General features: G+C 43.3%; 1 protein-coding gene across 1 annotated transcript; it reads left to right on the top strand.

Moving 5' to 3' along the window:
• Window positions 1-21,553: 21,553 nt before the first annotated feature.
• Window positions 21,554-46,125, top strand: SNX18 (sorting nexin 18; the record flags this gene model as incomplete). The annotated part of the gene is made up of 2 exons (XM_079701860.1): window positions 21,554-23,177; window positions 45,872-46,125. The coding sequence occupies 2 exons, from the start codon at window positions 21,554-21,556 to the stop codon at window positions 46,123-46,125; spliced, it is 1,878 nt and encodes a 625-aa protein (XP_079557986.1).
• Window positions 46,126-72,089: the final 25,964 nt, after the last annotated feature.

Here is a 72,089-nt window from a genome sequence, read left to right as displayed (position 1 = left end):
ACATCACGAAGAGACAATGAGGGTGGGAGGAGGGTCCCTGCTCAAGCACAAAAGGGCCCAGGCCAGTGGGCTCCCTGACCTTGTATTTCCTGCCAGACCATCTCTTGGCTGCTAAGGGGGCTTCCAGGAGCTGCAGAGGGCAAACTGAGTGCCATGACTCAAAATTGCCAGGGGCGGGGATGGTCAGGGTCTGGGATTTGATTTGATCCTATTTTAATAATCAATTAGCTTAAAGGAGGTAATTTGGATAAAGAAGATGTGGTACATATACACAATGTAATATTATTACTCAGCCATAAAAAAGAATGAAATAATGCCATCTGCAGCAACATGGACGGACCTAGAGATTATCATAATAAGTGAAGTAAGTCAGAAAGAGAAAGACAAATATCATATGATATCACTTATATGTGGAATCTAAAAAAAACCATACAGGGACTTCCCTGGTGGTCCAGTGGTTAAGACTCCGCGCCTACACTACAGGGTGTGTGGGTTCGATTCCTGGTCGGGGAAGTTCCACAGGCTACGCTGTGTGCCCTGCCCGCCCCAAAAAGACTCCACGCTCCCCATGCAGGGGGCACAGGTCTGATCCCTGGTCAGGGAGCTAAGACCCAAAAAAAAGATGCAAATGAACTTATTTACAAAACAGAAACAGATTCACAGACCTAGGAAACAAACTTCTGGTTCCCAAATGGGACAGTGGGGGGAGGGATAAATTAGGAGTTTGGGATTAACGTACACACACTACTATATATGAAAGAGGTGAGCAAAAGGGTCTACTGTACAGCACAGAGAACTCTACTCAATACTCCGTAGTGACCGAAACGGGAAAAGAATCTGAAAAAGAACAAGTATAAATATATGTAGAACTGAATCACTTTGTGTACACCTGAAATCAACACAACATTGTAAATCAACTATAGTACAGTATAAAATAAAAATTGGCAGGGGTGGGGATGTTCAGGATCTGGGATTTGATTTTGTCCTATTTTTAAGCTAATAAATTAGCCCGTTACTATTTCACGAATGCTGGCAGAAGACATCGACTTGTGCTTCAGAGGGAAGGGACTTTAACACTCATGGCACAGCGTGACCACACTCATGGCACAGCATGACCACTACCACATTGGCATGGACTCCTCTTGCCACCAGCAAGTCCCCTGGGGGTAACACAGGGGGCCTGGGATGGCCACATGCGCATGCGGTGAGTTGCATTACAGGAGAGGACACTGAGCTTGGGGAGTCCAGTGTTTTCGAGCCAGCAGTAAACAGCCTCCCCTTTGTCCCAGGGGGACACATTATCTCATTCCTCAAGGTTGCCCTTTGCAGACACAACCCTGAGAAAAGACCCAGGAGAAGCATGGCCCTGCCTTCTTGCCACAGCCAGCAAGAATGCACAGGGCCTTTCAGGGCTCATGGTAGAATAACTTTCCCCACAGAGGTGGTGTTGGGGGATAACTTAAAATGTGTACAATCTTAAAAAGATTATTATTTTCCATTTGTAGTCTCCAACAATGGGGGTCAAAGCCCCACTTGTTAGGGCTCTGCTATTTTGGGGGACCCAGTCTGGCTAGCTAGCACGGCTTCTACCACTGTTGTCTGCTGAAGTTTGCTGCCTCCTTTCAATCAGCTGTGCTTGTTTTCAATTATGTTCTTTTGCATGCTCTGCTGATTTTGAAAGCAGCGTGCACAGTGGCATGGTTGCTGATCTTGGCATTAAGAAAGCTGGGTTTAGGTCCAAGCTCTACCATTTACCAAACAAGAGACCAACAAGCCCATCAGGCAATTCAAAGTTGGGCTACCATAGTACCTTCCCTTTGTTTAGTGAAGTACACTTCAAGATCATCATTTTGCAAGTCACACTTCTCCTCCTCCCAACACGTGTGCCTCTGCCTCCTGCATTCTTTATCTCACGTAGGGACACCACCTACCTGTCCAGATTCTTGTCCTCCATGCCTCTGCCTCAGGCTTGCCAGCTTTCCCTTCTAAGTAGTATGGTTCTTATCATCCTCTACTCACTCTCCTCCCTGACATTGTTCATCTTTATCATGTTCCACCTGGAATCACTCAGTAGTTCCCTCAGGAGCTTCTAGCATCAGGCTCACCACCCTCCAGTGGAACCGTCTTACTGCCTGGTCTTTTCATTTCCCTCATTTCAAATACCTCTCATCCTTGTCCAGTCCAGGCTCCTTACAGCATGTTTTTTCCTTAAGTCCTTCTACACCTCACCTTGTATTATTATTACTTACTTCTTGTGTTTCTCAGCTCCCACCGTGGGGTTTTACATCTTTGGGTCTTTGATGTTCTTCCTACCTGGAATGTCAATCCTGTCTATGGCTAAACCCTACTCCTTTAAAAACTCAGGTCTGGTAATAGCCAATGATGCAATACAAGAAAAGGAAATTAGGAGTGTAAAATTGGAAATGATATTATACTCCAGGAAAGCCCAAAACAATCAATAGAAAAATTACTATAAGCAATAAGAGAATTCAGTAAGGTAGTCTGATCAAAATAGTACCCAGAAACATCCATCAAATGGGGAACGGAATGTTTCAATACATTATGGTACATCCATATAGTGTGATGTTATGGTATAGTAAAAGAGAATGAGGACACTCTCCATATCCTGACATGGAAATATGTCTAAGATATGTTGTTTAAAAAAGTTCCTTTACAATGTATATAATATGCCACCTTTGTGTAAAGGAGGAGGAGGGATAAATATATTTGTGTAAGGAAACTCTTGAATGATGACAAGAAATTATAAAAGTTTTTGCTTTTGGACAGGGATAGTGGAGAGGGTTGGAGGTAGAGAGGACAGTATATGGGCAAGACTTTCCACTGTATATTTTATGTTGTTGAGTTTTGAATTAGATGAGTTATTCAAAAGACTTAAAACAAAAACAGAATAAAACCCAAAACCTCAAGCAGCACCCCTGTTCCTTTATGTCTCCTTCATATGACAGGAAGTCCAGTGTGGTGGCTGGGAGCAGAGGCATGGCATCCTGCAAACCTGGATTTAATCCCATGGCTCCACTTACCAGCTTTTTGACCTTAGGAAAGTCATGTATTCCCTGAGTCTCAATTTCCTCCTTTATAATTTGGGAATAACAACCCTTGACACAACCCTTTTAGATGAATAGTAAGTGTGATAATGTTTGTAATGTAATTAACACAATGCTTTATATAAAATCAGCACTTGACATTTTATATGTACATATTTACATATACCTACATATGTGTGTTTGTGTATATACATGTATACACACACACACACACACAGTTGACCCTTGAATAACATGGGGGTTAGGGCTGCTGAAACCCCATGCAGTCATAAATCCAAGTACTGCTATCTCTGCTTCAAAAACAAAGGAATTGATAAATGTCTCACCCAGGGGCAGAAAGTTGAAACAGTTTGGATAGAATCAGGACTCAAACCCTAGTTCTGTTGATTCCAGATGCTGTGATCTCTAACTGAAAACAAACTTGTCCCCATACTTCATTTAGAGATCTGTAAAATGGCCATAAAAAACAAACTTAATGGTGACCAAAGGGGGAAGCGGGTGGTGGAGGGGTAAATTAGGAGTTTGGGATTAGTGGATACAAACTACTATGTCTAAAATAGATAAACAACAAGGCCCCATTGTATAATACATTGTATAATATATTATATAGTATAATCCCATTGAACTATATTCAATGTCCTATAATAAACTGTAATGGAAAATAATATGAAAAAAATATATATATATAACTAAAACTCTTTGCTGTACATTAGAAACTAACACAACATTGTAAATTAACTATACTTCAATATAAAATTAAAAAATAAAGATCTTTAAAATGAAAATACAGGTATTATATTTATTGGAAAAAAATCCATGTATAAATGGATGCTTGCAGTTAAAACCTGTGCTGTTTAAGAGTCAACTGTATATACACACACATACACACACACACACACACGGATACAGATATAAATACATACCTATATGTTCCAGGAGAAGTATAGTTCATGCTACAGCTTTACTTCACAGGGCTCAGATGTTCTTTCTCCCTCCAGGATTCAGACAGGTAAGAAGTAACTTGGACTTTCAAAACAGGTGCTGCAAACTGGAAGCCAATAGAGCAATTGTTGCCCGTGAAAACATGTTATTAGACTCACATAATGTTTTCAGAATCAGGACATTTTACATACAAATCAGGGTTTCTGGCTTCTTAGAAAAATTAAGGCATATGGCAATACAGGGCCTATATTCCGGCTTGTCCCCAGGGGACAGTGCTGAGTGTCAATGTCCCCTTTAGACGGGGCGAACTCTCCTCATTTCACCACAGGCCCCCAACTTCCTACCACTCACCACCCCCCATCCCCACCAGTCCCATTTATGTTACTTCTCTTTCCCACATGGGCATTTGAATTGATGACTTCTTACTTAAAATGTTATTTTTCTCTCATATTTAAGCATCTATCTTTCACGTTTAAATAATAGGTCTGCTCTGAACCCACCTCACGTAAGTCAGACTACTGGATTAGCACATAGTTTTACCCTTAGATTGTGTTATAAATGGCAATGCTCTCCTAGAATGCTATATTAAGTTCTCATGGTGATGAATGTTCTGTCTGTTGCATGCATATTCATTTCCCTTCCAACTCATTTCCTCGTCTTAGAGACATTTGTTAGTGTGTTTTGATAGGTGTCTTGGGGGAGTTATTAAGATATTGTGAAAACTGATCCTGAATAAATTTTCACTTAGGTTTTGTTTGGCAGTTTCTTCTTTTAGATTTGTTTGTTGCTTTACTTCTCTGAATTTTAGATTCTCCTGCAATTTCTGACCTCCAGGCAAAGGTGGATGAATGCAGTTCTGAAATGGTAATGAGATAAATGCTTCATCAGAATTAACAGGTGAGAGAGAAGGACACAGCTGCTCTAGGGAGAGCCACCCTCGTCTGAGGAAATCAAGGGCTTCTCTCAACAGGATGCTTTTTTTCTTTTTTCTGTTCCTCTTCCCTTCTTGATCTCATATAGTCTAACTTTAGAAATGACTTTTTTCTTTTCTGAGCTAAAGGATGAAAATGGAAGACTCTTCCTACTTCCATATCCAAGAACTGAAACTCACCGTAGTTATCCCAAACATCTCCTTTGATTCTTCTCCCAACGTTGGCTAATGTCCACTTTGTAACATGCTTATATTTCCTATAGCTGCTACATATTTGTTGGCTTCCAACATGAACTACTTCAGTACCTCCTGTATTCCTGCCATTAGGATAGCCACAGAGAATATATGTGTGAACCAAGGATAATGTCAATCTGTAAGAACCATCACCTCAAACTCTTGGAATTTTCACTCTGAACTCCATGTAAAGGGGGCAGATTGGTAACAAATCCACAACACAATGGGACAGATGCCATGAAATAGATATGAACAGAATGCTGTGAGAACACAAGGGAAGGAATAAATAATTCTGCCAGGTCTGCCAAGAGAAGCTTCTTGGGGGAAGGTTAACAGGATTTCAAAGTATGACCAACAGTTTTGCCAAACAGATAAAGAGAGGTGGGTACTCCAGGCAGAGGAAAGAGCCCATGTAAAAGTCCCAAGTCTTGACAGGCACATAGCCTATTGAGGAAACAGTGGGAAAGCTAGTATGGCTAAAGTGGAAAGTAGATAATACCAGGGCATTTGCAACAGTCCATTATGGTAAGAAATGAGCCTAAACTCAGGTGGTGGTGGAATGCATGGGGGAGAGGTGCTAACCTCAGGATACAGGTGAGAGAGGAGGAGGCAACAGGAGTTAAGGGTAACTGACGTTTCCATCTTGGGAGTATCTCTGTACTCTAACACCATCACCAGAGGAGGAAAACCCAGGAGGGGGCAGGTCCAGGGTCAGCCAGCAGGGTTTGGATACCGTGACCCCATTGAATGACCTCTGTGGCTAAATCCAAACGGATGTTCTTCATTTTCATTTGCCAATGTGACTTTTTCTGTCTCTTCTGTGAATTTTTTTCTATTTCTTAAGACATCACTCTCCTGAATTTCCTCTTACCCATCTGATCCCTCCTTCTCAGGCATGCAGAAGAAAAGGGGTGTTTGAAGGAGGTTATCTGTGGTTGGCTACAGTTCCTATCTCTTGTCCACACTCTCTCACTATGGTAATTTCCCATTTCACAGCTCCTCAATTACTACCTATGATCTGGTGACTTCTAACTCCAAGTCTGCATCCTTCATCTCTCTCTGGGTTCCAGAACTTTTTGTGCAACTGCCTACTGAACATTTCCACCTGGGTGTCCTGTAGGCACCTCAAACTCAGTGTCTGAAACTACACTCTAATCTTTCCAAGCCAAACCTGCTCTCATGTATGTCTCATCTCAGCAAATGACCCCTCTATCCACTTGGTTACCCAGGCTCCTCTCAATTCTAAGTTCCACTGGACCATGTCCGTCTTGGTTACCACTAACATAGTGAGTGGCCCACACATAGCAGACATGTATTGGTATAACAAATGAAGGAGGCAGATTGGCTCCTTAGGTTTCTGAGTTCTGTTAATCCTCCTGGAATAAAAGTCATTCTCTACCCTCCTCCCAACCCACTTTGGTCTGAATTAATCAAAGCAAGCACCATTTGCTTCAGAAAGACTTCCCTAACTACCACTCCACATCCCTCCAAGATCTGCTAAGTTCCATAATTTCCTGCATACATCCTAACCATAGCTCATAGCATATGGCTTCCATGCCAAGTTCATCCACCAGCTCCCAGAAGTATGAAGCAGGTATCTTCTTTATATCCTAGAGCCTACTTGCTTGATGGAATGAAGCAAAGAAGGAAAGACAGACTGACAGGAATTCTGTGAGAGACATCCAAAACGTATTTTAAAATGAGTGTGGGGCTTGGAAGAAGTCTGGGACAGACAGGGATGTGAATTATCTATGGTGATGCCACTGGGGTGATTGCTTTTGCCTTGGAAGATGTGTGAGGGACGAACTCTCCTATGTTTATGGGAGCTGAGATGGAAGTTGGTCTCTGGTATAAGGTACCAAAGAGTAACAAGGACTCACAAGAACATCCTTATCTAAAGGGGAAAAGCCAATAATTGCTATGTGGAAGTGCTGGCCCAGTGTAGTCAAATCTTCTGATTTTTTTCCAAAAGAAGTCAGAAATCTATATTTTTGGATGAATGAAAAATCTCCTACATTTTAAATGTTGGTCAAACTAAACATCAGGCCAGATTCAGGCCTTGGCTTGACAAACTGTGACCTCTGGTACAAAGCATTGAGGAATGTTGACTTCTAAACTACCAAATTGTGTATATATTGACAATGAAACAGAGGCCACAATTTGAAAGAGGACAGTAAAAAAACAAATGAGGAAATGTATCTTTAAGAACACCCTCATCAATTAATAGCTGAGTTAACTTAGGAAACACATGTTTGAAGAAAGTGGAAATTTTATAAAGGGAGCCATCAGGTAAAGAATATTGAATCAGGTTCTTGATTTGATTTTGGAGTAGGAATCAGCTGTGTGTGAAAGGGGTCCAGTACTAAAAAAACAATGGATTTGTCCAATACTGGCAGACAGTTTTTTAGGTCCTTGTGGTATATTCTCAGCTATAAATACCACTGCAGAAGAAGCAAACATCATAGAGGTCAAATATGAAAATGTGTCTAAGTCAATGATCTCTCTGCTCACTTCAGGGATGAAATGCACAATTTGGGAAATTGATGTTAATTAAGAATTGGAATGGATTTTGTTCAAGATGGCGGAGTAGAAGGAGGTGTTCTCACTCCCTCTTGCGAGAACACCAGAATCACAGCTAACTGCTGAACAATCATCGACAGGAAGACACTGGAACTCACCAAAAAAGATACCCCACATCCAAAGACAAAGGAGAAGTCACAATGAGACAGTAGGAGGGGCGCAATCACAATAAAATCAAATCCCATAACTGCTGGGTGGGTGACTCACAAACTGGAGAACACTTATACCACAGAAGTCCACCCACTGGAGTGAAGGTTCTGAGCCCCATGTCAGGCTTCCAAACCTGGGGGTCTGGCAACGGGAGGAGGAATTCCTAGAGAATCAGACTTTGAAGGCTAGCGGGATTTGACTGCAGGACTTCAACAGGACTGGGGGAAACAGAGGCTCCACTCTTGGAGGGCACACACAAAGTAGTGTGTGCATCAGGACCCAGGGGAAGGAGCAGTCACCCCATAGAGACTGAACCAGACCTACCTGCTAGTGTTGGAGGGTCTCCTGCAGAGGCAGGGGGTGGCTCTATCTCACTGTGAGGACAAGGACACTGGCAGCAGAAGTTCTGGGAAGTATTCCTTGGCATGAACCCTCCCAGAGTCTGCCATTAGCCTGACCAAAGAGCACGGGTAGGCTCCAGTGTTGGGTCACCTCAGGCCAAACAACCAACAGGGAGGGGACCCAGTCCCATCCATCAGCAGACAAGCAGATTAAAGTTTTACTGAACTCTGCCCACCAGAGCAACAGCCAGCTCTACCCCCCACCAGTCCCTCCCATCAGGAAACTTCCACAAGCCTCTTAGATAGCCTCATCCACCAGAGGGCAGACAGCAGAAGCAAAGAGAACTATATCCTGCAGCCTGTGGAAGAAAAACCACATTCACAGAAAAATAGACAAGATGCAAATGTAGAGAGCTATGTACCCGATGAAGGAACAAGATAAAACCCCAGAAAAGCAACTAAATGAAGTGGAGATAGGCAACCTTGCAGAAAAAAGAATTCAGAATAATGATAGTGAAGATGATCCAGGACCTCGGAGAAAGAATGGAGGCAAAGATTGAGAAGATGCAAGAAATGTTCAACAAAGATCTAGAAGAATTAAAGAACAAACAAACAGAGATGAACAATACAATAACTGAAATGAAAAATACATTAGAAGGAATCAATAGCAGAATAACTGAGGCAGAAGAACGGATAAGTGACCTGGAAGACAGAAGGGTGGACTTCATTGCTGCAGAATAGAATAAAGAAAAAAGAATGAAAAGAAATGAAGACAGCCTAAGAGACCTCTGGGACAACATTAAATGCAACAACTTTCGCATTATAGGGGTCTCAGAGGGAGAAGAGAGAGAGAAAGGACCTGAGAAAATATTTGAAGAGATTATAGTCGAAAACTTCCCTAACATGGGAAAGGAAATAGCCACCCAAGTCCAGGAAGCACAGAGAGTCCCATACAGTATAAACCCAAGGAGAAACATGCCGAGACACATAGTAATCAAATTGGCAAAAACTAAAGACAAATAAAAATTACTGAAAGCAGCAAGGGAAAAATGACAAATAACATACAAGGGAACTCCCATAAGGTTAACAGCTGATTTCTCAGCAGAAACTCTACAAGCAAGAAGGGAGTGGCATGATATACTTAAAGTGATGAAAGGGAAGAACCTACAACCAAGATTACTCTACCCTGCAAGGATCTCATTCAGATTCGATGGAGAAATCAAAAGCTTTACAGACAAGCAGAAGCTAAGAGAATTCAGCACCACCAAACCAGCTCTACAACAAATGCTAAAGGAACTTCTCTAGGTGGGAAACACAAGAGAAGAAAAGGACCTACAAAAACAAACCTAAAACAATTAAGAAAATGATAATAGGAACATACATATCAATAATTACCTTAAACATGAATGGATTAAATGCTCCAACCAAAAGACACAGGCTTGCTGAATGGATACAAAAACAGGACCCATATGTATGCTGTCTACAAGAGACCCACTTCAGACCTAGGGACACATACAGACTGAAAGTGAGGGGATGGAAGAATATATTCCATGCAAATGGAAATCAAAAGAAAGCTGGAGTAACAATACTCATATCAGATGAAATAGACTTTAAAATAAAGAATGTTACAAGAGACAAGGAAGGACACTACATAATGATCAAGGGATCAATCCAAGAAGAAGATATAACAATTATAAATATATATGCACCCAACATAGGAGCACCTCAATACATAAGGCAAATGCTAACAGCTATAAAAGAGGAAATCGACAGTAACACAATAATAGTGGGGGATTTTAACACGTTAATTACACCAATAGACAGATCATCCTAACAGAAAATTAAAAAGGAAACACAAACTTTATATGATACAATAGACCAGATAGATTTAATTGATATTTATAGGATATTCCATCCATAAACAGCAGATTACACTTTCTTCTCAAGTGGGCATGGAACATTCTCCAGGATAGATCACATCTTGAGTCACAAATCAAGCCTCAGTAAATTTAAGAAAATTGAAATCATACCAAGCATCTTTTCTGACAACAACGCTATGAGATTAGAAATCAACTACAGGGAAAAAAACGTAAAAAGCACAAACACATGGAGGCTAAACAATACGTTACTAAATAACCAAGAGATCACTGAAGAAATCAAAGAGGAAATCAAAAAATACCTAGAGACACATGACAATGAAAATACAACAATCCAAAACCTATGGGATGTGGCAAAAGCAGTTCTAAGAGGGAGGCTTATAGCTATACAAGCCTACCTCAAGAAACAAGAAAGGGCTTCCCTGGTGGCGCAGTGGTTGAGAGTCCGCCTGCCGATGCAGGGGACGCGGGTTCGTGCCCCGATCCGGGAGGATCCCACATGCTGCGGAGCGTCTGGGTCCGTGAGCCATGGCCGCTGAGCCTGCGCGTCCGGAGCCCGTGCTCCGCAACGGGAGAGGCCACAACAGTGAGGGGCCCGCGTAAAAGCAAAAAAAAAAAAAAAAGAAACAAGAAAAATCTCAAATAAACAATCTAACCTTACACCTAAAGGAACTAGAGAAAGAAGAACAAACAAAACCCAAAGTTAGCAGAAGGAAAGAAATCATAAAAATCAGAGCAGAAATAAATGAAATAGAAACAAAGAAAACAATAGCAAAGATCAATAAAATTGAAAGATTATTCTTTGAGAAGATAAACAAGATTGATAAACCATTAGCCAGACTCATCAAGAAAAAAAGGGAGAGGACTCAAATCAATAAAATTAGAAATGAAAAAGGAGAAGTTACAACAGACACTGCAGAAATACAAGCATCCTAAGAGACTACTACAAGCAACTCTATGCTAATAAAATGGACAACCTGGAAAAAATGGACAAATTCTTAGAAAGGTATAACCTTCCAAGACTGAACCAGGAAGAAATAGAAAATATGAACAGACCAATCACAAGTAATGAAATTGAAACTGTGATTAAAAATCTTCCAACAAACAAAAGTCCAGGACCAGATGGCTTCACAGGTGAATTCTAGCAAATATTTAGAGAAGAGCTAACATCCATCCTTCTCAAACTCTTCCAAAAAACTTCAGAGCAAGGAACACTCCCAAACTCATTCTATGAGGCCACCATCACACTGATACCAAAACCAGAAAAAGATACTACAAAAAACGAAAATTACAGACCAGTATCACTGATGAATATAGACGCAAAAACCCTCAACAAAATACTAGCAAACAGAATCCAACAACACATTAAAAGGATCATACACCATGATCAGGTGGGATTTATCCCAGGGATGCAAGGATTCTTCAATATACAAAAATCAATCAATGTGATATACCATATTAACAAATTGAAGAATAAAAACCATATGATCATATCAGTAGATGCAGGAAAAGCTTTTGACAAAATTCAACATCCATTTATGATAAAAACTCTCAAGAAAGTGGGCATAGAGGGAACCTACCTCAACATAATAAAGGCCATATATGACAAACCCACAGCAAACATCATTCTCAACAGTGAAAAACTGAAAGCATTTCCCCTAAGATCAGGAACAAGGCAAGGACATCCACTCTCACCACTATTATTCAACATAGCTTTGGAAGTCCTAGCCACAGCAATCAGAGAAGAAAAGGAAAAAAAAGGAATATAAATTGGAAAAGAGGAAGTAAAACTGTCACTGTTTGCAGATGACATGATACTATACATAGAGAATCCTAAAGATGCCACCAGAAAACTACTAGAGCTAATCAATGAATTTGGTAAAGTTGCAGGATACAAAATTAATGCACAGAAATTTCTTGCATTCCTATACACTAAAGATGAAAAATCTGAAAGAGAAATTAAGAAAACACTCCCATTTACCACTCCAACAAAAAGAATAAAATACCTAGGAATAAACCTACTGAGGGAGACAAAAGACGTGTAGGCAGAAAACTATAAGACACTGATGAAAGAAATTAAAGATGATACCAACAGATGGAGAGATATACCATGTTCTTGGATTGGAAGAGTCAATATTGTGAAAATGACTCTACTACCCAAAGCAACCGACAGATTCAATGCAATCCCTATTGAAATTACCAATGGCATTTTTTACAGAACTAGAACAAAAAAATCTTAAAATTTGTATGGAGACACAAAAGACCCCATGTAGCCAAAGCAGTCTTGAGGGGAAAAAAACAGAGCTGGAGGAATCAGACTCCCTGACTTCAGACAATACTACAAAGCTACAGTCATCAAGACAATATGATACTGGTACAAAAACAGAAACATAGATCAATGGAACAAGATAGAAAGACCAGAGATAAACCCACACACCTATGGTCAACTAATCTATGACAAAGGAGGCAAAGATATACAATGGAGAAAAGATAGCTTCTTCAACAAGTGGTGCTGGGAAAACTGGATAGCTACATGTAAAAGAATGAAATTAGAACACTCCCTAACACCATACACAAAAATAAACTCTAAATGGATTAGAGACCTAAATTTAAGACTGGACACTATAAAACTCTCAGAGGAAAACTTAGGAAGGAAACTCTTTGACATAAATCACAGCAAGATCTTTTTTGATCCACCTCCTAGAGTAATGGAAATAAAAACAAAAATAAACAAATGGGACCTAATGAAATTTCAAAGCTTTTGCACAGCAAAGAAAACCATAAACAAGACGAAAAGACAACCCTCAGAATGGGAGAAAATATTTGCAAATGAATCAATGGAACAAGGATTAATCTCCAAAATATATAAATAGCTCATGCAGCTCAATATTAAAAAAACAAACAACCCAATCCAAAAATGGGCAGAAGATCTAAATAGACATTTCTCCAAAGAAAACATACAGATGGCCAAGAAGCACATAAAAAGCTGCTCAACATCACTAATTATTAGAGAAATGCAAATCAAAACCATAATGAGGTATCACCTCACACCAGTTAGAATGGGCATCATCAGAAAATCTACAGACAACAAATGCTGGCGAGGGTGTGGAGAAAAGGGAACCCTCTTGCACTGTTGGTGGGAATGTAAATTGAAACAGTCACTATGGAGAACAGTATGGAGGTTCCTTAAAAAACTAAAAATAGAATTCCCATATGACCCAGCAATTCCACTACTGGGCATATACCCAGAGAAAACCATAATTCAAAAAGACATATGCACCCCAATGTTCATTTCAGCACTATTAACAATAGCCAGGTCATGGAAGCAACATAAATGCCCATTGACAGATGAATGGATAAAGAAGTTGTGGTACATATATACAATGGAATATTACTCAGCCATAAAAAGGAATGAAATTGGGTCATTTGTAGAGACGTGGATGGATCTAAAGACTGTCATACAGAGTGAAGTAAGTCAGAAAGAGAAAAACAAATATCGTATATTAACGCATATATGTGGTGTTTAGAAAAGTGGTACAGATGAACCAGGTTGCAGGGCAGAAATAGAGACACAGATGTAGAGAACAAACGTACGGACACCAAGGGGGGAAAGCGGGGGTGGTGGTGGTGGTGGTGGTGGTGTGATGAATTGGGAGATTGGTTTTGACATGTATACACTGATGTGTATAAAATGGATGACTAATAAGAATCTGCTGTATAAAAAAAATAAATAAAATAAAATTTAAAAAAAATTTTAAATTGGACTATGTTTTAAATTATATTAAAATTACTTTTATACTTTGAGCATAATAAAATACTACACAAACTCAGTACTTCATTAAATACTATTGTAAACCCATGAGGTAAGTTATTTTTATTCCCATTTTGCAGACTAAGAAACTAGTGTTCAGAAAGCTTCATTCATTCATTGATTCATTCATTCATTTGACAAATATTTATTTGATTTAATATGCTGGGCATACAGTGGTGAACAAAGCAGACAAAAACCCCCGCCCTCATGGAGCTACTAGTCCTGGTGAAACCAGGTAGACACAGAGACATAGTAAATAGCCTTCCTTTCAGACACAAAGCTGCCCTTGCACCCAGGCCTCCTATTAAATCTCAGCTACAAAACTTCTAGCAAGTGGTCACTATTCTTTCATAACAGCAGTTTTGAGGAGTCAGCGGGGGGCAGACCTGCACCCCAGACAGTGGAAGTTCTCAGGACAACTGAGTAGCCGCTGGCCCTCTCCCCAGCCTCGTGACCTCAGCAGAGAACCCTCTCCGCTGTCTGTGACACTGCTCTGTCCATGGAAGAGCTGCTGTGAAAATACAGCAGCAAATAAGATTTTAAAAGATGGAAGTGCTTGTAAAATCCTATGTATATATTTGTGTAATTCTTGATACAGTAAACAAAGAGCTTTCAAGTAAATTGTAAATATAGTGTTATTTATAATAGTATACAAATAGCCAAATATAAATTAGCCAACTGGGAAATTTCCAGCAATCTCAGAAAATATGGAGTGGTGTTCTGGGTGGTTGAGTTAGCTTTAGGTTGTTGCTTTAAAGAGAAGTGTCATTTAGCTGTCCTTAGAAATATTTAGTTATATGGCAGCCCAGGGGCTGAGGCAAACAGAGCCAGACACAGCACAAGCTACTGAGAAGATCTGACCTCCAGGGAGATAATAAGTGGGCATTCCCTCATTCATGCACGGAACAAATATTTGTGGGTTTCCTACCATGTCTGTTTTGTTCATTGCTGTATTCTCACTCCCCCAGACTTGCTGCCCTGAAAGAGGTTTACATTCTAATAGGGAGAGATGGTGAATATATTGATGTGTTTATATTAGGTAGTAAGTGCTATGAAGGAAAGTGGCACTGGATGATGGAAGGAGGTGGGGAAAAGGGAGATGGTATTTATCAGAGTAATTAAAGCCCGATGCCTCAGTAAACAAACCATGTAATCTCACTGGCTTACCCAACAAAGGCTTTTTCTCTCACAAAATCCAACTGGGGTTGGTGACTCAGGGGCCCAGGCTCCCTCCATCTTACTTCCGGGTTCTCCAAGGCAGGAGAAGACAGGAGGGATGGAGGAGCCACAGTGACTCTGAATGAAGTGAAGGTGCAGCGTGGTGGATCTCTGGGGGAAGAGGAATCCAGAAAGAGAAAACAGCAAAGACAGCAAAGCTGGGCAACATGGAAAATCAACAACTCTTCTTAGATCCATAAAAGAAGTGAGGTCACAGGACAAACCCTCCAAAACTGGAGAGACCCACAGGAGAATATAGAGAATCACAACTTACAAGAGGAGAAACCTCCACAGGAACCAGTGTCAGGGTAGGAAAACCTGAACTGTAATTCAGGAATTGCTGGAGGCTTAGTGTGGACAACTCCGAGAGTTACAAACTCCAGGGAGACTCAGTCATCAGGGGGTCCCACACTTGTGTGCGTTTTACCTCTTGGATCTCTACCAGGTTCTCACAGTGAATACTGGAGAAATATTCTGGCAGGGAAAAAGGAACCATTTTGAAATATGCCAGAGTATTCTGTTCTTCTTAACAAGGCCTGCCCTCAGGAGAAACTATTTAACCAGAGCCTAACCTGCTTGGGCTTTAACAGAGCCCAGCTGACCTAGGGGAAGGGAACTGGCTCAACTCCAGCCCCCTCTAGCCATCCAGTCCCACCTAAGAGAAGAACATGTGAAGTTCACACTCCAGAGGTCCAAGCTCATTAAACCTAATCATAGACCTAATCATAGCCTATATTAAAGCTTCCTAGCCTCCTACACCTTACCATCTATTGCTAAAGGCCTAATTACAGCAGTTGCTTTTACCCAGTACATCATGCCTGGCTATCAAGAAAATATTACAAGGCATACTGAAAGGCAAAAAACATAGTTGGAAGAGAGAAAGAGCAAGCAACAGAACCAGATTCATATATGGCCAGGATGCTGGAATGATCAGATCAGGAATTTAAAACAACTATGATTAATATGCTAAGGGCTGTAATGGATAAAGGAGACAACATGAAAGTACTGATGGGCAGTGTAAGCAGAGAGGAGGAAATTCTAAGAAAGAACCAAACGAAATGCTAGAGATCAAAAACACTGTAAGAGAAATGAAGAATGCCTTTGATGAATTTATAGTAGATTGCACATGACTGAGGAAAGGGTGTGTGGGCACCAGCTTATAGGAGATGTAGTTCTTCATGCCCTTGAACTTGGTCTGCTTGGTGGGGTCATCTATGGTACACTGGAAAAAGGGGTTCTCCTTCCACTTGTGGCTGTAGAGCTCCAGTACCACACAGCTTGTCCCTGTCCTTCCCCCTCTTGTGACTGCTTTTCAGCATCATACTGGAAGTCCTAGCTAAGGCAATGAAGAATAGGGTATAAAAGTTATACAGATTGGGAAGGAAGAAATAAAACTGTCTTTGTTTGCAGATGATATAATTGTTTATGCAGAAAATCCAGAAGAGTCAACAACAACTCCCTCCCGAAATTCATAATACATTATAGCAGGATTGCAGGATGCAAGGTTAATATACAAAAGCCAACTGTTTTCCAGCAGCAATGAACAAGTGGAATTGAAATTAAAAACCCAACACCACTTACATTAGCACCCCCCAAAATGAAATACTTAGGCATAAATCTAACAAAATATGTATAAGATCTACATGAGGAAACAAAAAAACTGAGGAAAGAAATTAAAGAACAACTACACAAATAGAGAGATATTCCATGTTCATGAATAGGAATACTCAATATTGCTAAGATGTCAATTCTTCCCAACTTGATCTATAGATTCAATGCACTTCCAATCAAAATCCCAGCAAGTTTTTTTTATAGATATCGACAAGCTGATTCTCAAGTTTATACAGATAAAAAACAAGAATAGTCAACACAATATTGACGAAGAAGAACAAAGTTAGAGGACTGACAGTACTCAACTTCAATCCTTACTCTAAAGCTGCAGTAATCAAGACAGTGTGGTATTGGTGAAAGAAGAGACAGATAAATCAATGGAACAGAATAGAGAGCCCAGTAACAGAGTCATAAATAGAGTCACCTGATCTTTGACAAAAGAGCAAAGATAGGTTTTTCAACAAATGGTGCTGGAACAACTAGACATCCACATGCAAAAAACTGAATCTAGACACAGACCCTACACACTTCACAAAAATTAACTCAAAATGGATCAGAGACCTAAATGTAAAAATGCAAAACTATAAAACTCCTAGAAGATAACATAGGAGAAAACCTAGATGACCTTGGGTATGCAATGACTTTTTAGATATAACTTCAAAGGCACTATCCATGAAAGAAATAATTGGTAAGCTGAACTTCATTAAAATCAAAAACTTCTGCTCTAGGCTTCCCTGGTGGAGCAGTGGTTGAGAGTCTTTCTGCCGATGCAGGGGACACGGGTTCGTGCCCCGGTCCGGGAAGATCCCACATGCCGCGGAGCGGCTAGGCCTGTGAGCCATGGCCGCTGAGCCTGTGTGTCCGGAGCCTGTGCTCCGCAACGGGAGAGGCCACAACAGTGAGAGGCCTGCGTACCGCAAAAAAAAAAAAAAAAAAAACTTCTGCTCTGTGAAAGATGATGTCAAGAGAATGAGAAGACAAGCCACAGACTGGGAGCAATATTTGCAAAAGACACATTTGATAAAGGACTCTTACCCAAAATATACAAAAAAATTCTTAAAAATCAAAAATAAGAAAACAAACAACCCAATTTAAAAATGGGCCAAAGACCTTAATAGACACCTCACTGAAGAAGATATACAGATGGCAAATAAGCACATGAAAAGATGCTCTACATCATATGTCATCAGGGAAATGCAAATTAAAACAACAGTGACATACCACTACACACTTATTAGAATGGCCAAAATCCAGAACACTGACAACAGCAAATGATGGTGAGGATGTGGAACAAGAGGGACTCACATTCATTGCTGGTGGGAGTGCAAAGTTGTGCAGTCACCGCAGAAGACCACTGGCATTTTCTTACAAAACTAAACATACTCTTACTATACAATCCAGTAATCGTGCTACTTGATATTCACCCAAAGGAGTGGCTAACTTATAGCCACACAAAAACCCACACAGGGATGTTTACAGCAGCTTTATTCATAATCGGCAAAACTTGGAAGCAACCAAGATGTCCTTCAGTAGGTAAGTGGATAAACTGTGGCATACCCAGGCAATGAAATATTATTCACCGCTAGAAAGAAGTGAGCTATCAGGCCATGAAAAGACATGGAGGAATCTTAAATGCATATTACTGAATGAAAGAAGCCAATATGAAAAGGCTACATAGTATGACGTTCTGGAAAAGGCAAAACTTTGGAGATAGAAAAGATATCAGTGTTTGCCAGGGGTTAGGAGGGAGGGAGGGAAGGATTAATAGACAGAGGAGTTTTAGGGCAGTGAAACTATTCTGTATGATAATATAATGGTAGATACATGTCATTATACATTTGCCCAAACCCATAGAATGTACAACACTGAGGGAATCCTAACATAAGCTATGGACTTCGGGTGATAATGATGTGTCCATGGGGAGGCTGTGTGTGTGGTGGGGAGGGAGCATATGGAAAATCTCTGTACTTTCTCCTCAGTTTGCTATGAACCTAATACTGCTCTAAAAAAAAAAGTCAACTAAAAAAAAAAGAAAAAAAAATGAAAGGCACGCTTGGCTTGTTCCAGAAATAGCAAAGAAACCACTGTGGTTTCTCTCTAGTGGAAGAGAGGGATGGAAAGAGAGGCAGGGGCCTGGCCACCTCTCAGGCCAAGGGAAGAAGTGTGAAAATGCAGTTGTTTGGAGCCATTTAGTGTCCCCTAATGACTTGTCTTTATAAAAGCATAATGAAATAGAAATAGTTGATGGCTATAATGATGATTCTGTAAATTGAATTATGAATAATATGCTCCATTTTCTAGAGAAATCTTTTTAAAATGTTATTACTGTTCTACTTCCCTGAGTGAACAGTTTTAAGTTTCTAATACTGGAGTATATTTTCTAGATATCCAAGACCCTTACGTGGTAGGGTATTTCCTGCCATTAGGGTGCCACAGGGCCAGGTACCATGTCCCTGTTCTTCATGAACCCCAAGCATTTGCTCGTGCACTGGTGCTGCAAACAACCTCCGAATCCCAAAGGTTCCTCAACCACTGCTCTACAGAGCAGCCCAACCTGTCTGTAAATGCCATACTCTCAAACTCCTGGAAGTTTCACACCCAAAATAGATTTTCAGTCTCCCTCTCTATTTGGAAGCCTGAAGCATTGCAAGTTTCCTGCTACTTTAATTCTTTAACCTAAGGAATAACTACCAGATGAATAGTAAGGATGAAACTAAATTTATTTATCTTAAATATTCTAGATTAGCTTCTCAGAAGTTACTAAGTAAAATAAATTGTATTCTAGATGTTTCATAAATGTTGACTTCATGTTTCTGACCACATAAATTGTTGATGCCGAAATTCAGTGACCTCTGTTACTTACTGTGAGAATTGTCCTAACCCAGAATTTTCAGCTGCAAATGGTGTAATTCAGAATTTGCTTACTGCACTGAATTAAGGTTTTGCATTAGGGATAAACACTATGGGAGTGATTCTGGTATACTGGGTTGGTGGTTTTGTGCAGAATGCTTAGAATACCGCAGCTCTTACAATAATTGTATACTTTTCTGGCTTGTTTCCCAGATTTACTTGAAAAGGGTCAGAGGACAGGATGAAATTAATGACATATGAATGCTAACACCCAATCAGAGGTGTCTTCAAAAGAATAATTAGGCTAGACAACAAGAGGGGATTCTGAGAAGGAAAAGCTTTAGGCAAATTATACACTGAAGGAAAAGAAGACGTGAAACAAGGCAACTCTAGGAGACTGGAGTTGATTAATATTTCAGGAAGTGAATTTTTATCTACTAATCTTTTTTTTTTTTTTTTTTTTTTTTTTGCCGTACGCGGGCCTCTCACTGTTATGGCCTCTCCCGTTGCGGAGCACGGGCTCCGAACACTCAGGCTCAGCGGCCATGGCTCACGGGCCCAGCCGCTCCGCGGCATGTGGGATCTTCCCGGACCGGGGCACGAACCCGTGTCCCCTACATCGGCAGGCGGACTCTCAACCACTGCGCCACCAGGGAAGCCCTATCTATTTATCTTAAAAATAATATAAATATAGTGAGACAGAAATGAATGGAGAGGGATGGTCACTGATCTCAGACTAGGAGCAGGGGTGTGAACACTGGTACCCTTCCTGGGGCATATACCCCAAGATTGTAATTTAGGCCGCCCATTATCTTTATGAAGGAGGAGAGAGGTTTTGCTTTCCAAAATAACAATAACAGCAGCAACAGCAGCAGCAAACACTTAAACTGTGCTTACCACGAATAATGCTAGTCATATATTAAGCTCTGTTTCATTTTCCTCATCTATAAATAGGGATTACATGATTATCAAATCCCCACAGCAAACCTAGGAGTCCAGTAAGTAACTTGCTCAAGGTCTTACAGATAGGTATTATCAGGAGGCCGACTGAACCCAGTAGCCTGGAGCGGAAGCTTAAGGTCTCATTCTTGTGTCTTAGGGAGGGGAAGGGACACATGCAAAACGCTAGCTCTCTCTGCACACTTCTTTTTAGTGTAAACTCTCCAGTGCCTCCTTCCCCACACCACCCTTAGCCTCTTAATTGGTCAAACACAGCGCCTTTCCTTACTTTGCTCTTGTCATTCTCCCTTTTTTGACCAAAAGCCTCCAGTGGGGCGAAGATGAAAGGGAGCTTCTCCGTCCGTCTACGGCCCCGACACAGGCATCCTGTCTCTCTTCTTAGCGCAACGCTAATATTCATTGAAAATCCTTTAACAGACGCATGGGTTAAGTCATTGTAGGAGTATTCAATGAGCGCTCAGAGTGCGAACGCTTATCAGCAATGCAAACATTTACTTACTTTCTAGGATACGTTTTTTAACTTAAAAGCCTTAAAAAATTCTCAGACAGTTCACTTCTGAATATAAACCTTCACCCGCAGCTCTCACTCCTGAGCCTCACTGCGCGTCACTGGCCACAAGGCGGCAGTGGCAGCTACGGAGTCGGACCCGGGGGCGGGCGCGGCGGATCGGCCATCGCTTGCTCTCGCCTGGCGCGCGGCTCTCGGCCGTGGATTAGCGTAGCTGGGGACGTGGGAGGCCGCGGGCCCCGCCCCCAACCGGCCGCGGCGGCCGCCCAGCGCGGCAGTCGGCGCTACAAGCGGAGCGGCGTGGAGGGCGCGGCGGGCGCGGCGGGCGCGACCGGCGGGCTGGGGCACAGGAGTGTGCGCCGCCTTCGGGGCTCCTCTCCGCGCGCCAGGGCGCGGGCACCACCGCGGCCCCCTCGGGCCGGCACCAGGCTCGGGGCGCCAGGAGTCGGGGGCAGCCCTCCGGGGCGCCGGGACCATGGCGCTGCGCGCCCGGGCGCTGTACGACTTCAGGTCGGAGAACCCGGGCGAGATCTCGCTGCGGGAGCACGAGGTGCTGAGCCTGTGCAGCGAGCAGGACATAGAGGGCTGGCTCGAGGGGATCAACAGCCGCGGGGACCGCGGCCTCTTCCCGGCCTCGTACGTGCAGGTGATCCGAGCCCCCGAGCCCGGCCCGGCGGGCGACGGCGGCCCGGGCGCCCCGGCCCGCTACGCCAACGTGCCACCCGGCGGTTTCGAGCCCCTGCCCGCCGTGCCGCCCGCCTCCTTCAAGCCGACGCCCGACGCCTTCCAGCCGCTGCTGCAACCGCAGCAGGCGCCGCCGCCGAGCACCTTCCAGCCGCCGGGCGCTGGCTTCTCGTATGGCGGGGGTGCCCTGCAGCCGTCGCCGCAGCAGCTCTACGGCGGCGGCTACCAAGCCAGCCAGGGAAGCGACGATGACTGGGACGACGAGTGGGACGACAGCTCCACGGTGGCTGACGAGCCTGGCGTGCTGGGCAGCGGCGCGTACCCGGACCTCGACGGCTCGTCGTCGGGGGGCGTCGGCGCTGCGGGCCGCTACCGCCTGTCTACGCGCACCGATTTGTCGCTGGGCTCCCGCGGCGGCTCGGCGCCCCCGCAGCACCACCCGTCGGGGGCCAAGAGCTCGGCCACCGTGAGCCGCAACCTCAACCGCTTCTCCACCTTCGTCAAGTCGGGCGGGGAGGCCTTCGTGCTGGGCGAGGCGTCGGGATTCGTGAAGGACGGGGACAAGCTGTGCGTGGTGCTGGGGCCCTACGGCCCCGAGTGGCAGGAGAACCCCTACCCCTTCCAGTGCACCATCGACGACCCCACCAAGCAGACCAAGTTTAAGGGCATGAAGAGCTACATCTCCTACAAGCTGGTGCCCACGCACACGCAGGTGCCAGTGCACCGGCGCTACAAGCACTTTGACTGGCTGTATGCGCGCCTGGCCGAGAAGTTTCCCGTCATCTCGGTGCCCCACCTGCCCGAGAAGCAGGCCACCGGCCGCTTCGAGGAGGACTTCATCTCCAAGCGCAGGAAGGGCCTGATCTGGTGGATGAACCACATGGCCAGCCACCCGGTGCTGGCGCAGTGCGACGTCTTCCAGCACTTCCTGACCTGCCCCAGCAGCACCGACGAGAAGGCCTGGAAACAGGGCAAGAGGAAGGCCGAGAAGGATGAGATGGTGGGCGCCAACTTCTTCCTGACCCTGAGCACACCCCCCGCCGCCGCCCTCGACCTGCAGGAGGTGGAGAGCAAGATCGACGGCTTCAAGTGCTTCACCAAGAAGATGGACGACAGCGCGCTGCAGCTCAACCACACGGCCAATGAATTCGCACGCAAGCAGGTGACGGGCTTCAAGAAGGAGTATCAGAAGGTGGGCCAGTCCTTCCGCGGCCTCAGCCAGGCCTTTGAGCTGGACCAGCAGGCCTTCTCAGCCGGCCTGAACCAGGCCATCGCCTTCACCGGAGATGCCTACGACGCCATCGGCGAGCTCTTCGCCGAGCAGCCCAGGCAGGATCTGGACCCCGTCATGGACCTGTTAGCGCTGTATCAGGGGCACCTGGCCAACTTCCCCGACATCATCCACGTTCAGAAAGGTAAAGCCTGGCCTTTAGAGCAGGTGGTGTGGAATGTGTTGTTCAGGCTGAAAGGGTGACTTTGACAGAACTACCATCGTCTGTTTCAGGTTAATATCCCACAGGTCGGGAATACAGCAGGGATGTGGACAGCCAAGCGGTGCCCTGAGCATAGGGCGGATTGTGGGCCGGTAGCTTCCTCCTTAAAATATTTGCGGACAGGGCGCCGGTACTCTTCAGAGGAGTTTCTGAGAGTACTTTTGATGACAGTGCTGTCATTTTAGAGTTTGAATAGTTGGGTAGTGAGCTTCTGGGATCTGTAATCTTGTGTCTAGGGTAGAATTAGAAGGGGACCCAAACCATGTTAGGCATCCATTTGGACACTGGCAGTGTCACTTAGTCGTGGGTTCCCGGAAGTGTGGAAATAAGGGGGGGAGAATGGATATCTGCAAATAAAGGTAAGTTCTGCTTTCACCCTGCACACCACTCAGTCACTGCGTTGGTAGACGTTAGGGTCAGTTCTCTGAGGTACTAGCTGGGGCAGCTTAGGAATTTCCTGCTCAGGCTTCTTGCTTGCAACCTTTGTAAAATGAGGTAAAAGACTCACTCTAATTTCAGGAAGTTTTAAGAAAATTAATCTCTTTAGGTTCGGTCATTTTGAGTTTGGAGTCTATTAACAGACTGAAATTAAGTATATTATTTAGGAGAATGATGCAGGGAAGCTATGTAGAATGTATAGAATCTCTGAGGATTGTGTCTGAGAGCAGTGTTTCTGGTATCCCAGTGAGTTAGCTGCCTAGCTGCCTGTCAGAGCTTGTTTTGTTAGTAGTTGTTAGAGTCCCTAACTATTGTTAAAGCACTGAGGTTTGCAGATTGTTTTTTTTACAGTCTGCAATAAATAAATTAGTAATTCCTGACTTAACGTTAGTCACTAACTTCTGATAGCATACCTTGAGGGAGAATGGGGAGGGGGTGGAGTTAGGGAGGCAGCCTTGCCTGTGAATGTCTTCTGTTCAGTGTGGAGAGGGAAGAGGGAGTCACCTAACTACCTTCCTGAGGTGGTGGAAACCTTGGGCCACCAGGCCTGGCCTTCAGTAATGAGATGCTCTCTGCCCTGCCATGTGGGCCAGTCCCTTTATGAACAGCCCTGATCTTTGACCTATTCTTCCTGGTATTCAACTAAAACTCGCCTCTCTTGATTCTCTTTCTGTTCCCTGGAACCACACAACATAAGTCTATTTCTCACCAACATGTCAGCCCTTCAGACCTCTGGGGACAGCAGCTTCCTTCCCCTCTGCTGCAGTCCTTCCCCTTCCAAGTATGTGACAGTCTTCTAACTTACCAAAGGGGGGTCCTTCAGACACGTTGATCTTGGCGTTGCCCCTGATCAAATGCACCCCAAACATCTGCAGTACTAGTTTTAGTAGAGACCAGTAACTTTCTTGGCAATTTACATTTTGTAAGTGCAGTGTAAGGTTGAATTAGCTATTTGAGCAGCCATATCACTTTTGACCTTCACTGAACCTGCATCTACATTCCTTATGCTTTTTTTTTGCATAAATTGCTGTGAGTCCTTGACGTTTTGGATGGTGCTGGTGCAACTGGCTCTTTGAGCCTTTAATGCAGGACCTTACGTTTAAATTCCATTGTGTTACATCAGTGCTGGACGCCTTTTTAACTGTTTCTGTAAGTTTATGCAAATTGTTGGTAAATAGTTGCAAGGGTGGAGCCAGGACAGACTCCTGCAGTCACACACGGGAGACCGGCTACTACAGGGTTTCATCCATCCATTCACTGGCTTTACTGTCATCAGACCACACACTGAGTCTTGTCAGGTGCTCTGCCGTTGAAATTATTTATTAGAAAAGGTGTGATGTTTGCTCTAAGGTCTATTTTGAGTTTATATGTAGCCTGTCAAACCGTGTACATAGTTTATTTTTTTAACCCTAGAACTAAAATTGTTTCCTGCTGGGATTTGAGAAACTTCCTTCATTAAAACCAGTACCATTTTTACGTTGTTTAAACAATTCAAGGGCACTAAACATAATCTTTAGAAACTTCAGAAAGAACACCAGTTGATGTTCAACGTAGTTTGTTGCTGGTGTAGCCTTGGCGTGTGACGTACAGGGAACCTGTGTCCCTAGATGACGTGTCTTTAGAATGTACTGCCATTTAAAGCTATAGTGTGCAGTACATAGGCTAAAAGCATTTGTTTACAGCCAGCGTTTATTAAGGATGCTAGTGCTGGCCATTTTTAGGAATGCAGATGAGCTTTAGCCAGGCTAAAGCTTTTTGAACATGTTCTGGATGTTCACGTGGTGGTAAAGAGCAGCTCAGACACCTCCCCCCACACGCCCTGTACACAGTTGCTGTTGGAATGAATCGCTCTTAGTCTGAGCACTTGGGGATTTTGTTTGCAAGTTGTTTTTTCCTCCAAGACCTCAAAATGTAATCATATCAGAGGCCTTACTGTGACTTTTGAGAGGAGAGCCAAAAAAAAAAAAAAAAAGTGAACATCTTTAAGCAGCGTATACAATCTTTTGTTGTAAGTATTTGGTCCAAAGTTTATATTTCAACTTGGGAGAAATTTAAAAATTCAAAATAGTTATTTCAAGTCTTAAGTCTTCATTGTTTACAGTAAGAGAAAAACAGTTTCACCACTTTTACATTTTACATGTTCTAATCATATATTAAGAGACCCACATTCAGTTGAGTCAGAAAATGATTAGAAAGTGCTTTTCAATTACTAAAGCAGTTAAGAAGGGGAGTTAGTTAGTTTTCTCCCCCCTTAATTCTGGGGGAAAGGACAGGAACAGTAGGCTCCTCTGAGCCTTTTTCCTATCCAGGAGACTGCTGCCATCAGCCAACTTTCCTAGCGTTCTGAACCTGTGCTGTTCCATGCTGGGTCTGCAAGCCACGTGGGACTATTTAAGTTAGTTAAAATAAAGTTCAGTTCCTTAGTCACACTAGCTATATTTCAAGTGTTTTATATAGCTAGCGGCTACCATATTGGACAACAGAGGTGAGGAATGTTTCCATCCCCGCTGCAGGTTCTAATTGGAGAGCGTCGAGCTGTACCCATTGGGCATAGTTTAACTGTCAGTCCTGTCATAAGTTTCCCCGGCAAATTGATGATCTTTTCACATACTTTCCAGATAGTTTGCTTTTTTCTTGGTCATTGCCTTTCGATATAGGCTTAGGCGATAAAAAGTGGGAGGGGAAACAGGTCCTGCTAGATCCCTCTACAGAACTTCCCAGGCACTCAACCAGTGAGTAATATTTCTGCAGTGTGAGGACGTCCACCTGCTTCGCAGCCTGCCTTCATGTCCCATTAAGAAAATGCAACTGGTCTCAGGATGGACATCTGAGGCTGGTGAGGAACCCGCTCCAGAAAGAGGGTGGAAAACTCAAATACTCTCAAATGTGGTGGACTGGGATTTTCTGACTCTAGTTAGTACCGAAACCATCGCTTAAACTTAATAATGGTTTTAGTATAAGTACTTTCTGCAACAGTGAAGAGAGCCTTGTGTTTCCTTCAGCAAAAAGGGAATGGTTAGAATCCTGATTTTTTTCATCAACTGATGAAGTCTTAGATAAACAGACCTATTTCGGTGAATGGAGTTGAGTGTGGAAGAAGGCAGTTTGCTGTAGTTTGAAGTACAGTAGGTGGAATTCAGAACCTGTTTGAATTTTCTTCATGTTTTGCTTTGTCTTCACAGGAGTCCCTTAAGTTCTTTTGTTCATGGGCAGTTCATTGATCGTGGACTAACCAGTCTACGCAGGTCTTATCAGTGAGCTTTGTAACCCAGTGGTCTTGATTGTCTTTCCTTGAAATGGCAGCCTTTTATCCTTTCCCTCTTTATCGCCCCTGCCTGCAGTGTGCCTTTATACTGCCGACCTTGCTGAGTTTGGGGTGGTACATAGAATATATTTCACCATCAGTTTCCTAGCATATTCAGTTCTGTTTCCAAAGATACGATTAACCTCTAATATTTAATGAAGCTTAATCTGAATGGCAGCGAGTTGTGGTGGTTTAAAAGCTTTAGGCTTATCTCTTGGGGAATATTGCAAAAGGGAAAGGCTGTAACATTAGATGATGAGAAATATTGGTTTCATCTTTGTTTATGAATCTGGACTAGATAGCCAGAGGGAGTCCTTTCAAGGGAAATTGTATTCCAGAGAAAAGGTGTAAAATCCTGTAAGAGTGATTGGTTGGTAAAATGTAGTCTCAGTGTGTGAAGCGAGGATGCAGAACTAGATAAATACAGAAGGCAGCCCCGTTTCCTGTACTTGTAAATTCAACATGCAGGCAGGGTCTACTTCACGGCCCTCTGTAAACGTTCCACATGGAGCCTTCTTTTGAACAGAAAACAGCCCCGGGACCTCAGGAATGGTACACCAGTAGTGGGCCTATCAGTCTTGTGGGGTAGAATTTCACCATTGTGCTTCCTTTCAGCACAGGGAGGGTCGGTCTTATGTCCCTCAGACATTAATTAAAGATAGCCGGCGTCCCGGCAGGGCACACGAGGTGAGGCTGGGCCACCGTGAGCCCTTCCCTCTCTGCTCCCCTTTCTCCTGTAGCTAAAAATAGCCCTGAGAGGGTGGTGCCAGGAATACAGAGAAAAGGTCTAAAACGCGGGCTGTTTACAAGCTCATCCTTATTTTGAAACCTCGGCTAGAAACCGAGGTCATTCATCTTTTTTGCTTTAGCCCCGTCTTAACTGCACCCGTTTCTCCTCTCCCCTCTTTCCATCCCCAGCTATTTTTTAAGGAAACTTCAGTTCCAGGCCTTAATCTTTGGCCCAACTGTATTTTCTTAGTGAAGATGAGGTTACCTTTAGGACTTTTGTTATAGATGACTGAATTCCTTGGTTAAAATGTCAGCATGGGGCTTCCGTGGTGGCGCAGTGGTTGAGAGTCCGCCTTCCAATGAAGGGGACGCGGGTTTGTGCCCCGGTCCGGGAGGATCCCACATGCCGCAGAGCGGCTGGGCCCGTGAGCCATGGCTGCTGAGCCTGCGTGTCCGGAGCCTGTGCTCCGCAGCGGGAGAGGCCACAACAGTGAGGGGCCCACGTACCGCAAAAAAAAAAAAAAATGTCAGCATGACTGGCCACCAACAGTCTTGGTCATGGTCTAGGTGGGGATACTGCTCACGTCACCCTGTCATTGGTTTCTCTGACTTCTTTTTTGAGCCACGAAGCCCTCGTGAGAATCACACCAGGAAGCCCAGTCTGTTAGGCTGGTCACCACAGAGCCCAAAGGAGGCGGGGACCCACACTCCCACCCACAGTCTTCTGAGGACTCTTGGACTCAGCTGGACTTTCCTCTTTATTCAGAAGTATCCTCCTCACAGGCTCCTGTCTGGTCATCTTTGGATTTCCAAAGACTGTGTGGAACCCAAACAACCAATACAAACATGACACTTTTCTTAAACTACATTCCCTCTTTTCAGGCTGAATAAACATCTGTTGTATTGTCTCTCAAAGTGTTTTAAAACCAAAGTGTAATATCAAGTTAGATTTGATTTGCCATCAATTTATGATGATCTCACACACACACACACACACACACACACACACAGCTCAGCACAATAATGCTTAGCTCTGTTTAGAGAGACTGTGCCCGGAAGACCTGTACTGTCTGTCATCCTGCGTTTACAGAGCACAGACTCGATTCGTGTCTGCAGGAGGGACAGACAGGACTCTGATCCTCATGAAGTTTGTTTGTTTGTTTTAAATTTTATTTCTTGGCCGCGCCAAGCAGCATGCTGGAGCTTAGTTCCCTGACCAGGGATCGAACCTGTGTCCCCTGCAGTGGAAGCACGGAGTCTTAACCACTGGACCACCAGGAAGTCCCCTCATGGAGTTTTTTGACTAGTGGCAGAGAAGCTGTGTGCCAGGTTGCTGAGAGCCCCCAGGGCTACACAGAGGAGACGGGGCTGGCCCAGGTCTGACAGGGAGCTGAGTCGGCTCTAGAGCCCCACAGGCAGAGTCTCACCACTGTGGGCCAGCCTGGCATCTGGGCGACCAGTGTGTGATGTGAGGGGAGCTTTGGGAAAGCTGTTCTAACCTCTGTAAGCCTTGTTTTCGCATTGACAAAGTGGGAACACTTCCTCATAAGGTTATCATGAGGATCAAATGTTATGGTTCTTAGTAGCTGCTCACTTAAATGCTTTATTTTTGCAAAGTAAAATGGTACCTTTAAAATGGCAATTCCAGGGATCTTATCTTCCCTCCTGGTGGCCTTTTACCACCAGAATTGCAGGCAAAAGGATGAAATGCCACGGGGGCATTGGTATAGCAGTTGAGCGTTGTATTTTAACTCAGCTGTCCTGTATTGCACACCAGAAGAAATGGTAACAGAGGAATAAATGACAGTGTTAGTGGGGTCACCAGTTTGCTGTCGCCAGTCCCTCTCCTCCTCCAAATTACTGTGGCCTTGCACAAAGCACTGGCATTTCTGAGCTTCAGTTCCCTCATCTGTAAATGTGAGGTTCATGATTTTCTAGGTATCGTTTTGTTGGTTGACTTTAATAGCATCGTTCCTGCATTGAAAATAAAATACTCCTAAGTATATGATGAACATTTCGACGTTGTTTCAGGCTAGTTTCAGTAGCATTCTATTTGCTTACGTGACTGTGTAATCTAGGAGTGTGAAAATCCTTTATCAGTTGACGTGAAGAAGAGTAATGCACGTTTAGTTTGGATCAGCAAACATGCATGCAGGGCTTGCCCTGCCAGGTGCTGCGGATGTGAAAGTGATGACTACCTGGCCTCTTGCCTGCGGGCGAGAGCTCCCAGGTGTTCCGAAGCTGAGGCGAGCTGGGTGCTGGAGCAGCTTCCCTCCGACCCCAATGAGGTTGTAATTAATAGGGCCACCAAAGAGAGAAGGTGTGACGGGCTTTTTCCCTCCTACAAACTGTACGTCACTTTGAGTTCTAAGTACTGTCTCCTCTCCGGAAGTAGAACCAGTCTTGCATTGTTGGTCTTGGATTTGTAGCTTGGTTAAACTTCAGTGTGGACGAGTTTTAGTCCACGTCATTTCTGCTCCTTTTCTTAGAACTTTACACCTCTTACTGTGATGTGACTTTTCTCTTCTGATAAAGAAATTTTATGTGTTATTGAGCGGGTAGGGAGACAGTGGTTACGGAGGGGAGCTTAACATCATTTGATGTATTCATGGGATCCTCTGAAAGATAAACCTGATTTTATTTAACAAATATTTAAGTGCCCATCGTAGGTCAGGCACTGTAAAGATGCTAGGGTTTCATCAGTAGTCAAAACAAAGGTCACTGCCCTTGTGGCGCTTACATTCTAGCAGGGTGGAGCCACAAGGGAAAACACACAGTCAGTAATTATAATGTACGTCAAAGGATGATATGTGTTAGGGGAAAAAATTAAAGTGGAACGGTTCAAGTGGGGATGGGGAGGCAGGAGGCAGAATGACAGGGGTGATGGTTGAGGCCTCCCCCAGAAGGTGAGATTTCAGCCGAGGCCTGGAGGACGTGAGGGAGTTAACCAAGCAGGTATGGGGCAGAGCTTCTCAGGCAGAACATACAGCTAGAGCCAAGGCGTTGGCATGGGTGTGTGCTGGCCAGGCAGGAGGAGGCCAGGTACTTGGAGCTAAGAGGGTCTGAGTAGGAGATGAGGTCCCGGAAGGTTCGGCTTATAGCGCTTTAGAGGTCATTGTCAGGATTTGGAGTGAAAGCTCAAGTGAGAAGGGAGCCATTGCAGGTTTTGAGCGAAGGAATGATGTACCAGTAGACCTTGGAAGAGACCTAGTCCAGTTGGTGTGTTGAGAGTAGAATGGGGAGCGGGGAGGGGGTCAAAGGTAGGAGCAGGGAGCCAATCATCTCACAATCCAGGTGAGAGATGATGAGACAGTGAGGAGGGGTCCCACTGGAGGTATGTTTTGGAGATAGAATCTGCAGGTTTTCCTAAGGGATCAGATGTGGCACCTGAGAGGAAGAGGAGTCATCAAGGGTGACTCTGGTTTTTGGCTTCACCAACACTAAGAATGGAGTTTCCGTCAGCTGAGATGAGGAAGGCCGTGAGTGGCACAGAGGTGGGGATGGGCCGTCAGGACCTGAGTGTAATGCTTTGAGACTGACAGGCTGCTGTGTTCTGTTCCACATCTCCCCCACCCAACACATGCACAGTCAAGCCTCAGGTCGAGTCCTCTTCCTTGGAGTATCCCAGCCCTTTTCCAAGTCACCATCGCTGATGGAACGCTGACTGGTGTGCCAGAGACTATACATTGCTTGGTTAGCGTGTGGGGATCAGAGTTTTTACGTTCCTCTAGTATGAAGTTCCACCGTTTTGTGCATGCATAGTAAGTACTTAATGAATGCTTGTTGAATTAATGAAGTAGTCACTCCCGTAAGTATTTTTTTGGTTGATTTTGAAATAGATTTCTTCTGTGACTGATAGAATGTTTTGTTTTTCAGTTCATATGATGATGGATAACAGGGTTTAAAAGTGTACAGGAAATAAAGATAGGATCTGGATATGGTTTATGGGTGAAGTCATTAACATGTGAGCAATTTAAAAGTCTTAGACTTAAGTATCTACAAAACGACTTTCCAAAATTCATTGAGACGGCAGGGAGGAAGTTTGAAAATGCTTTATGTGCCAGAAAAATTAATATTACGTACCTCAGGTTTCACTTTATATTGATTCCTGGTGTTTAAAGTTGTATATCATACACTTCTTTCCTCTTCGGTAAGCCTTCATGATAATACTTTTACTGGGGTCCCTTTTGCTTCATTCGAAGCATATGATCCAGAGTGAGTGCAGTCACCTTGTTGAGTGACTTGGATGCACAAAGCACTGAGCGTGGGTGTTGAGCAGGAGGTACTTGCCCTCAGGGAAGATGCAGTTCCATGAGGGAGGGAGGATGTGTGTGCAGGAAATTGAAGTAGGAGGTAGATCTGACTTAGTGCCTGTATAATAAGAGTGCATGGGGCTCCAGAGGATGGAGAGTTGCTGTCATTTGTGTTAGAGGTTTGGGTGGTAGCACTGGTTTTCCCTTTGAAAGATAATTGTATTTTGACTTTTGGAGGAACATTGATGGGAGGTGCATGGATGATCTTGGGAATGCTTTCGGATAGCTTTGCCAAGCATATGAAAGCTGATACGCTGCAAGCCCAGGGCTCAGGTCAGTGAGGGAGGCTGATAGGGTGAGCTAGCTGTCACTGTACAGCGTGACTCATGCAGTCGTGGGCACGTGCCATGGTGTGACGTAGGACAGAGGAGGCAGGCATGGTTAGCTATGCAGAGTGAACGGGAGAGTTCGGGGTGGCTTCTCCCAGTCTCAGTCTAAGAAGAGTTTTGAAAAGCAGTTGGAAGTTGGCCTGGTAGGCAGAGCAGGGAAGGGCATTCTGGGCAGAGGGAACCATATGTACAAAAATTAGGGATTAAATTCTGGGTGCCTCGCACAGTCAGCCTTGGAGTGGTTGCAGCTAGCTGTACATGGGCCCCACCCTGGATCTGTTGAATCTGAATGTCAGGAATGTGTGGCCCAGACATTGATGTTCTTAAGAAAGGTCCTCACGTGATTTTGATGTGCTGCTGGAGGTGGTGGGGGGAGCATCATGGAAGACCAGACGAGGGTATTGATGTGGTCGGGCCTGCACTTTAGATGCACAGGTCCTGGAGACAGGTGTGAAGGGTGGCTCAGGGTGGGGCAAGATGGGGGGTTCTTGCAGTGAGTCAGGCAAGACATGGTGCAGTCCTAAACTGAGGCAGTGTCTGTGGGAGTGGGGAGGAGGAGACAGAAGGGGCTGTTTGCCAACAGGACTCAGGCAAGGGACAGGAAGGAGTGTAAAATGACCTGCACACTAGGGCCTGTGGAGCCATCAGTGGAGATGCTTGGAGATGGAGCAGGGGTCTGCAGACTACAGCCTGCGGGTCCAACCCACCCAGGTGCCTGTTTGTGTATAGCACTTGAGCGAAGGATGCTTTTTACATTTTTTAAAGGTTCCATTTTTAATGGTTATATAGGCCTCGGTTTTGCCTCATCTTGCAAAACATCAAATATTTACTATCTGACCCTTAAAGAAAACGTTTGCTGACCCTTGACTTGGAGGCCCAGCAGGTTAGGGAGCTGGTGAATGTGTAGCTGTGGCCGCCAGTTTTGGCTGTTTGCTATGTGAGCAGCAGCATTGCAGGCAGTCACATCCATTGTGTCTCATTCTGTTCAGGAGTGGGTATAGCAGCAGGGTGGTAGTGCGCCTGGACACACAACTGCATGGGGCTGAGTTCCCACCAGCACCTCCTCTCAGCCTCCGTTTCTTTGGGTGGACCATGGAATAACCACTTGCTATGGCAAATGTCTTTAAGCATTAACTATTAGCTGTTGTATTCGTTTGCCAGGACTGCTGAAACAAGTTACCACAAACCGGGTGGCTTAAAAAAGGTAGAAATTTATTCTCTCACACACAGTTCTGGAGTCTAGAAGTCCAAAATGAAGGTGTCGGCAGGGCCACACTGCCTCCAAAGGCTCTAGGGGAGGCTCCTTCCAGCTTCTGGTGGTTGCCGGCACTCCTTGCTGTTCTTGGCTCCAGTCTGCCTCCGTCTTCACCTGGCGGTTTCCCTGTGTGTCCCTTTGTCTCCTTTCCTTTTAAGGATGCTACCTAATCACGTTGGATTTAGGGCCCATCCTAACGCAGTACAGCCTTACCTAAGCTAATTACATGTGCAAAGACCCTGTTTCCAAATAAGATCACAGTCACAGTGTCCAGGTGGATGTGAATGTTGTTGGGGTGGGGTGGGGCGTAGATACTATTGAACCCAGCACAGCTGTTAACTCCCCCGCTGGGTACCTGTGGGAGCTCAGGATCGGGGACGTAAAGTGATTTCCAGGATCACACAGCTAATAAGGAGACAGCATTTGAGTTCACTTTTTGCCTTGACCTGGGTCAGTACTCTTTATGCTACAGTAAGTAGTACGTCTGCTAGAAAATTGAGTTTTATCCTGTAGGCAGTCAACAGCCACTAAAGGTTTGAGACTGAAGAGCGACATCGGAATTGTGATAAAAGTAGGGAACATACTTTGGGGGCTTTCTGTGTGCCAGGCATGATGTTTCACATTTTATATGCATTATATCCATTTAAACCTCATGGGAGATTTTGAGGTATATTCTCTCTTTATCCCCACTTGGCAGACAGGAAGTGAGCCACAGAAACCTAACTGTGAGCTCTTGGAGGCATCCCTCACTGAGTGCAGCCTGGTCCCCAAGAAGCTGCTCCTGTGGGCTGAGTACAGGCCGGCAGAGGCTTATTAGTAGACCAGGCTCGAGGCGGGCTTTGAAGTTTTCCGTTTGGGTGACAGAAAGTAGTGATGCCAGGAATAGAAATAGGCAGGTTAGGAAAAGGAGAAGGATTAGAGGGAAAGAGAAGGAATGGGGCTGAAGGGAGTCTTAGAAATCCTATTTTCTGGGTTTTTTAAAAATTATACTTAGTTATATTGACATCTGTGATTTTCACAAAAGCCCACCTATTGCCTGCAGCAAGACATCTTTAAAAACTAGTAAATGTCAACATGGGTAATCTATAAGTTTTCATGCTTTTTGAGTTGTATTTCATGTCTGTCTGAAAATGATATATTTCTAGCTGCTTTGTTTTGGCTTCAGCTGGTTATTTACAACTAGTTCGGGAAGTCCAGATGTGGCCAGAGTAAAGACTCGGAGCCAGTGGAAACCTGGTCCCTGCCAGTGTCAGGAAGCAGGAAAACCCCAGGGTCAAGAGTGTTCCTAAGTTTACAACAGCTGATTTAGAAATTGTCTCCAAATCTTAGTGATTATAAAGCCATGTGAAGTTCCAGTCATAAGGGCCACAGCAGACAGCACTAAGGAAAGCGATTAATGCTGGGCTGGCTGCTCACCACTAGTCCCACCATGACTTAAATGGCAGTTGGTTAACACCAGGGTTTACAATTACAATTCTAAAGTTAAAAACTAGACATTATTTGAGAAGAATACTAGAAAGAAAGATTCTTTGAAAATATTACTCTAACTGTAGTACGAACTGCAGCCCTCTCAGAAGCAGTCGTGGCAATCAAGGATCCTGGCTTTGGGCGGGTAGCTCACATCTCCCTGGTTTCCATTCTAAAGGGCCGGTGCCACCTCACTCTCTTCCTGCCCCATATAGAGGGGCCTATCTGTTTAGCAGCTTCTATTAGATTTATTTTAGCTTGGGCCTCCCTTTATCTTCCTGGAAAAAAAAGAAACTAAGGTTTACCTTTGGTTAAAGGTAGTTTCCAAAGTTCACTTTTCTCTTAGGTACAGGTATGTTTTGTTGTATGTCAAAGGTCGTTTCAATTCAAAGTGCTGGCAGCTTGCGAACATATCTAATGCCGCTTTATTTGTACAGACCAATATTCATGCATGTATATCAGGAAACAAAAGAATTGGGAAATTAGGAGCTATGAACAATGGGCCTGAGTCGTCAACTGTATTCTCTGAATTTAAACCATTATATGGATTCTGTTTTATAACATCAGTTGTTTTTTCAAGTTTTACTGTATGTTCATGATTATCAAGGATATTCTTTCTACCTTATATTATTATGATTTTGTGGGTATAAAATCTTTAAGAAAAAAATGATACATGCTTTTCCTATTCTCAGATTTTAAAGTCTTTATCTGCATCTGCTTGGACATAGGCAAATCAACATTTTCACCATTGTATCCAGACGCTGCTGAAATAAAGACACTTTTACAGAATTCTCTTGAATCTATCACCCTAGTATCTTTATCACAGATTTAATATTCGGTATCAGCTGAAACATAAGAACGTTTATTATATGTAAAATTTCCTAGCGATGAACAGCCTATTTTACCAAATGAGCCACAGGAGATATAATCATGTGATTTCCCTCTTCATTTTTGGAACAAGGTGAGCTGTGTGAATGTACGTACATAGTGAGTAAAAGTAATCAAATGTTTTAAGATGTGGTACACTCAAGTGAACGCTTTCATTCATACTAAATGCCATTCTGCCCTTCCACTTCTGGTGATTGCTGAATGAAGCTATAAGGACTGCTTAATTAGGATATAATAAGGCTTTTACCTAGAACAAACAACTTCTTCTTGTACCTTCAGGACCAAACCAAGCTTAGAGGCTTGAGTTCTTCAAATGATTAATTTTTTCATTATCAAGCAACCAGGTTTTTGTTGTTATTGCTTTTTGCAATTTATTATCCTTGTCCCGAGACCCTCTTCCCTCCTTTTAAAATGACTCAAAAGTTCTCTTTGTGAATTGAAAGTGAATTTTAAATTAATTATATCTTTGCATTTTGATAGTTCTTGGCTCTAAGGACACTTAATCCCTTCAAAAAATTGCCGTCACTGTCTTGAGTTCAGTAGTACTATTCGTGCCCTCCAGAGTTTATTAATGTGGTCCCAGTCTGGAGCCCACTTAGTAGGATGTGATTCAGGAATAGAATTTTGAGGGCCTGGAGGCAGGTCAGGAGTTGCTTATCCCTGAGATGAGGCTTCTGGAGGGCTTGGCGTGGCGTACTGTGTACCGGAGCTGGTCCATGGGGCTTTGAGATCTCAGGGAGGAGGCAGCCCCCGTCGGGCAGGTACCGGGAACTGCTCGGGCTGGGAAGTTGGGCAGCCCAGGTTCATGTGCAGCTGACACCTCATAAAGTTGCTTACCTTGTCTAAGTTTCCTGGCCACCTCTGAGAGAAGAAAACGAGACCCCGCGAGGTGCAGACCACAGCTTTTGCATAGAGCAGGTGCTCACGTGGGACTGTTTTGCGTGGATGGACGGCCGTCCTGTCTCTGTTACGTAATGTCAGCCTTTGTTTTTTGAGCCGTTTTACTCAAAAAAAAAAAAAAATCAAAAAGTAAATATTGGAGCAGAGAGGGGAAGGAGGAGTCAACAAGTGGGTGGGTGGAGACCAAAAAGGAGGAAGGGAAGGGGAGGGGAAAGAGTTAATGGGGAGTTAGCAGGGACCCAGAGGGGTGGGTACCAGTGATGAGAGGATAAGAGCAAAGTAGGCCACGTTGACCAAATTAGCATTCTCTTTCAACATTTTACGCATACGAGGGAATGAAGAAAAACAGGTCTAGTCCAGTCTCTGGCAACTTCTGCGCTGCTGTCCCTGTGCCCTTCAGCCTGTCTCCCGTTCTGTCCCTCACGCCAAAGTCTGGGTTTTCTGGGGCAGGGCCCTGGGAAGACAGAAAATCTAGTTAATGTTTCTGGCACATTCATGATTTCAGAATTAAATAAAATGCTTGCTTTTTTTTTTTTTTTTAAGGGAGAAAATGCAGCTTTTTGGATCCCTGTTGCTTAGTGACTGGGCCTTTTGTATAATTGGTCTGAGGAGGGACAAAGCATACCGAGAATAAGAGATTTGGTTGAAGAAAGGAAGGCAAAGTTCAGGTGCAGAAACTGGTGGGTTGGGAGCGTTTGGAGCAGCCAGCAAGCCCTGGGGGGCCCGAGGGAGGTGGAGGAGAGGCCTTAAACCAGGGAAACTGAAAGGAAGCTGGACAACTTCTTCAGCTGAATTTAGGGCCTCCCTGGTTAAAATACCTGAGGCACTGCAGTGGTTTTTTGCCCCCATCTAGTTTTGCTGGGTCAGAAGTTGCCAGGAGAGTGCTTTCTCTCTGCAAATCACAAGCAAAGATACAGCAGAGTTTAATGTAGTGTGACTGTATTTGCTAATGTGCTTTAGTTCAGCTGGTAGTGGGTTCTTAAAATGTGCTAATTGACTAGATGACACCAGAGCTTCACTGCTCTCATTTTAGAAAAACCAAAATGGCAATAAAATGCTTCCTAAACAGTTTTACTGATGTACATAATTTAATGGCATGCTGTGTAAATAACGTGATGCTTTTGAAAATGGTGCTGGGACTTCCCTGGTGGTGCAGTGGTTAAGAATCCGCCTGCCAATGCAGGGGACGCGGGTTCGAGCCCTGGTCCGGGAAGATCCCACATGCCGTGGAGCAACTAAGCCCGTGCACCACAACTACTGAGCCTGCACTCTAGAGCCCGCGAGCCACAACTACTGAAGCCTGCGCGCCTAAAGTCCTTGCTCCACAACAAGAGAGGCCACTGCAATGAGAAGCCCGCGCGCCACAACGAAGAGTAGCGCCCGCTCGCTGCAACTAGAGAAAGCCTGTGCGCGGCAACGAAGACCCAACGCAGCCAATCAATCAATCAATCAATAAATTTTAAAAAAGAAAGAAAGAAAAAATGGTGCTGACTTCCTGGATTGTAATTAATCTATAAAATAAGTTTGTTTGAGTTTGAGCCCTTTAAGGTTATAATATTAATGAACTTTGTCATATGATTGATTTCTTTATGTTTTTATGTTCACCACAAACGTGTAATATTCCTCTGAAATTGAGTGCATGCGGATTAGGAAGCAGGATGCTCGTTCCAGCCTGAGCATGCTTTAAAACTGTGCTCACATTGTAAGATACCAAGCAGATGGTAGGAGAGGGCTGGGAGTGAATTTAGGACATGAGTTCTGCTGGGTTTGGTGATGGTGACGCAGGCAAAGTGCCTTTCTCTGAGACTGGGCAATTACGATAAGTATAAAGATGAACCTGTTAGGAATTTTGCATGTACAGAGTCAGCTAAGAATGCCAAAGGAGTCTGGGAGATTTTGTTAATAGCAGGTCCCAAAGCAAAGTTGAAATACGGGTTTAGTTTTCCTTTTACCTCTCCAGACGTGGAAAAGGAAGGACCCTTTTCAGCAGAGTGGAGCAGAGACCCTGCCTGGTATGTTAAGTGGGAAGTGGCAGGGCTGGCAGGCAGGTAGGAAGGGTGGGTTCTGTGCCAGGAATTAGCTGTGGGACTTTGGACAAGTCACTTAGCCTCTTGTTAGAGAGACTGAGAAAACTGTACCAAAAACTCATCTAAAGCCCTTATTGTGCATTTAAAAAAAAATCTGGGACCCACCTCTGCCCTTCTCACTGAGGAATCAGCTCTCCCGGCTTCCCCAGTGGGTGCCTTACCAGGACGGAGTGATGGATGAGAAGGAAGTCCTCAGGGTTCCTGCTCCACCCTTTGGAATAAAGGCTTAGGGTGATCAGTTCCTGGGTGAACCTTCTATCCTGTGGAGAAATTTAAATAATTTGTCCAACTGATTTAATAATTAGGTTGAGTGCTCAGCTGAAGGTTCCCTCTCAGCCTGTAAGCCTTTTTAAGAGGGGCTGTCTCTGTGTTCCTTTCTGCCACCCTCTGAGGAAGAAACACCTGAAATGTGTCCAGCTCAGCCCGGTGTCCTGAATGGGAGCTGGGTTGCTTTTGCCTGTTTGGGAGCAAAGTCATGGGTGCGGTGGAAATATATTGCCCCACTTTCATTAATACTTTTTCCCGTACCTCAAATACACTTTAAGAGTTTATTTTCAGTTGTGTAACTTAGGGAGGCTGCACCATTTTTCATTTGTTACCTTCTTGTTATTTTGTCTTATTGTTTTTTTTTAAATGAAGAATGTAATACTGCTCTGTGTTGTCAGCCCCTTCTTATTTAATGTCAGAATTTAATACTTGCCTCCACCATTTTCTTTTCATAGTAAAATCTTACTTTGCCCATATATTATTCCATATAATGTCTGTCTTTTAGCCTGAGAGACAGTTTTACAGTTATGTACTTAGGTTCCCATTCTAAAATGTGTTTCCCTCTGATCTCTCCTATTTTTAATTTTCTTTCATTTTTTTAAAACATCTTTATTGGAGTATAATTGCTTTACAATGGTGTGTTAGTTTCTGCTCTATAACAAAGTGAATCAGCTATACATACACATATATCCCCATATCCCCTCCCTCTTGCATGTCCCTCCCACCCTTCCTATCCCACCCCTCTAGGTGGACACAAAGCACGGAGCTGATCTCCCTGTGCTATGCGGCTACTTCCCACTAGCTATGGGTTTGACATTAATTTTCTTTCATTTTAAAACCACTGCCCTACCCATGAGTGTTAATGGGGACTTCTGTTTAGTACAACAACAACTACTTTTCACCTTAGGCTTTATTTTATCATTTCTCTCCCTTAATTCTTTGATTTTACTTTTCTGTTATGAAGGCAAGTTAGCAATGTGATGTTTATGAGAGGAGAGGCCTGGCAAGGGATAGGTACCTTCTAAATTAGCCACAAAAAAGTACAGGTTTTGAAAACCCTTGCCTGTTTTTTTATTGATTGCATGATAAAAATGTGTGTTCCCTTTGCTTTTTAGATTCTGGGCCATGGTTTTAGCTTTTATTTACACTCCTCTTGGGTTTGGTAAAAAATGCAGTACGGCTGAGAGAATACTTAAAAATATGCTGTAATGCTTTGTTACAACTCTACAGCTGGTTACACTGTACCTCTGCAGTTGTTTCTTAAGCTACAAATTAATTTTTTAAGCTATCCTAGAAGTAGCAAGTCTGTAGTGATCTAACTCTGCTCCAGTAGTTTTCTTTCTCCAACTCTCACTCCTTAGAAGCTAAACCTGATTGAAAATGTGGCTATCTCTGCCTTCCTTGTGATACTTAATATTTTAAGTATGACAATATGTGACGCGTAGAAGTGTGTACAGATAATTCCCAGTTTGAGAATCGGCAAACTGCGAGAACACGCCATTTGTGACCAAACCCAAGTGCTAGTTCTATTACTAAACTATTTTTCTTACATCTAACCAATGTTTGTAATATAATTTCTATTGGAAAAGTATGTACCCACTTGGATCTTGAGAGAACCCAGAATTTAGAAATGCAGTGGGTAGAAGGGGGGTAAGAGGGAAGCTTCAGGGAGACTCCAGAAAGTACTGGATTGGCCAAAAAGTTCGTTTGGGTTTTTCCTTAAGATGTTACGGAAAACCCGAGTGAACTTTTTGCCTAACCCAATGGTTCTGTTTGTCAGTCCCCAAGTGTTTAAACACCCATGCTATTTGTTCAGATGGATAGCTTGAGCTGTTTAAAGGATGCCACTTTCTTTTTTTCCTGTTCACTCTCAGACAGTAAACCAGTTAATTAACTTCCATAATTAGCTTACTGAATGACTTGACTTTATCTTTCTCATAAGAAAGCAAACACACTAAGCCCTTAGTGTTTGTTAAAATGTATAGGAAGAACTAACCAGAGGATTGTAAGGTGAATATTTAAAAGCAAAATGGTTTTCTTCTTAAAGGAAATACATTTTTAAACTTTGAATAATACTTTACAAAAGATAACTTTCTTTTTGGGGGGTTTGGTGTTGAAGGTCTTTGGGGCTGTCATCCTGAACTTTAACAGCCAGCTGCTTAGAGAAGAACTGGACTGCTGTCTCAACTCAGGAACTCTTATGATTTTTCAAAAAGTATATTGCTGGGACTTCCCTGGTGATGCAGTGGTTAAGAATCCGCCTGCCAATGCAGGGGACACGGGTTCGAGCCCTGGTCCAGGAAGATCTTACATGCCACGGAGCAACTAAGCCCGTGCGCCACAACTACCGAGCCTGCGCTCTAGAGCCCATGCGCCACAACTACTGAGCCCGTGTGCCACAACTACTGAGCCCATGCGCCTAGAGCCCATGCTCCGCAACAAGAGAAGCCACTGCAATGAGAAGACCGCGCACCGCAATGAAGAGTAGCCCCTGCTCGCCACAACTAGAGAAATCCTGCGCGCAGCAACAAAGACCCAGTGCAGCCCCCCCACAAAAAAAGTATACTGCTATCAGCCTGTTTTATTGTTAATCATTTTTCTTCTGAAGGTGGATCTGGGGGAAAATCAGTTTAGCTACATTTTAGTTAAAAGAGGTTGTTGCTGTTGTTGTTTTAAAACTTGCCCTAAATTCGTGGGTCCCGTCTTGTGGAGACATGATCTTCCTTGATTACACCTAGCACTCACTCTTCTACCAGAGTTTGTACATTCATAGAATGCTGTTTGATACACATGCTACCTTGTATAGATTTTTAATGGTTTCAGGCATGTAAATCTTGTCACATCAAAAAATAGTCCCTAAAATAGGAAGTATGTCTCTTTTTAAAAAACATATCTTATATCTCCTCCTATTTCCTTGCTACTTGCAATCCTGATGCATTATGCTAATGGATTTGAATTGCATTAAGTGCGTTAAACCAAAATTCCAAGTAAAATTGGCCTTTGGGTGCTTCCTCTCAGTGTTCTTTTCTGTCCTTCCTGGTTTGCAAAATAAAGTAATTTTTTGCTGGGATGTCCAACTGCACTAGAGCAAACAAAGGCAAAGCCCATCCAGGGGTTGTATGTTACTATTTTTGGTGGTAGTTCTTAATTTATATAATTTTCCAGTAGAATCTAAGTCGGGAGGGGGGCAGGGGGAGAGAGGCCCCCCTCCCCTATGTAAGTCTGAGCTTACATTTTCAAAATAATGAAATATGTGCTGCTTTTTCGATGTTTTGTTTTGTGGCATCCTAATCATATGCTACAAAGATAAGAAAATCAGACATCTTATAAATATTAAAATCAGACATCTTATAAATACTAAAAGGCTTTGCAGGTACAATTAGTGAATTGAATGAGGTTTGTAAGATTCCAGAGGGAAATTTTCAAAACCTATATGGTTTATTTTACATACTCACAAGGTCTTCTGACTTGCATGTCAGAATAAAAGTCCGGGACCTGCAAGGAAGGTGGGAAGGGAGAAGGGCAGGGCGGGAGCCCCAGCTCTGGGGCAGGGGGTGGGGAGGCCTGGGGTCAAGGGGAGGAGAGGGGATAGCTGATCCTCGGTGGCCCAGCCCTTATCCCCTGCACCCTGCTCACCAGCGCCCACCTTGCTTTTTTGCCTATTCAGGCTCCAGTTTCTTTTCTGAATATTTGTAGTGTTTGCTTTGAAGTCACTGTACACTCAGATCCCATCTCCTCTGCCCCTTACTGGGTTACCGCTGACTTTGAGACTCAAAGAGGTTGGGTGGCTTTCTCAGTTCCCTTGTCATAAAATATCAGTAATGTCTGTTGCAAAGTAGCAGCAGGGTTAGAGTTGGTACACGGAAAGTGCCTCGCCTATATTGTGACTATTTTTGGCCGCTACCATTTACTGTTATCTACGCCTGTTCCCTGCCTCTCCCCACTCCTCCCCGCTTTGTCCACAGCACTGCCTGGCATGTAGCAGGCCCTCCGCGCATTTTCCCTTGTGACAGAATCACGTTATCTTGGAGAAAGCCATATTCAGCTCCTATGCAGAATTCTGTGCTTTGTGGTCCTGTTTCACCTCGTGTCATGGTTGTGTGCCTGTCCTCAGTGTGCTTTGCGAGGTGATTTCCTCGAGCGCTTCCGGAGGGTGGGGACTTGAACATTTCTTGTGAGTCCCCCCGTGTGCCAGCTCTGTGCTCTACACGTTAGACCCTCCATAAATGTTGGTAAACAAGCTGAGATTCTAGCCCCAGAGCCCAACTGTTTGGGGCTCTGTGTTATTTAGTAAATAAACTTATAGTTGGGAGAAAAGTAAGTCTTAAATTCTCGGCTCCTTTAGTATGTACACTCAGAAAGCTTAAAGGTGTCAAATGCCAAAAGGCCTTCAGACCTTGCAAGATTTAATCTACTTGTACTGTGTCCAGGAGTTTTGAAAATGTATGCCAATGTGATTCAAGTTGTGAAAACTTTAGTCCTGTTCATTTGTAAGTTGGTTTTATGGATGCACGTCTGCAGTCTGCCGTTCTGTGTAATAGAATGTCATTTCTGAGAATATGGCGATCTCATCTGGAGTCTGACAAGCTGCAGGTTCATTGACATTGGCACAACTCAGGGCCAGGTTTCCGAGCTCCTCTGTGCTGGACTCTAGTAACTAGAACAAGTAATACCTGCAGCATATTCGCAGGACAGGCCACAGCTGCTGCACAGCTGCCCGGGGGTCTGTGGGGGCAGGGCGCCGGCGCCTGTCCTCTGTGTTCACACGGTGGGCCCGGCACCTTGGCCCCGAATCACATGAACAGTCAGAGCTCCTGAGACTTGGCTCTCTTGACTTCTTGTTCTCACTCTCAACCATTTGAAACATAAATTTCATATTCTCAGCCATCTTTTTGAAATATTTTTCTTTTCTTTTTTAGTTTTCTGTCTCATGCTTTCCTGGTCTCTTCAACTTCGATTTTTACATATAAACTGGGACAGGACACTTGTACAAATATAATGAACATAAGTTTGCTACAAAAAATTATTTTCTCTCTCTGAGGGGGAGCGCTCTTTCTCTGTTTAGTATTGAGACCACAAGCAGGCAGGTTTCACTGCTTCCCGAGTCCCGTCTGCCATGAGGAAAATGTTAACAGGGCTGTATTTTCAGGGCGATGGCTTCTTAGGGGAATGGGTCAGGGGTCTTCCTGTAGCTCTGCTAACACGAACGGCATCTCCGCCGTGTGGTCACAGGGGAAGCAGAGTATTCTCTCTGCTCCAGGCCTCTCCTGCTTTTCAGGTAAAGATCTTCTTTAGAATAAATAAATGAAAATATACATACATACATATGTAGCTATAACATTTGTTGTCGGTGGGTTTTAATTTCTTGGGTCTTTGAGCTGTGCCAAAAAAAAAAAAAAGACGCTGTTTAGGCTCTAAGCGTTGTATTTAATACTAGGTTTACTCTATATTATTTTGTAGATTTGAAGAAATTTAGATATAGGGCTTTTCCCCTGTATATTTCACCATCAGCTAAAACTGAACATTTCCACAACAAAGTTGTTCAGCTTCCCCACTGCCTTCTAAACAGGCTACCTTTCCCCGCTGTAGCATCACCATGTCCGCAGACCACCAAGCCAGGTGTCCTAGACGTTTCTCTCTGTCATCATGGTTTAGTAGAATGGGTGCCACGTGGAGTCAGGTAATCTGGATTCTTGAGCTGGCTGTGCTCAAGTGATCTGAGCTTTATCACTTTTACGAACCCATGAATAGTCTTTATTTTTCCTACCCCCTAAGCATCCTCAGCCTTTTGTGTTTTCATATGACTATGCTTCTAGGGGAGGGTCTGCCCTCATATGGCACCTGCCACAGAGACCGTCCTCTTCCCTCCTCCTGGCACACACCCTCTGGTGACATTTCTTGACTGGAGGCTATGACACCCTCTGGCTTCATTCCCAGATCATCACTAGGGCAGACTCAAAACTCACCGATCTTTACAGCTCCTAAAGAAAAGGAGGCGAGGGACTTCCCTGGCAGTCCAGTGGTTAGGACTCTGAGCTTCCAGTGCAGCTCAGAGCATGGGTTTGATCCCTGGTTGGAGAACTAAGATCCCGCATGCCACGTGGCCAAAAAAAACAAAGAAAAGAAAGAAAAGGAGGCAAATTTTTTACTTTACAGGGCCATTATGCTGCAGGTATGGGTCTCCTGATAGAATGTGGAGTCAAAACCAGGCATGCATGCAGTATTCTCCCCTTTATAAATGTCTCTCTTAATATATGCGTATATAATGGTGCCACACCTTTTCTCTTAAGAATGTTAAAACTGCAGAGTTGCTTAGTTTGTCTTTTTAGGGACAATTCCTTGCAGTTTGATATCTGTCGTTTATAGTTTCTCTGCCTGCAAGAGATGAAACATGCTGTAGCTACTTGGTCAATGGCAAAAGCTGGTTTTGATAAGTGAAGTTGCAGCAATGGAGGTGTTTTCAGAAACTTTACCAGATTTCTTCTTTTTTAATAAGTGATTATAGTCAACCCTTTAAACGCCAAAGGACTTTAAAATAGTTCAGGCAAGTATTTATAATGCCCAGCATTCTGTTTACTATGTAGCTGTACCACTGGGATACATACATATTTTTTAATTAATTTTTTTTTTTAACTACAGGAGCTCTTACCAAAGTAAAGGAGAGTAGGCGACACGTGGAAGAAGGGAAGATGGAGGTCCAGAAGGCTGATGGCATTCAGGATCGCTGTAACACTATTTCTTTTGCCACTTTGGCAGAAATTCACCACTTCCATCAAATTCGAGTAAGAGACTTTAAATCACAGATGCAGCATTTCTTACAACAACAAATAATATTTTTCCAAAAAGTGACGCAGAAGTTGGAAGAGGCTCTTCACAAATATGATAGTGTTTAATGACTGGAGGTTGGATTATGGACTTTTTTTTCAGTTCAAGGATAATTTCTACAGCAGAATAAAAACTGCTATCAAAGAGCTATTGCCAACTGTCAGCAGTGGTACAAGGATGGTTTTGTGTTCAACTGAAACTCGGCTGAATATATAATTATGTAGGAAAGAAGCAGTTAATATGGTTATATAATAGAAACAGTACCACACATTGTAACTAAATTATACTATGTATGCCTACACTACCATTGTAACTTTTGGAATAATGATTATACTCTTTGCCTTATTGCTTTTTGAAGTATGGGTATTTTAGTGCATACTTTGTAGACCTCAAAACCCATGAAGGGTCTCAAAGAAGCTGGCTGGATAAAAGCCTGCTGTGGATGCCTTTTTACTCTCACAGATTGGGATTACCTAAATTCAACTTATTCTCTGTTTACAAACTCCAACTAGAGCAGCTATGCGACTTTGTGCCTTTAGACTCTTGGTTTTTTCATTTCTCCACCCGCCCACCCCCTTTTTAAAGTAACCACAACTTTCTGACTGAAAGAGTGAAAGGCCAGTGCACATAATGACAAACTGCCGGGAACCTCCTCTTGATGCTGGGGGTGGGGTGGGAGGATCAGCTGTCATCAGTTTGCCCAGCAAGTTTTGTCTCCTGATACCTGCTGGTGAGCCCAGTGGAGGGACACGCATGCTCATCTTTGGATGTGGTGTCTGTTAGGGAAGAAAACGGTGCCACTCTGTTCCCTTAGATGCTACAGTAGCATAGCCTCTTCGCTCAAGTGTCCTGGAAACTTGGTGTGGAGATTTCCTCGAACATGTCTTATAACCCAGAGAAGGAGTCTAATCAATTGGAGACACGAGCACAGAATCAGTGACAACACACACTCGGTTTTAATTCTTAGGAGGGTTTTCTTTTCTTTTTTTTCTTTTAGCTTGAAGATTTTCTTTTAACATTCAGTGTAATTTTTGTTTTGTTTTGTTTTGTTTTGTTTTGTTACTGGATCTACACTGTTAACTGATGGAGACTCCACTGTGATTCACTCGTTTACTTAATCAAAAACTTTTCAGGGATGTCTGTAAAATTCAGTGTTATACGTGATGAAAAGTAGTGTTGGTTGATCTAAGGAGGGACCAGAAATAATTTCTGCTATTCCAAATGCTGACGGAAAAAAGTAATTGTTTTTGTTTCTGTTTTTAAGTATTGATAAGCCCCCAGAACATTTAACCTTAAAAATTACTTTAAGTATATTCTTTTATTATTATAAGGGAAATACGATGGCTGATAAATACCAAAACGATTCAAAAGCAGCTTAATTTAAAAAGCACAAAGAGATTCTGGTTAGAAATGCCAAAATCTCAATGTTTTTATAGTTGCTGAGCTCAATAATGTGATTCTTGAGTTTACAGATTTAAAAACTGTCACTGAAAGGTTAAAGTATTTACTGTTTTTAATGAAGTCAAACTTATGCTGCCTCAGAAATCCCTGGGTATGAAAATGGTAACATAGAAGTAAAGAGGTCAGTTTGAAATGCTGGTGAGTCACATCGATTAAAGAAAAGGGTCAATTTGCAGATAGTCATACAAAGAGAAGGTTATTGAAATGATTACTCAACAGCATATTTACTCTAAAAAGTAATCTCACATGGGTTGAATTTTTAAGATCAGGGTATCATAATTTTGATCAAAACTTTATACCTTAGGTAACTTAGAGCCAGATTTAACATCATGTGGCTTTGTCTCTACTACCAACATGTGGAACTGTAACCAAATATATTGTTCTTTAAAAAATAACTTTCTCTTGTTGATTGAAAAATACAGTTCTATAAACAAAACCCATATATATATATATATATGTGTGTGTATATATATATGTGTGTATATATATATATATATGTGTGTGTATATATATATATATATATAAATGTTATTGCAGAAGTTTGGAGATTATAATGATAGCATTTAATTTAAGTTTGAGTCTGTATTGGACAAATAAGCACTATGCTTTTCAGATGATTGGAAAATCAGTTTTACTTGCCTCCTTTTTTGGCAGTGGTTTGATTTTTGTTTGTTTGTTTAAGTAAAAATCACTAAACTTTGCAATGGTAGCATTGAAATTATCTGAGGCGTCTTGTATGATTGTGCTTTGGCCAGGGTGGACATAGCTTAAATTATAAAAACTAAAGATTAAAGAAAAAGGAAGTATAAGTTCATGCTGCCTATTTAGAAGAGAACTTTCATTCTTCATAACTATATAACATTATAATGCCACTGATTCATAAGGGGTTTAAATTAATTCTGTGGGGTAGGACACCGGAATTATTAGTGTTCATTTTCATCTAAGATCTTTATATCTCTAACGTTCTTGGTCCTATTGAAACATTTCAGTATACAAAAATACTGCAATGTTAATACCCAAGAGAAAGCCATCATAATGTGTATGCTGGTCATTATGATCAGTGTGGTACAATTTTTTAAAATAAACTATCATGCCCTTCATGTCATTATTTGTCTTTATTTCTATAATTTATACTTCAGATATATGATGTATTTAGAACAGGAGGGCATGCACTTGAGCTTGGCTTTGCTATTTTAATTAGAGACAGAGTCGTTTATGTGCTTTAAGTATAATGCCGTGAGACTGGTTCTACAGCCGTGCATTGGAACCCTGTTTCTCTTCTAGGCTTTTGTATTTGAAGGTACAGTTTAAATCTGGAATAAGGGGACACATTTGAAAATGAAACAGAAAGTCAGTGCTCCTTGGCTTGAATCGAGTCATAATTGGGATTTCCTTAGGCTTCACTGATACAGTTGTCTTAGATTTATTCATAACAATACAGCAGATTCTTTTTTTTTTTTTTGCGGTACGCAGGCCTCTCACCATTGCGGCCTCTCCCGTTTTGGAGCACGGGCTCCGGACGCGCAGGCCCAGCGGCCATGGCTCACGGGCCCAGCCGCTCCACGGCACGTGGGATCTTCCCGGACCGGGGCACGAACCCGCGTCCCCTGCATCGGCAGGCGGACTCTCAACCACTGCGCCACCAGGGAGGCCCAACAGCAGATTCTTAAATGCTGATTTTTAATTGTCTTGAATTTTGCTGCTGTTCTCATCATTAAGGACTTGAAAAAATGTTTTAGTCTCTCAAGTCAAGCATGTAAAGTTTATTGTATAAACTTTTTTTTTTTTTTTTGCTGTACGCGGGCCTCTCACTGTTGTGGCCTCTCCCACTGCGGAGCACAGGCTCCAGACGCGCAGGCTCAGCTGCCATGGCTCACGGGCCTAGCCGCTCTGCGGCACGTGGGATCCTCCCGGACTGGGGCACGAACCCGCGTCCCCTGCATCTGCAGGCAGACTCTCAACCACTGCGCCACCAGGGAAGCCCTATTGTATAAACTTTTAAATGTCATTCTTTCCTAAGTTCATTTTTTCTATTCGTTTACTAAGCCATTTTTTCCATTTATGTCTATTTCCTCAGAATCGAATACCATGTCTGATACTTTTAAATCCATAAGCATTATCCAATTTTCTCATTTCCAGCCTTATCTTTGGCTAACAGAATAAGTAAAACAGGATACTATTTATTTACAGGCTAAAAATGTTGAATATTGGTTTTTTCCTTCAAAATGTTATGATTAGTGCAGATCAGCCATGTTTATCTTTTAAAAATAAACAAAGGTTGCTTTATGTCAGCTTCAATGGAATATTATAATTATTTTTTCTCCAGTAGTCAAGGAGGCATTTATTTAATGTGAAAGACTTAAACAGAAAGATAGAAGAGTGAGTTCACTGTCTTAAGCTTCCATCTGCAGTTGCCATAAAAATTGTTCATGAAATTCTGTAGTAAATTTGATTAATTTAAATCTATAAGCCACTTGGGTGGTCCCACTGAGTATCTGCTTATGTTAGTAACTTCAGTAACTATATAAGCTTATAGCAATAAATTGTGAGTGAGATGTTTTGAAATAATAGCTGTTGTGAGCCCAGCACCTGACGCATAATAGGTACTTAAGGAAAGCACTTCACACGCTGTCTCCGTTGGAAACTGATGCTGTTGGCTGCCAGCTCAAACCAGCCTGATCCAAAATGTAAAGGGTCATGGGTGGGTACCGGAAGCTGGCGAACCCCACACGGGGCCAAAAGTCCCATCTTTTGGGACTAAGAACCAAGAACAAGAACTAAGCTTGCCCTCTACATGGGGCTTTTTAATTTGTCAATTTCTTTTCTTTATGGGTCTATTTTATTCTTTTCCTGTGGCTAGGCTTTCTCAGTACCTTCTAGTACATCTAAAACGGCCAAGCCATCTTGCAGTTCATAAGTTTCCTTGGGCCAGTGGTGGACACCTGACCCAAGCTGGACAAATCAGCTGTGGCCTGGGATTAGCGGGTCGGGCATGAGAGGGAGAGGTTCTCTTAGAGGGTGTTTGAGGGAAGAAAGGAAACCACAGGAGCTAATGTCAAGTCAAAGGTTTAATTCCACTTGGTCAGGGTCAGAATCAGCCATGACAAGTTCCCCTTGGTCACAGGTTGCTTCCGCCTACCACGTGGGGAATTATTAGAATTCTAACAATTCTCCACGTGGTAGGCTCTGGTGAGTCTGAGGTGGGTGGAGTAGACTTCTAGGCAGAGTACAGAAGGGTGCTATGCTGGGGTCTGGGGGCAGGAACATGGAAAAACCCAGCTGAGAATTCACTTCTGTCCCAGGCCTCTGAGTTGGTGGGCAGTTAATCTAGGATTGGGTCATAGCTAAAGCCTTTCTAGGGATCATCAGTTCCTCCTACTTGGTCCTGACCCTAGGATGTCCCAATCCCATCATTCCTGTGGCAGAGATGGAGCTTCCAAAAGTGGCCTATTTTATTAAAGGCAGTTCAACTTCCTTGGGTGAAAAGAGGCTTAGAAACACACAAGGTGTGTGTATGGTATTCCTTTGCTGTGGGTCCCATCAGCCTATCTGGAAATGATTTCTAAGTTTGAAATGGTCAGATGCATCAGATCTTATTTTTCTAGTGGTTTAAATTTTCAGTCACTCGAGGAAATGGCTTTCAGGACTTAACTAACTGCTGAGTTGCTGGACTTCTCTGTGAGCATAGTGGGGAAGCTGACCCAGCATATCAGTGAGAAAGGCAACACACTGGAGCCAGGGGTCATATTCTAGCTTGTCTACTCTCTGAATGACCTCAGGCAACTCACCAACCCATCTCTGAGCCTCAGTTTCCTCATTTGTATGATAGGCCTACTTCGATTTTATTAGAGAGTATTAGACTAACTAGTATGTACAGTCCTTCACTATTTGGCAGTACTCCCTCTCTGAATAACCACAGGAATTGATAAAAATTCCAGAAGTAGGTACTTAATAAATGATAGCAATGTTCCCAAATGTTGTGTGATCTTGAGCTAGTCACTTAATCTCTCTGAGCCATAGTGGGATAGAGTATCCGCTTCTCAGAAATACTGCAAGAATTGAATGACATATGAAATGCCCTGAGCCCAATGCATGGCAAGAGTAAGAACAATAAAGATCCCCTGTGATTACGTGAGAAGGGATGAGATGAAGGGTTTAAATAATAAGAACTTCACATCAGCTGTAAGGAATCCACACTCCGGTCCCCATCAGGCGGGAGGTCCCACTGTCAGCCACGGCGCTCTCACCTTGGCACCTGTCTAGGCCAGCTCTCCCCATCCAGGCCGGCCTCAGGTCCAAACCCCCCTCCTGGTTCCAGAACCCTGGCACAGCATCCTTGCTTATTCTGACTCGAAGCCTAATTCACTGCTGCTCAGACCCACCAAGTTTCTCCTGCTGGGGTGGGCAGGGGCTCAGCTCTCCAGAGATCAGCCCTTTTCCATAAGGCTCCCCACTTGCTCTTAAAGAGTGTAAATACCAGTATGTTCAGGAAGTTGTTCTCTACCAGAATATCTGAAGAAAGCTTGGAATTCTGTTTTTGCTTACCAAATTAATAATGATTTTATTGATGTCTGCTGTCCTGTATTTGAACAAAAATACCTATGGGGAAAGTGAAACCTGTAATCCTGGGGAAAAAGGCAGTTTTCTTAACATGTGGTGCTTTTTAATAGCTCCTATTCTAGAATCCATGGGAAGAAAATTTGACTTTTTAGGTACCCATGCTGACAGGTGATCCCATGATAAATTGCACAGTTATCTGAAGGATTAAAAACTGTAGGTGTCAATCATCTAAAAAAAACCAAAGATCTTCAGATACCAATATAAAATTTTCCCAAGAAAAATTACATGACAAAAAGAAAAGGGCAGAACAATATTTTATATGCTACCCTTTGAATAAAAGAGAAAACAATTATGTTTGCTTATATATGCCTGGATTATTTCTAGAAGTAGAGACAAACAATTAGTAACAAGGTAGCATTGTTTGCTTTGGGTTCTGGGAACTGGGCAGCAGGGGGATAGGGGTGGGAGGGAGATTTTTATTTACATGCCTTTGTATATGTTTGAATTTGAATGATTGAATGTATTTTTTGTTTTAAAAATAAAAATAACTAAGGATAAATTTTAAAATTGACAGAGGGACTAGCCAAAAAAAAAAAAAAGATATACAAAGGAGGATAGAGCCATAGCTCTGTGCCAATGCCTCTGAGACCCGGAAGCAGATTATCCAAACGTAGAAGGAACAATCTCGTGTGAACAGTGGACTCACAGTAGTGAGCAAATCGATCTTCATTGTGTTATTCCTTGTTGAAATCCAACAGCATTATTAGGAAATGTACTGTTACCAGAACGGGTAAAGTAGACTGTCGAGAAACGTATGACCAAACCACAGTCTTATTTTCTGTGGTACAGGCTACTCTTTTGTCTTCCTCCCTGACCTGTGAAACCTTCCGCAATGCTCTGATCCCTGTGTCTGGTCCCTTCTCTGCACCCCTGTCACTTCTGTGGTGACATTTAGCAACTAAGCACGCATGGATTCTGGGCTGAGATGGATTTCTTTTTCCTACCTACCACTTAGATTTCAAGTGTATATTCTGCTCTAGATATGGTACTATAACTGGCCATTACGTACATTATTTTATCTACAGAACTCACTTACAAAACCATTTTACAAACAAGGAAACTGAGGCTTCCAGACATTCCATGATGGTCGCAACAGCCAGAAAGAGGCAGAGTTGGGATTTGAACCCAGGTCAACTGACCCCACAGCTCGGCTTACTCCCATTTGAGAACAGAGGCACAAGTGCTTGAGCCGAGGAGGAGGTGACGGTGATATTCCCTCTGAGGACCAGCCCTGTCCCCTGTCCTCACTGCTCCGGGACCCGGCCGTGATCGAGGCCTGGGAAGTAAGTGCAGGAGGACTGTGCTTGGAGAACAGAGGACCTCTGGGACTCACCAGGTTTGTGAATCACACTAAATTGCATCTTATGAAAGAAAGGAAACGCCAAAACTCTGCGTTCGCACCACCAGCACAAGCGGTGGGCCTTCTCGTGAGGGCTGTTTTCCACGAAGACAGACCTGGTTCCAGGAGAACAGAGGTGTCAGCCGCAGGAGGACCGGCTCTGCTCAGCCACGGGCCTGCTTCCACGCAGCCCACCTGATTCGAATCAGCACCTGGGCAGCAGGACCCACGGTCGCACGTCACTCCCTACCCAGCCCTTTGCGATCAGCCATCGTTTTCACTGTCAGATCCACATACACCAGGTTGCTGCTGTGTGTTCTCCCTAAACATGACTGGCAGAGTTTGAAAGGCACAGGATGAGCTCCAGGAATCAAGAGGAAAGCTGGCCTCCGACTGGATGGCCAAGGGGGTCTCACAGGTCAAGACCAGGAACTCACCATCATGGAAGCTGTTGGGAGTCTGAAGCCCTAAATAAGATGAAAACGTCACCAGTTGCCATGCTGGTTCTTTCACTCCTTCAATACGAAAACTTTGAATGGAACCAGACCACATGCCTTCTGACCAGCACATCCTCTCTTCTTTACTCGGGGGGAAACCAAATCATCATCAAAAGGTTGCTGTGAAAAAGGTACTTACCCCAACATCAACACACCTTTGAGTCACTTACCTTCGAAAACTTGATGAAGCCATTGGTACGACAGAGATATCCTGGATGCTTATTCATTTGTTTGAACAAATATTTAGTGAACGCCTATTTTCCAGGCATTGTTCTAGGCACTGGGAATACAGAAGTTAACAAAAACCAACCAAAATCCCTGCCCTCATGAATTTACATTCTAGTGGGGGAGACATAATAGTCAAATGTTTTAGTGAAATATAGGATATTTAGATGATTATAAGTGGCATGGAGAAAAATAAAGTGGGGTTGGAAATGAGTCGTGAGAGGTGGGAGAATTTGTTATTTTAAATATGGGTGGTCAGGACAGGCCTCCCAACCTGAAGTAAAGACCTGAAGGGCTTGAGAGTAAGCCCTGTGGATACACAGTGGAAGAACATTCCAGAGCATCAACAGCAAATGCAAAGGCCCCAAGGCCAGAGCACAACCAGCGTGTTTGAAGCACAGCAGGAAGGCAGTATGGGATGAGAGTGGGGAGTCAGGGGTAGGGGTAGAGGTGGTGCAGGGCTGAGTAGGAGGAGAAAAAGCCCAGAGGTGGGACTCCAGGTCATAGAAGGCTATACAGGCTGTTGGGAGGACTTTTTTTTTTTTTTTTTTTTTTTTTTTGGCGGTACACGGGCCTCTCACTGTTGTGGCCTCTCCCATTGCGGAGCACAGGCTCCGGACGCGCAGGCCCAGCGGCCATGGCTCATGGGCCCAGCCGCTCCACGGCACGTGGGATCTTCCCAGACCAGGGCACGAACCTGCGTCCCCTGCATTGGCAGGCAGACTCTCAACCACTGCGCCACCAGGGAAGCCCTGTTGGGAGGACTTTGGCTTTTACTCTGAGTGAGATGGGAACCAATGAAGGGTTTGAGGGGAAAAGAGCGTGATCCACCTCATGTTTTGACAGGGTAACTTAGCTGCTCGCTGGGGCCAGCAAAGGCAGAAGCAGAGAGGCCAGTTAGGAGGCTTTGTGATAATCCAGACACAGTGGGGGCCATAGCAAAATGGAGGCAGAGGAGGCTGAGGACAGTTGGGTTGAGTCCCCTGACCAGGGCGCCACGTCCCCAGTACAGAGCTTAGCAAGCCCAGGAACAGTGCCTTCCTTGTTTCCTGTGCCCCCATATGGCTGATGACCACCCCTTCTGATTAGATAACTGCCTACTCTATAATTTCACCGTCTGTCTTGCTCTGATTTCAGGACCGTTCATTCTCCTTAGCATGGCTCTTCTATTAAGCATTGATTTTGTAACTCACTCTCAGAGAACACTCTTATTTAAGTCCCTAGGGGCCCCTCCATCACTGTCCCCAGGTATAAGAGCCTGACTAGAGGTCTGACACAGAAAATTGACTTCCATGGTTCTGGGTGCATGCATCTGTATTACAGTAGTAGATTGGCTATCCTGGTCACAGCCTGAGAATCTTGTCTCTCGGTACAGTGATGTCTGCCTGGTCACCATAGTGGCTACCTCTGACCAGTACTGGTGTCTCCAACATAGGGGTTGAGGACCCAGTGCTTGCCTCTCCATCCACCCTGGGGACCTCCTAACTGCCTGGTCAGGATGCTGTCACGTGATATTTGCAAACTGAATTGACAAACTTTTAACAGACTGTTCACAATTCTTTTGGGTTCCTTCCCGCTATGCAACTATGTGCAAACACTAGATGCATTGCTCTTCATGGTTGGGCCTGCACCGTGCTCTGTGCTGTGCCCGCTGGGTGCCCAGGGTGCCCCTGCAGTACCACTGTCTGTCCTTGGTGAGCCTTTTTACTGAAGCTTCCTTTGGCTCCCATTTGTTCCTTTGTCTTTTGTTTTCATTTTTTTTTTTTTTACCATTGTTTGTCTTTTAATAAATATCTGTAAATGAGTTGATAAAACTTTAAGGGATTCCTGTCTCAGTCTCTCCTACTTTCATTTATGGTATTTTTTGACCCTGGTTTTTACATTATCATCACTTGAGGAGCCTTAAAAAGTGTTAAGATGCCTGGACCCCACTCTAGACCAAATGAATCAGAATCTAGAGAGTGGGGCACAGGCTTCAGCCTGTTTTAAAAGCTCCCCAGATGATTTTGATGCACAACTTGACTTTCTTTCTTCCAGTCAACATAAACAGGGCCTGGCACCGGCAGGCTGTTGCAGCTTCTCATTCATCAAGGCACTCAAAGTTTCCTTCTACATGGGGTCTTACAGAGTCATAACCAGGGAAGGGACTGAAAGAAGAAAACCTTCATTATATAAATTCAAATCTCCGTTCCAGTCCCAGAACACATGCTCTGTCCTGAACTTTGAATGAATACGTAATTTTATTTCATTGTATTTTGTATGTGTTAAAAGGAACGATCTGTTAAATATAAATGATTAAACTATACCACAAAATGGTTTTCCTTCTTTAATGCATCAGGGCTTTAAAGAACCAGAAGTGGCTCCAGCCTACCTGGGGCCGAGGGGCTTCAGCCTGGAGGGAAGAGTACAGGGCAGGGACTTCCAGGAGCCAGGTCTTCGTTTTCTGGCCCTGAGACTCTGATCCCTTCATTCTCTCCTGAGAAGAAGATGTTATGATTCTATTATGAAGGTGGGGAAACTGAGGTTCAGAGAATGTAAAAAAGCTAATTACGTAAAAGTCCTTGTGTAGGGTTTTAAAGTTTTCTGGTTTTTTCAGATGCTACCCCACCCACATTGGACATCATACCAACTAGCCTTGTGTAAGCTGTTTCCTCCCCTGGGACGGCCTTCCAAGTCTTCTTTGTCTGGCTGAATCCTGCTCCTCCTCTGAGACTGGGTTCAGGCATTTCCTCCTGGCAGCTGTCCTGTCCCGCCTTCCCACCCTGACTTCCCGCATGAGAAGCTCCCTGTGCGAGGTACCCATGATTTCCTCTGCTTTACCATGTCTTGCACTTGGTATACTTCTCTTGCTTCTTCCTTCTCTAGTCAGTGAGCTTCTTTTCTCTATATTTTCCAATGTTTAGCACAGTGCTTGGCATATTTATAGGTTGATGGTGAGAAGGAAATAAGACTGGGTGACCCCAAAGTACTATAATCTCAGTGTTGTGTTCTATTTGCTATGCATTTATACTTTATTGACTGGAATCTCTTTGCTATATTTTCCCTCCCTTCTATTTTAAATTATTGGCAAGCCCTCACGAAAGCAGAAAGAGAGGTTATCTCCCGCAGCTCTCTCTTTGATGAAAGCCTAAAATCTTCAACATCCGTGGTAATGATGCAATATTTTGTCAGGCTTTTATTCATGGGCGTTTAGGTTGTTTACAATTTGGGGGTGGGGTGGTCACAAATGATGCTGCAGTGAGCTGCTTTAGTCATTGCATTCGTTTCCTATTGTTGCTGCAACAAATTATCACAAACTTGGTGGCTTGAAACATAAATATATTACCTTACAGTTCTGGGGATCAGAAACCCAAAACAGATTTCATTGAGCTAAAATTAAGGTATCAGCAGGGCTGCATTTTTCTATGGAGACGCTAGGGGAGAATCCTTTTTCTTGCCTTTTCCAGCTTCTAAAAGTTGCTTCCTTCCTTGGCTCCTGGCTCCCTTCCATCTTCAAAACCAGCAAATGTTGATTGAGTCTTTCCCACACCAGTATCGAATCACTCCTACACTGACTCTGCTGCTGCCGCCCATCCACATTTAAGTGACCTTTGGGATTTCATTGGGCCCGTCTGGTATCATCCAGGAGCATCTTATATTAAGGTCAGCTGATTAACAACCTTCATTCCATGTGCAGCCTTTATCACCTCCTGCCATGAACATGAGATATTCACAGGTACTCAGGTTCTGGGGATTAAATTGTAGGCATCTTTGACCATTGTTTACCTTACTACAGCTACACAACTTTGAACATTTGTATGACTGTCTTCGTAGAATAAATTAACTAGAAATGAACTTGCAGGGCTCGGGGGAGCAGGGTGGGGGGAGAATGCACAAAAATTTTTCATTGCCCTCTTAAAGGTTTAGATTTCCCCTGGCACACCCCTATTTCCCTCACCCTAACCAGTACTGAATTTTTTTTTTTTTGGCTGTGTGCCATGTGGCTTGTGGGATCTTAGTTCCCCGACCAGGGATTGAACCTGGGCTCTTGGTAGTGAAAGCCTGGAGTCCTAACCACTGGACTGCCAGGGAATTCCCAAAGCCTGAATATTTTAATGTTTTAAATATTTGCCAATCCTACTGTTAAAAATCAATTAGTACTCCAGAATTTGAAAACTGAGCAAATCTGGCATGCGCATTGACATTAAAAAGCTGATGGGGAGTTCCCTGGTGACGCAGTGGTTAAGAATCCACCTGCCAATGCAGGGGACACGGGTTTGAGCCCTGGTCCGGGAAGATCCCACATGCCACGGAGCAACTAAGCCCATGTGCCACAACTACTGAGCCTGCGCTCTAGAGCCCACGAGCCACAACTACTGAGCCCGTATGCCACGACTACTGAAGCCCGCACACCTAGAGCCTGTGCTCTGCAACAAGAGAAGCCGCTGCAGTGAGAAGCCTGTGCACTGCCGTGAACAGTAGCCCCTGCTCGCCGCAACTAGAGAAAGCCTGTGCGCAGCAACGAAGACCCAACACTGCCAAAAAATAAAAAAAAATTGTTTTAATGAAAAGAAGCTGATGGGACACAAAAATGTTTGTGATCCAAAAGTTGATTGAGTTTGCATTTCAAAGGACTAATGCAAGTGTTTTTCATCTACTTCATCTGTGAAACTGTGTTTTGCTTAGGTTAATATTTAAATAATTTTGCATTCTCTAAGTACCATCAGTCAATGAGTAAAGATGTGGCACAGAATCAATGGGAAGGGAAATACCCTATGATGGACATTTTCTTGCTAGCAATTCATTAAATAGGATCTGAAGCCATTGGTTTATTAATTTATTAATTAGTCTATTAGTATTTAATATACTCTTAATGCATGCCAAGTACTACCTGACTTCTAAGAATTTCCAAAACAGTAAAAAGGATAAGACACAAGTGCCAGTACATGGTAGGCGATTTGAGAATTGACTGTACTTGTGTAAAATTCATCCATTGCAATTTATATGATTTAACATTATAATAGATCACCTTTATTTTGGAAAACTTTATGATTTTACCTAAATAGTTAGATATTCAGGCAATATTATCAATATAACATGCAGTTGCCAAAACTTCTGTTTCTTAAAAATTTGTTGTCTCAAAAACTAATCTAAAAAATTGATTGTCTGATATAAGCCGGTCACAAAAAAACAAATTCCACTTACAGGAGGTACCTAGAGTAGTCAGATTCATAGAGACAGAAAGTAGAATGGTGGTTGCTGGGCTGGGGAGAGGGGGAAATGGGACATGTTGTTCAATGGTTATAGAGTTTCAGTTTTGCTAGATGAATAGGGTTCTGGAGAACAGCTGTAGAACAAGGGGAAGGTACTAAATACTGCTAAACTGTACGCTCAAAAATTACTGAGACAGTAAATTTTATGTTATGTGTATTTTACCACAACTTAAAAAAATCTAAAACAATAGTGATCTATTAAGCAGTCATAGGAGAAAGTTACTGCAAACTTTTATTGAGTGCCAACTCTGTTGGGCACTTCCATGCATCACCTTGTTTAATCCTCCCAACAACCCTCTGTGGTAGGTATTAATTGATCTATTTCATAGGTGAAAAGACTAAGTAACTTGCCCAAAGTCACACAAACTGGGATTTGAGCCAGATTTATCTTTCTCCTGCGGTCTCATGCCCAATAATTAAAGATGCGTGAGTGAGATGAAAGTGTTTTGCACTGTGAACACCATCCCAAATATTCTCTAAGGTAGACATGCCCATATTAAAAGTGACACAAGGACACAATTACTTAACTGGAATATAAAATTCCTAGAAACATTCACTGGCTTCCCCAGCTGAGGTTTATCTTACTAAACAATTAGGATTTTAATTCCCTTCCTTTCTTCCCTCCTTCCCTCTTTTCATTCTTTTTTTGTTTCAATATTACAGTAATGTCTACATCACGGTCACACAGAGCAGTACAACCTCTGTTGAGGTAACTTATCGTTAAAGTTGCCCCTGCCTGTACCATTCTTTCATTCAGAGGGCTGGAAAGATCTGTAAGGGACAAAGGGCTTGCCCTGCCCATTCCTCCTCTAATGTGGGCCCTGGATGACATCACATAAAAAGTCATTTCCTGCTTTGTCCTTATCTCTAATGCTGACTAAATTATTAGCCTTACTTCCTTTACTTGTGTGTAATGGAATTTAGGAATAAAAGTAAAATCACTTCCTATTGGAGTTTACACTTAGGTCCCTTAAAGTTCATGTACTTGGACGCTTTTTTTGTCTCTGGGGACCATGAGATTGTTTGATGTAGAAAAAGAACAAGCCATTAAACATGACATGCTGAAATTCAGTGAGAATCATGGATGACTTACTCATGTTCTAGTGAATGTCTTTCGGACCCACAAACTTGCTGAAGATTGGGAAGGAGTAAAACCTGACTCATACGGCCATGGAGGTTTTAAAATTAATTTAAAAGGATGGCTGTCGTTGTAACTACAGCACCCCATGTGGCTTTGAGACAGGCTGGGACCTGGGCCCCTTTGCTTCAGGGCTGCAATACTTGCACATGGACACACCTCTCCTCAGGCAACAAAATACAAAGAAACTGTAAGGGACTAAAAATAACTGCATGCATGTGCAGTTAGGGCAAATTCTGGACAAAAGATACAAAAGACCAAAAACCCCAACTGCCACTTTTGAAGAGCCTGGAGCGAAAACAGGGTGCTGGGAGCAAAAGCAGGGTACTGAGCATGCCCCCTGCACTCAACACCACCAGAGGGGTGGGCAAAACACTTAAGTCACCCCTCCGGCCTGACCCCTGGACACACCGCTACCCTCACCTCTCAGGGAGCGAGCAAGCAAGGGAAACTGTTGTTTGTTCTTCTTCCTCCCTGCGGCAGCAGGGGCCCCAGTGAAGCCTTGCCTGAATTTCTTGTCTGGCCTCTAGTCAATTTCTATTGATTGCCGAAAGCCAAGAACCCTGGTTGGTATCAGCTCTTTGATAGTGTCCTATGCAGAGTGGGGCAATGAAAAGAGCTCTGGACTTACATTCTCATTTTGGCAAGAGAATCTGGAGCTGCCTCTCCCAAAGGGAGGCCATGGCACCGAGTGACAAATCTCTATGTGAAAGTGTAAACCATCAAGCATATTCCTTCAGGGTCCCTGTCCCATAAGGAGGGATAGTGGTGCCCGAATTTGTGCTCTTCATTAGGAGACCAGGCTGGTTATTCAGTAGCCACTACCAAGAGGGTGGCCTCTAAGAAGTTTACATTTAATCAGCTATAAATGTCCATATTTAGATGGCTCTATGATCAAGAGTCAAACTAGTAAATCAACCTTCACTGAAAACCGATCATCTCCTTTACCCCCTTTGATTATCAGAAATTTTCCCTTTGTCCCCCAAAACTTATTCATTCATTGTCAAATGCTGAAATAAGGTGCTTTTAATGCAACAAATAGAGAGTGACATTTGTTGGATAGAATTAATGGCCTTGAGAAGGAAAATACTCAGGGTCTTCTGACTCTTGACTTTTAAATAGACCTTGTGTCTTTATTATTCCCCTTATCAACAGGAAGCAGATATACAAAGGACAGAACCTGATACAAGGCAACAAGTTTTAAAATTTATATTTTTTTTCATCAGACCATGATTATTTGGGGAAGCTTAACATCCAGCTTGGATTTTTCTGAAATGAGGTTTTTGTTTTTCTGATGATAAAATTAATACATGATAAGTAATACCTGATAAGTATAAGTATTATAAAGACAATCGCTCCCATTTATTGAGCAGTTTTCCTTTACGGATGAAGCTCCCTGCTAAGTGCTTGGCAACAATGAGCTCATTCCATCCTGACGGCCCCTGCGGGGTAGGCACTAATATTACTCCATTTACTGGCAAAGGTGCTCAGGCACCGTGAGTGAGGTAACTGGCCAGAGGGATTTAAATCCAGGTCATCTAACTCCAGAACCTGTGTTCTTAATGATAATGGAGTCTCTGGTGTTTCTTTCTGGCTTGTCTTCTAAAAGTATTATAAAGGCAGAAAAATTTTGCATTAGATTTAAATATTCTTTATACCATTTGAGTAGAATGTAGTGGTCATGAGAAAGGGAGCGATAAGAAAAAGGACCATCTCCTCTCCTCTGCCTTTTTAAAAAATATTTATTTATTTATTTATTTATTTTTGGCTGTGTCAGGTGGTCTTAGTTGTGGCACGTGGGATCTTTCGTTGCGGTGCGTGGGCTCCTCTCTAGTTGTGGCACGTGGGCCTAGTTGCTCCACGGCATGTGGGATCTTAGTTCTCCAACCAGGGATTGAACTCATGTCTCCTGCATTGGAAGGCAGATTCTTAACCCCTGGACCACCAGAGAAGTCCCTCCCCTGCCTTTTGGATGCACGATCTCAGGCTAGGACTCCACCTGACGCTCCCGCTTTGTGATCCGTGTCAAGGTAGCTCTAACCCTGGCAGGGCTGGTTTGACCTTTTAGGAGACCCCTTGAGAGCCCACTCCTACAGTTTCCCCCATCATTTTGTATGGGTCTGATTCTTTATATTTCCCTTTCTGTTTGAAATAGCTTGAATAATTTCTCTTTTCTGGAGCTGAACCCTGGACTTATGTGACATATCTATTATATGCATATATAATTTTTATAATTGAAAGCAGATACAGGTTTACAAATTGCTTTTTTCAACTTAATGTTTTCTCATAACTTTTAACAAATTTTACAATTAAGTGTTTACTAGTTGTATGATATTCCTTCATATAAATGTAGCATCATTTATCTTCTGTTCCTTTATTAATGGGCATTTCGATTCTTTTCAGATTTTTACACTTATAAATGAGTACTTTTTTTGACATAGTGCATTAGTTTTCTATTGCTGGTGTAACAGATGGCTATAGACCTGATGGCTTAACACAACACAAACTTACCTTGAAGTCTGGGAAGCCAGAAGTCCAAAGTGACCCTCACTGGGCTGAATTCTAGGTGTTGACAGGACTGCATTCATGCTGGAGGTTCTAGGGGAGGATCTATTTCCTTGCCTTTTCCAGCTTCTTGAGGCTGCCCACATTCCTTGGCTCCTGGACCCTTCCATCTTCCAAGACAACAGTGGCTGGTTGAATCCTTCTTACACTGCATAACTCTGACACTGACTCTCCTGTCCCCTTCTTTCACTTATAAGACCCTAGTGATTACACTGGGTCTACCTAGGTAATCTATGATAATCTCTCTGTCTCAAAGTCATCTGATCAGCAACCTCAGTTCCACCTGCAGCCTGACTCCTCCCTGCCATGTAACATAACATATTCATGGGTTCTAGGAATTAGGATGTGCGGGGACCATTTGGGAGAACCGTGATCCTGCCTACCACATGCAGTAATTCTGCTTTGAGGAGTCCATCCAGCAGAAAGAAGCAGAGATGCAGATAAAGGAAAATGTTAAAGCTTCTGACATGTCGAATATAATTGTACCAACTTATATCCCATTTACAAGTTTAAAAAATTCCCATCTCATTCTCACCACAGTATTGCTAGCATGCAGTATTACTGTTCCTCAATGTCTTTCCAACATCGGAGATTAATAAATACAACACCCTCATGTGATAGAAAATTCAAACGGTACAAAAGAGTACACAGTGCAAAGTAAGTCTCCTGCTTACCTGTAACCTCCAGAGGCAACCACTGATGCCAGTTTTTTATATATCATTGTAGAGATATCCCATACATTTATAAGCACATGTGTAGATGTGTCCCTCCTTTTTACATAAATGGTAGTATACTGTGCACGTTCTTCTGACCTCCTCATAGGTTTTTGAAATAGGATTGGTGTGGGTAAATAAATATATTATCTCTGATCTAGAAGTTCTATATGTTCTAAAATAGCCACAATTAAGATTTATTTTATTTTAGTGAATGATGGACCATATAGAGACCCTCTCTTTTTTTACTTACAAGCATGAGTGCATTAGGATTCCATTTTTTGTAGGTGCAAAGGCATATTGAAAGAAGTTCAATCTCTAAAGAGATATGCAACTCCATTATTAGATCTTAATGTTGTGTTTACACTATGAAAATGGATGGTGTGTTCTGTAATAAGAAAACAGTAGCTGTTTCAAGCTCAGAGAAACTTATAGTGTAATGTATCAAAATGTGAAATAAAGCAGATTTTTCTACTATGAATTCATATTTTTATAAAGAATTATACTGTCACCACATCTAATAATCTCTTTCTGAAACTCTCTGTAGCATTCCCCAACTGTGGTTTGGAAGATAACAGTTGTGATGGAAAAAAAATCTATTATCAAAGAAATTCAACCCAGCTTTCTTATATTCAAATAATAATCAGTTTTAAAACACAGAGAAAAAATATAGTATTCACAATAGTAGCAAAAATTGAACACATAGGAAAAAACATTAAACACATAAAAATAAGCTATGGGGCTTCCCTGGTGGTGCAGTGGTAGAGAGTCCGCCTGCCGATGCAGAGGACACGGGTTCGTGCCCCGGTCCTGGAAGATCCCACATGCCGCGGAGCAGCTGGGTCCGTGAGCCATGGCCTCTGAGCCTGTGCGTCCGGAGCCTGTGCTCAGCAACGGGAGAGGCCACAACAGTGAGAGGCCCGCGTACCGCAAAATTAAAAAAACAAAACAAAACAAAATAAGCTATGCTATGAAGTTTTATGAGACTATTAAAGAGGGTGAATAAATGGAGAGAGATAATTTTTTTTAAAGTATAGACTCTTAAAAATAATACAACTTTCCTCTGGTCTCTACATTTAATATAAACACAATCAAAACTCCAGTAAATTTTTGAAGAAAATTATTAAAATAATGCTAAACTTTAGTAATTAAAGTGTGCTATCCTAGAGAAGAAGAGTACAAAAGAAATTTCTTCATCTTCTAGATATTGAGCCTTATTATAAAGTTACACTAATTATATAATAGTATGATACGGAGACAGAACTAAACAGATCAGTGGAACAGAATATGAAGTCTAGAAATGGATTTTAATTTTAAAGGAAACATGTAGATGCAAAAGAAGGTCCTCAAATCATTGCAGAAAAGATATCCTTATTCATAAATAAATTGGGACCAATTTGCTTCCTGTTTGAAAAGAAAACAAATTATAATCCTTACAAAATTATAAATCCTTATGATCAGATTTATTTACAAAACATAAACCATCAACATTTAAGGTAAACATTTACTGGAATGTTGTTATACTCTTGGGAAAAGAAATAATTTTGCTTCTCTAGTTTTCTTCTCTAGGATTTGACAAAACATTCCATTCCACCCCACACTGTTTCTTTAGATTTATCAAACATGTGCAAGTACAATCAAATTTTGCTGACTTGGGAACAAAGGTGACTTAGCCTTACTTAAGCAGAAGCATGGATTTTAGTGTGTGTGTGTGTGTGTGTGTGTGTGTGGTGTGCTTTGGTCCTCAGGAATTGTGTGTGAGGACAAAGGTCACTGGGAAGTGAACTAGAGTGAGATTTTTCTGGCCCAGGAAAGGTTGGGGAAGAGTAGAGTGTGAGGGATGCTGTCGGAGCTGTATGTACAGTGAAGGCCAATCAGAGGGAGACCTGAAACAGGCAGAGAGTATCATATACATTTTGAAGTAGGCAGGTTTAGGGCTTTCCCCAGCTCTAAACTGCCTTGGCTGGGAGTTGAGGTTGTTTCACTTTGTTCTTATGAAAACATCAGGGCAATGTGATGAACAAAAGGAAAGGCGGGGAAGAACAAAAGGAAGGCGCTGGGAGGATGTGTTTTGCTTTGCACTGCATGTCCTACTCTCTTTATAGAAACCAGAGCCACTTAAGTAGTTCACTCTAAACCACCAGAGTATCTGCTAATAGGCAAGTGAGTACAGACAAGATCACAGATTTAGCAGAAGCGGCTATTGGCTCTAAACAGAGTGATGGCTCCCTGGAGGATACTCAGGAAGTATCCCATGTTGGCCCAGCCTCTCAGAGCACCTTGGCACCCACTTCTTGCCTGGTGTCTTGGGGCTCCCTCCACCTCTGTGGAGGCCGCTGGGTGCCAGTTATGCCTGGGATCTCTGCGTGGAATATTCTGTGGAAGTGGGGAGTTGCTGCTGGAAGGGAACCTTGGGTTTGGGAACTTCTCCTGTGTGTAATGAGTGCCTTCCTCCCTAATGTACTATTTGCTTTTAAAGTTTCCTTAGAAACCATGCATATAATACTTAACTCACCCTTGGCTCCATCCTGACACATTTTTTGTGGAAGTCACAAGAACTGTTCTTTTTAATTGTGGCCTTTTGCTTCTCCCCGCATTCCCTCGGTCTCCAAAGTGTAACTATTCAAGAGGGCAAGGCCTTATTTGTCAAGCCAAGATTTGTGTCTGTGCTCTTGGCAGGATTTGCTGTTAACCTTTAAATACTACATCTCTGAAGGAAATGGATGTGCTCTAGTGACACACTTTACATTAGAGACTTTGTTGGCGGTGGTAGAAATAACATTAGCAGTACACAGGCCCAGTTCCATGGCACGTGTGGGCAACCCCATGCCGAGCCATGGAGATGCATAAGCTGAGCCCTTGCCACATCACCTGGTCTCCATCGTCAGGCCCTCAGTGGACACTCCCACTTCTCTTGTTGTCCTTTCCACCTTCTCTCCACCCCAAACTTCTGCACTACCACTGCTCTCCCCATTCCCAAAGGAGGGGGAGCTCTAGGTCTGAAGGAGGACAGTGCCCCAGAAAGTGCCCAAACCTCTTTTTAAGTTCCTGCTACTTCCATATAACCCAGCCCTGAAGAGACTAGACTTAGCCGTGGGAGTGCCAGGTGACTTAGCTAAAACGATCTTTGGTTGCAAAATAATTTGGGTGTTGATCATGGTTATGGTACAGAGAGGCCTCCACCTTCATTACTTGTGGCTGGAAACACAACCCCCATATTTAAGTGGTACATTTTTTCTAAACAAAAAGTGTCTTCTGTTTCCTGATTGTCTAAGTAATATGAACTCATTGTAAAAAGAATTGAGAAAATACAGAAGGGTGTAAAGAAGAGGGTATCCATCCCCACCCCTGCCCTCAAATAATCTTGGTTAACAGTTTGGGGTCAAACTTTCTAGGCTTTTCCTATGCATGCACATACATTCATACTTCAAAAAAAATGTGACTGTACCATTCACGATGTTTTGTAAACCATCTGATCTATTGCCACACAAAACCAACCTAAAACTTAGAGGTATAAAAGAGCAACCATTTTATTACAGCTCATGAATTCTCTAGGTGAGGGGTTTGGAGATGACATAGCTGGGATATCTTGCCTCTGCTCCATGAAGTCCAGGGCATCAGCTGGGAAAACTCAAATGGCTGGGGGTAACTGGAACATCTGGGGTGTGGAAATACCTAGAGGCTTCTTTCTTCACTCACAGAGTTAGCACCTGGTTTGGGCTCAGTGAGATTTTGAACTCAGCTGCAGTTGTTGACAAAAGTACCTGCATGTGACTTTTCCATGTGGCTTGAGCTTCCTCACAACATGATAGATGCAGGGTAGTTGAAGCTAATGACTAATCTAATGATTGATGTCCTTAGAAGAAGAGAGAAATTTGGACCCAGGCACACAGCCACAGGGGGAGTATGCCATGTTAAGATGGAGGCAAAGATGGGGGTGACATATCTGTATCACACCCTAGGATCAACCAGATAACCAAGCCAGCTGGAGGGAAGTCACTAAGTGCCTCCCCAAGATCTAGTTTCCTTTCTTTGCTCATAGAGCCCTAATTTTTGTGTGTGTGGGCGGATGGACGACATGACAACCTGTTCAGCCCTAGGTGATTGATTTATTCATGCTGCCAGCCTCCTGTAGAGGTGGCCATGTAACTGTTCAGAAGAATCTGGATCTTAAGGATAGCAGGCTGTAGTTTATAAGACTGGTCTCAGCAATACTTCAGCCCTATCTGCTCCTCAAGCCCCTCACCACCCCCGTCCCTCCAACTCTGTCGCTGCTCGATGAACTGAATGTGGTGGATGTGATCCTGTGTGACTCCTGGAGCAGGGTCATGAAAGGTGCTCTGGCTGCCACCTGGCTCTGGCTCTCCTGGGACACATGCCTTTGGAGTCCCGAGGTGCCCTGTGAGCAGTCCAGCCACCCTGCAGCCGCTGTGCTGGGGGGAAAGAGAGGGGTGCCCAGTGAACCCAGCTGTCTGAGTCTTCTTAGTCCTGGTGCTGAATATCTGAGTGGACGAGTCCTAGGATGATTCCAGCCACCCACCCCCCTGCTTCGAGTCTGCCAGTCGAGGCTGTAGACAAGGCGCGTCAGAGACAAGCCACCTCCCCGCGTGTATAGTCCTGACCCATGGAATCCATGGGCATCGTGAGTGGTTAGTCCATGCCACTAAGTTTTGTGGGGATGGGTTATGTAACCATAGTGACTGGAACACAAGGCAACTATGGGTTGCAGGTATCCCTGAGGCTTGGAGTCCTTGGGATGTAGTGGTTTGAACTCCTCTCAGCAGAGTGGCCAGTGGGAATGAAGTCCCTGGAGAGTTTCACAGCCTCTGATTCCCCATCTGAACTAGGTGGCTGGGTTCGATCAGAATAGACCTCAGCCCGCTGGGATCATTAGCCTTTGCCCTGATGGTACTGGTGAAGACCAAGGACAGAACAGTTTGTTGACGACTTTTGGCTGCTTCAGCACCATCCTCCCTTTCTGATCCTCAGAGTAGCATCTAATTCATCAGAGTAGCAGCATGAACTTCAAACCATGGCTGAACGATGCAAGGATCATTCCCCTTCCTCCTAATGGGGCCACAGCAGCCCTGGAGCCTGGTGTTTATTTGGTGTGGAGCAAATAACTGTGTTGTTCTAAATGAGGATTCGATTCTGAGCTTGATTTTAAACCTCAGTCCTCTAACTCCATCAAGGCTAAACCAGGACAGCTTGGCAAGTCATTCATCTTCTCAGAAAGTGTTTCCCATCTGTAAGAAGGGAGATGAGAAAACCCATGCACAGAATTAGTATGAGGATGAGGAACACTGAGATGTTTCGTGAATGCATATTAAAATAGCACTCTTCCCTCTCCCACCCACTACTGCTCTAGCAATGGCAGGAGAAAACCTAAGAGGCAATGTATTCTGGAAAGGGCAAATCGAAGCTAGCTCAGGGGAGACAGAGTAGAATCCTAGGTCTAGGACTTTGCTTTTGGTAGGGCCTCATTTTTTATGGAGAAGAAAATTGGAGTCCAGAGAGATTAAGCAACTTGCCCATAGTCACACAGCTAATTTATGGGAGGACTAGGATTTGTATTTAAGTCCTTGTTGTTCTCTCAGACACATTAAGCTGAACAAAGTAACTCAGGAGAAGGGATGCAAGAGGTTAAAGCAGATGTAGGGATGAAGTGGGATCCTGTTAGAGCTGAGGGCTTGGCCTTCCTGAAGGCAAGTGCAAAACTGAGACAGGGTGGCTGAAGTTCTGGAAAGGCCAGGAGGAAGGGGGAGGAATTACACATAGTTGTTTCCTCCCGTCTCCTTCTGGGTTTTGTGTGCAGGAACTGAGCAAGTGGCTATGACACCATGTGTGCTTGTTGAAACTCCCATGAATGTTGAGAGCCCATGGTGTGAAGTAAACTAGGTCAGATCCAAGCCTGACACAAAGCAGAAAGAATGCCATAGATTTGCAAGTTGTTACACAAAATGCCCTGTTTTGCTCCCAGGCTTGCTGGGTCCCACCTCCTTCCCATCTGTAATTAAAGCTCTTCAGGAGGGGCTGGGTCTCTGGCTGGTGGAAAATCAATGCGGTATTTCTGGATGTCAGGTGAGCTCCATGCCTCTCAACTCTTCAACCTAAGCCCATTAATCAAGTCTGATGACTTAATTTACTTTAGAAACAAACACATCCATTGCAAAGTGATACATCACAAACATTTCCACTTCCCAAGTGCCAGGAGAGTTAGCCCAGAGAAGAAAGGAGAATTAAGCCTTTCTCTAAACAGAAACATTCTCCCTTGTAAAACCGGAGACAGAAGATAGGATCTGAGAGTGTTGACTGGCTTCTGTGCTGGAGATGCCAGTCATTTCTTCTTTGCTCCCAGGACCCACAGAAGAGGCCCCAGGGCCCTGACCACCCTGACTCCAAAGCAGCAGCTGGTCAGCCCTTGGGGAGCCCAGCCAATTCTCCAGCTGTGTGTGTACTTGGGAATAGGAAGCAATAAGCAGCGAGCTGAAAGCCGTGTAGACCAAGGAGCTGAAGCTGCATTTTTGACTGATCTCTGGAGAGACCAGAATGAATCAGTTGTACAGCAGCAGCGAGAGGTGCTACTGCCCCAGGGAGTGAGACGGTGATGGAGAGAAGTTACCTGGTTGCAGATGCTTCCCTGATGTCTGCGTGAGGCTTGCTGTACTTCCTGCTCTGGTCCTGCAAGATGTCCCTGAACCCTTAGAATAATTTCCTCCTCATTTCTATGAGCTTGAGAGGTTTCTATCTCCTGCAACCAAATGCTTTTCTTTACTAAGATACCTACTGTGTGCAATTCCAGGTTCTCTGGAGAGAGTCAAGAATGATCAACATAAGGTAGCTAATTGATCCCTTTGAAATAACCTCCATGTCTTTGTTTCCTTCATAAGTGCACCCACACTTATCTACCGTCCTGTTTCACTTACCATATCATTTAACCAGTTTATCATTTACTAATTATTCAAAGTTTGTTCATCTTTACTCTCTAACTGGACTGAAAATGGTCTGATGTCAAAAACCATGTCATATATAATTTTTGCACCCCCTAATGGTGACTGGGACAGTATCAGACATATTTTAGCCAATAATTATAACAATTTTTAACTTTTTTTTTTTTGCTTAAATGGCAAAGAAAGTGATTACAGAATCAAGAGCCAATCCAGTTATTTAATAAATGCAAATTTCACTTATTCCCTCCTTCATCCATCCATTTATCAGTCACTGGTTCACTTAATCCATCTGGTTTGAGTGGCTTGGAGTTGGAGAGCTTGGGAGAAGCTAAAACGATTCAAGCTTCCTGCAACTCCCCAAATGGAAGGTGATACAAGGGTCTAGTTAGTAGGATGCAGAAGAAGGTACCCATGTAAGGATTTTAGGAGTGAAATCAATGATACTGAGAAACTAGAAGGGCTCTGGATTGGAAAGGGAAATTAATCAAAGATGGGGAAAAATCTTAGATTGTTCCCAAGAGGACTCACTGGCAAGGTCCTGGATGTGGCTAGGGTGTGTGTGTGGCTGGCCTTAGGAGTATTGCAAAGTGCATTTTCCTCCCTTTCAAGAAATTATTTTTCTTGAAAAACAAAGAAACAGTAGTTTCTAAATATAGGAGTTGAACAAAAGAAATGTGTTGTCCTTCTGAACAGGATATGATTTTGCATTTGCCAGATGGACTCAATAGTCATCTGTCAATAATGCATTTGTTTGTCCACATGTAGACACATTTAATTATTTAACGAGTTCATACAGTCCGGCTCAGGTTACACTGGCTAGAACACACATACACACATACACACAAAACACACACACACAGAGTTCCAAGGTAGGCATTTACCTGATGGGGATTATAAAACTGGTCAATAAAATAAAAAGCATTTACAGAACAGCTCTGCAAAGTACAGCTTTAACAAATACTAGCCTCTGTCATTTCCCCTTCTTAAGCTTGGACTTACATTTGAATTTTATATTCATTTTTGAAGGATTGCCACATTTAGCAGAAGATCTCAAAAGGGGTTTTTTTGATGGTACTTATAAAAAAAGTCTGAATTTATAGATTAAGAAAGTGATTAAGAAAGTGATGGGCTAATTGGCTTTTCAGCAGGACTGCACTTGTTCTCTTGCTCTCTCATTTTTCTTAGGAGCTTACTTTTACAATTTATGATTCATGTTCATGATTTTAAAGCTCCTAAGAGCCAAGCACTTCTGACTGCAGGGAACTCAAGAGC

Source organism: Hyperoodon ampullatus (genome assembly GCF_949752795.1).
Source record: "Hyperoodon ampullatus genome assembly, chromosome: 4".
NCBI lineage: Eukaryota > Metazoa > Chordata > Mammalia > Artiodactyla > Ziphiidae > Hyperoodon > Hyperoodon ampullatus.
This window is presented reverse-complemented; position numbering and strand designations above follow the sequence as displayed.